We start from the raw sequence: 72089 nt of genomic DNA on the forward strand, positions 1-72089 counted from the left end.
CATAGCAAAGTTAGTGTCCTAAGGAATTTTATAATAAAATAATTCATAAATACTTTTAAAGTCTTATTTTTAATATATATAGAACACATATTTTTGACATAGAATAATATGTGCTGCTCCAAAATACAACTGGCTTCCAAGAAACAAGTTGCTTTAAAAATTTCATGTACATCGCATATTGGAGTGTTTTCTTTCCCATTAATGACTCCATATACTATGCAGTTACAAATATTACTAACTTCAAATTCATATTTAACTTAGTCTGATTATAAAATGTAAACCATGGCAAAAAGTATAGGAAAGCTATTTCTCAGGAGCTCTGCTGAGCTATAGAGAGGGCTGAGTTGCAGGTATTAGAGAAGCTGACTACAGCAATAAGGAGCCAAAATAAAATAACAGTGAATCCTTTAATCCCTTACTGTGTAAGCCTAAGCAAGTTGCTAAAACTGGAGAAAGTACTAACTGCCCTGTTTTATCCTCCCCCATGGAAACCCACTATGGTTGAGTGTCAGAGGGATCAGCATGGATGTGGGGGGGTCATCTAAATGTCAAAGAAACTCTTGATTTCCCTCTGAATTTCCTCCTTGACCCAATAACTCTTTAATAAAAGTGTTTACTTTCTATAACTTTGTGAAGCAGTGAATGTTTCCATAGGAATTGAACTCTAATTTTATACCACTACGGTCAGAGAAGACACATAGTATAATTTCTGTTTTTTTTAATTTGTTGAGATCTGATTTGCAGCCTAGTATGTGATCAATTTTGTAGAAGGTTCCATGGACTGCTGAGAAAAATATAAATTCAATTTTACTTGAGTGGAATGTTCTGTAGAGATCCATCAGACATTTTTGTTCAAGAGCTCTGTTTAAGCACATTATTTCTTTGCTTATTTTCTGTTTCAAGGATCTATCCAGTTCATTCAGTGGAATGTTGAAGTCCCCTGTTACTATGTCAGTATTGTTTAACATGCTATTTAGTTCAGACAAGTCTTGCTTTATGTAATTGAGTGCTCCTGCATTGGGTGCATAAATATTAAGGATTGTTAAATCTTCTTGTTGCATCTTCCTTTTACCACTATAAAGTGGCCATCTTTATCCTTTTTTTACTTTTATCATTTTAAAGCTTATGTTATCTGCAAATAGTACAGCTACCCCTGCTTTCTTTTGACTTCCGTTTGCCTGGATGATAGTTTTCCATTCCTTGACCTTCAGCTGGAAGGCATCTTTGTGGGTTAGATGTGTTTCCTGTAGACAGCAGATACTAGGCTTGTGGATTTTTATCCACTCTGCCAGTCTATGTCTCTTCAGAGGACAGTTTAAGCCATTTACATTTATTGAGAGGATTGAAATTGGAGAAAGATTTCCATTCATATTGTTGGGTGAAGTCCTGTTGATTTGTCTTACTCCTTGAGCGATCATGCAGTTCAAGTTCTAGCCTTTAACTCTTTAAAGATTTTACTTTGAAGAGTTTCTATTGCCCCCTTCAGTGTGTAAGGCAGGTTTGAGAACTTCCTGTAGGGCTGGGCTGGTCTTTGCAAATTTCTTTGGTGATTGCTTGTCTGAGAAGGACTTTATTTCTCCCTCATATATGAAACTTAATTTTGCCGGATAAAGAATTCTAGGTTGGGTTTTATTCTGTTTTAGAAGATTAAGGATAGGCACCCAATCCCTCCTGGCTTGTAAGGTTTCAATTGAGAAGTCTGCTGTTAGTCTGATAGGCTTTCTTTTGTAGTTTATTTGTTGTTTTTGTCTCACTGCATGGAGGATTGCTTCTTTCGTGTTTCCTTTGGTCAGCGTAATAACCATGTGACGAGGTGATTGCCTTTTCACATTGAGTATCCCAGGAGTTCTGTGTGCTTCTTATATCTGGATATCAAGATTTCTGGCCAGGCCCAGCATATTTTCCTCCAGTATTCTGTGAAATAATTTTCCAGCCCTTGTGAATGTTCCTCTTCTCCTTCTGGGATCCCAATCAATCTGAGATTAGGCTTTTTAACATAATACCACACTTCTTGTAAACTTTGGTCTTGTCTCTTGTTTCTGTGTTCCTTTCTTCCTCTGATTTGGTTAGCACAAACGCATAATCTTCAAGCTCTGAGATTCTTTCCTCTGCATGATCCATCCTGTTCTTGAGGCTTTCTGCTTATTACGGAGTTCCTTGAATGTTTTCTGTATTATTTAAATTTCTTTGGAGAATTTTTCATTCATTTCCTGAATTGTTTTTGTAGTTTCTCTATGTTGGGATTCTATTTTCTCTTCAATTCCATTGAGTTTTCTAACTATCCATATTCAGAATTCTTCCTCCATCACTTTAATCATATCATGTAAGTTGGTGTCAGTTAGTAGAGATTGAGTATTTTCTTTTGGAGGTGACTTTTCTCTCTGATCTTTCATGTTTCCTGTGATCTTTTGCTGGTTCTTTCTCATCTGGGTGCTTTGTCAAGGACTGGATATGCTGGGACTGGATTATGAACTAAATTCTGGGATTCCAAAGGAATGATCCTTGGCAAAGCTGGGGAGATGTGCTCTGGTCCTGTATTGTCTTAGAGGAGCTTAAGCCTGTTGGTTTATCTTTGATCTGATGTCTTCACCTTCTGCTTACAGAGTTTAGTGAGTTTTGGCCCCTTGCTTAGACACCCAGGGGTTAGATCACTCTTCTGAGTATTAGTCCACTATCAACTACTAGGTTGAGGTGGGAGCACTATGTTAGGCTCTTAGTTTACTCTGCCTTTTGTTACTTGTGGTTTGCAAGGAGGAGTCAGTTAGCAAGGTATTCCAAACCCTTTGTATTGTGCTCTAAGCCTCCAAATAGAATATACAGGTATCTCAGATGTTTGGGAATGTCCTGCCACTCCCAAGGGTTCCTAGAGTCCCCACTTTAGGTGGGGTGAGAGGATCAACAGGTATCAGTGAGCCTAAGAGAGAATACTTCAGAGGTTGCTCCATCTGTAGCTATGGGGGAGCTGTTAATATGTTATTCAGAGATCTTTTGTCACTATGGCAGAGGAGCTCCTGGTGGGGGGGAGTCAATTGGTGCAATTGCTAAGGACTATGGTCAAGATTTTCCTTTCTGAACCACAGGCCCTTAAGATGGCAGCAATCTGGGTGCCAAGCACAAGCCCTTGTATTCTGAACTTATCAAATGATCCAAACCAACCAGACTTATGTAGACATCACTCTGCCCCCTTTTGCTTAATTCCAATGTCCCACATATTCAAGCTGGTCATACAGGGAAAGTGACTTTTCTCCTTTCTCCTGACCTTCCAGGGCTGAGTCTGTGTTGGTGGGCTGGGGGTGAGGCAATGGATGAGACTGCCACAAGTCCCAGACTGGGAAATGTCTTTTCTCATTTTTCCCCTCCCCCAAGGGCAGAGTCTGCCCTGTCAGAGGGGAAGATAACCCACCAGCCTGAGGGAAAGGCACTTCCTAGGGCTACCTGATGTCTCAGCCCAGGAAGTGGTTACTCTTGTTCCTCCACCCCTCCAAGGATGTGGTTTATCTAGTTGGTATGTAGCCTAAATCTCAGGGCTGTTGGAGAAGCCCTGGCCGAGGACACTGAGGGTCCCAGACCAGAGAGTGACCTGCCTCATCACTCAGCCCCTGCCAGGGTGGTATCGGTCCCTTCTACACGAAACCCCAGTGGTCTGGTTGCCACCAAGTGATGTCTTCAACCTCGGCAGATCTCAGCCCAGACAGTGAACTCCCTCACCCCTCCACAATTCTCGGGAATGGGGCTTCCCTTTTGGCTGAAGGCACTGTCTATCAGGCCATAGTAAAGAGGTGAAGATGAGTCTCAGCTTGAAAGACTGTCCTGATAAGCTGCAAGTATCACCTTTCAGCCACCAGCGGGGAGGTGGAAGCCAAGTGGAGGTAACAGTCTTGTGACACGGGTTTCAGGTTGAACAGCCTCTTTCTCAAGTCCACCCAGGGGCGTAGTCAGTCCCTTTGGCACGAAGCACCCGGGCCCAAGTCGCAGGAGAGTATGGGTGGTAATGTCTCCCCAGGTCACATCTGGAAAAGCAGCCTCCTTCGCAACTCTACCTTGCCAAGGTGGGCTCTGCTCTCTGGGCACAGAGTGCAGGTGGCTGGGTGGGGAGGGAGACTGACAAAGTCCAATCTGGTGAGACAGCCAAGCAAGCAAACACTCTCCCCCTTCTGCCCCTTTAAACTCAGAGTCTGAGCCACAAAAATGGGAAGACCCAGGGTAGGGGTTGGAGGAGAAGATGGATTCTCTCCTTATTTCCCTCTTCCAAATGCCCGACCTGTTCAGCTGCCCTAGGGCAGGATTCCCTCCTTCTTGATGTTATGAAATAATTTCTGCAGTATGAGTATTAATTTTTCTTTGTAGGTGTTATAAAATTTAGCTGTGAAACCATCTGGTCCGGTACTATTTTGTTGTTGTTGGGAGACTTTTTATCGCTGCCTCAATTTTGTTGCTTCTTATTGGTGTGTTCAGTGGTTCTACCTCTTTCTGTTTTAGCCTTTGATGGTCATGTGTTTGTAAGTATTTGTGCATTTCTTCAATGTTTTCAAGTTTATGTTCATAGAAGTTTTATAGTATTCATAGACAATATTTTGTTTTTCTGTAGTATACATTGTAATATCCCCTTTTTCATTTCAGAATGAGCTTCTTTGGGTCTTTTTTTTCTGGTTAATCTAGCAAGAGGTCTATCAATTTTGTCTACCTTTTCAAAGAACCAACTTTTTGCTTCATTAATCTTTTGTATAAGTCTTTTGTTATTGTTTTCATTTAGTTCTGCTCTAACCTTAGTTATTTCTTTTCTTTTGCTGGGTTTGGGATTGGTGTGTTCTTCCTTTTCTAATTCTTTGATGTGATTCATAGATTGTTGATTTATAATCCTTCTGTCTTTTTGATGTAGGCATTTAAGGCTATGAATTCTCATCTTAGGAATATTTTTGCTGAATCCAGTAGATTTTGATAACTTGTGTCCCCTTTGCCATTTAGTTCAAGGAATCTTTTGATTTTCATCTTAGTTTTCTCCTGACCCAATAATTGTTCAGCAGTAGCTTGTTTAATTTCCATGACTTTGTATAGAATTGACTGTTTCTGTTGGAGTTGATTTCTAATTTTATTCCACTATGGTCTGAGAAGATACATGGTGCAATTTCTATATTTTTTTATTTGTTGAGTCATGTTCTGTGGCCTAAGATATGATCAATCTTAGAGAATATTCCATGAGTTGATGAGAAGAACATATATTCAGTAGTTTTTAGGTAGAATGTTCTGTAAATGTTCATTAAATCCATTTGTTCTAGAGTCCCATTTAAGTATAGTGTTTCTTTGTTTATTTTCTGCTTAGAGAATATGTCCAGTTCTGCCAGTTTAGTGCTGAAGTCTCCAGCTAGTAAGATGCTGCTCTTATTATTTTATTTAGCTCTAGTAGTTTATTTTATAACTCTAGGTGCACCTGTGTTGGTGCATAAATATTTAGGATTGTTATGTCTTCTTGTTGAGTCTCTCCCTTTACCATTATATAATGATCATCTTTGTGTTTCTTTGCTATTGATTTGAAGTCTATGTTATCTGATATGAGAATGCCTACATCAGCCTTCTTTCGATTTTCATTTTTTCCATCCATTCACCTTGAGTTTGAATGAGTCCTTGTGGGTTAGATGACTTTTCTGGAGACAGCATATACTTGGCTTATATAGTTTTTATCCATTCAGCCACTCTATGTCTCCTGAGTGGTGAATTCAAGGCATTCACATTTATGGAATTGATAAGTGGGGTGGATTTCTGTTCACCTTGCTGGGTAGAACCTAATTACTTTGTTTTCCTTCTTGTGCCATTATGGTATATGGGCTCTGACCTTCACTTTTGGGGTGGTTTTACACTAGTGAGTGTATATTGTGCTGATCAATGTGTAGTGCAGATTTGATTATCTCCTGCAGGGCAGGTCTGATCTTGATGAATTCCCTCAGTGTTTGCTTATCTTATCTCAGAAAGTCTTTTTCCCCCCTCATATACAAAACTTAGTTTTGCAGGAGGCAAAATTCTCTGCTGGCCATCATTGTACTTGAGAAGACTGAGAATGGGGCTTCAATCTTTTCTGGATTGTATGGTCTCAGTTGAGAAGTCTTCAGTTAGCCTGATGGTTTTCAGGACCTGTCTGCAGGTCCCCAAATATGGATCCTTGGCTGTGCCCCGTAGAAGAGTGCTGGTCCCAGGTTGCCTATGGGGTGTTCAAGCATGTTTGATGAATTTCTCGGGTTGCCTCTGACCTGCTGTTTTCACCTCTTCCCAGCTGTGTAAGTTGATTTGGGTCCCTCAGCTTAATTTCTGAGATGGCAGGTGGTGCTTGTGAGTACAAATCAGCCATACCCTGTTTGCTTGAGTTCAATGGTGCTATGCCAAGCTACAGAGCTGTTCCTCTTTCATTGGTTGATGTTATTGTGGAAAAGCCAAGTGCTAAGATGTTCTTTTGTGCACATGGTCTTGCAAGTGGGACACATGAGTGCCCCAAGATTTAGGAGGGATCCTGTAGCTCCTAGGGAGTTGCTGTAGCTCTACTGCCACTGAGGTGGGAGGAGGAGAAAGGCAGATCCTGCGGATTGTGACAGACTGAAAGGTTTAGCAAAACTTCGACGGGTCTCAGAAGTTGCTTTACTGGCCACTAGGGGGCGCTTCCGGTATGAGGTTCAGAACAAGGTCTCCGAACCAGGAAGTCTGTTCCTGAGGGAGGAGCTTAACCTTTTGAGTGCTAAGATCACAGCGGGGCTCTTTCTACCCTTGTCCAATTGCACAGTTTCTCCTCAGGGACAGGTGAGCACTGTCGGAAATTGCTGCTCCCTGGAACCCCATGGCACGCTCCTGTCAGATCAGTACACATGAGTTTCCTTACCACCTGAGTCCAGCTCTCAAATTTCTCCCCAGTCTGTGTGTTTGACCCACTAGTGTGCATCTCCACAAAACACTGGCAGGCAAAATGTTCCCCAATTGTGCACCCTGTTCCACCACGAGACCCCAAAGGAAAAGGAGTGGGTCCCTCTGTCTGCAGGGACCCAGCCAGGTGCATGCTTCCATTGAAGAAAAGCAGCCACTTGTGAATTTCTTCCCTCTCTATTGTAAAGAGTGGGGGGAGGGTTCACGGCTCCCGTTCAGTGGCATTTGGTTGCCATGGAACTGGGGTCTAGGCTGTTTCTCTCCAAATGCAGCACCCTTATCCAATATAGTGGTTCTGGGGCTGGGGAGCACACTCACAGATCCCATTCCTCAGTACCCGACCAGACTCTCCCATTGCATTTGTCTACAAGGGCTTCCTCTCCACCCAAGTCCAGGTCTAAGACCTCACCCCTGTGTCTGCCCGTACAACTCTCACATCCAGGAGGCACTGGGACCAGCCGCCTACCTGAGCTGCCAGCATGCAATCCCCCAAAACACCGGTGGGCAGGTAGCTCCCAAGTTGTGGTGGGCCCCGCTTTCCGTGGTGAGCTCAGCCTGGAGCATGTACCCACTGTAGAAGTAGCTGTTCATGAGCTTCTGGATTCAAACTACTCTCAAGGTTGCCGTGGGTGGGGGAGGAGCTGCAGCTCCCACTTGGCCTAACCTCGAACTGCTTTCTGTGATAATGTGGTTATGGGAGGTGCAGAGGAAGCAGTGACTAGGTGAAAGGAAGTGAGCACTCCTGTCTCTGTGACACTCTCCCAAAGGGTGCCTTATGGACACCCCAACTCCTAGGGTTCACCCCGCTATTCCTAATTAGCCACTGTGCCTGGGTTCTTGGAGGGCGGAAAAGCTTTTGTGTCCCACAACGTATCTTTTCCATTAGACCAGTAAGTCTCAGTAAGATTCTTAGTATAGGCGAATCAAATGCAATTGCTGTGTAATTCATTTGGGAGTTGGGGAAATTTTCTTTTATTTGTTGAGCTAACTATTTAAAGCTAGTTCATGATTAATGCAATTACTCATGCTTATGATTTACTAGTTTTAATCATTGCATATTGAGTCTTACTAGTTTTAATCATTGTATTTTGAGTCTTGTTTATGTGGGAACATACATTAAATGGGCTTTGGTTTTCATTCCATTTATTTAATTGATTTTCATCTGGAAAATCATGATGATCTTATGCCATACATTACAATAATATGTCTAGTACTTTTATTTAAAGAACTATTTTCCAAAAATTAGGACATATGTTCTTATTTTATAGAAAGAAAATACAACTCGGTAGTTGTCCTTTCTAACTCAAGAAACACTGAAAAACCCTTAGGCCCTTCTACCTTGGAGTTGCTTACTTGGAGCTAAAAATATCACTATGTCTAACTATTTATCTAGCAAGTAATGAATGCCAGTTAATGTCACTGAAAATATTTGGACATGATGATTTGTAAATGCTTTATTTTGAAAAAAAAAATCAAGAAAGGAATTTAAGAATTAAGAAACTTTAACTTGTTTCAATTATCTCTTTTGGCATTAGACTTAAGAGAACTCTTGAGTGACGACATTATGTTGGAAAACTCTAGAAAGAATTGCATGGTCATTTTATTTAATAAGTTGTGGTTATATTAGTTGTTTTTAAATGACTATAGTGATCGTATCTTGTTTTTGTACTTTTAAGGCTATGTAGATCTGCTGGACAAAATGGTGAAAATCTGGATTTGAAATTAAGTTTTTCAGCATGCTCAAGAATAACATTTAAGTGGCTACAACAACATAATTCCAAAATAGATCTAGTATTAGGCAGACGGTGGTTTCTATGTTTAAGGCACTATCAGGTTCTGATGTAATATGTAGATAAATCAGATAGTCACTAGACCTTTATTTTATAAAATATTTTGTATTCTTTTTAATGGTTTATGTTTTGTTTTAAAATATATGCTTAACTCTTATTCTTACTTTTTATACACACATGAACTTCTCATGGAACATCTCAATGGACCAAATTTACATGTTATGAACTCTTTCTGTAGGTCATAAATAAATTTATTATTTATATATGCCCTTTGCTTCTGTCATTTGGGACTGCAGATATTCATGACAAATAAAAAAATATTTTTCTAATTCTCTCAGTGGCAGAAATGGACCATCAGGGTTCCATTAGTAAGCAAAATTATAGAAATTTACGCAAAATTCAGAGATAGTCTCCCTTTGCAAATATTACCTTTCCTCATTGAATTTAAAGTATGATTTATATGCCACTAATCATTAACATACTGTGTAGTTTTAAAATATCAGTATATTCTAAATTGACACAGAACTATAATACATGTAGCATTAATGCCTGCTGTAAAGAACAATAGAGAAAGACATGTCATGTGTCCTCTGATATCACTTCACATGAAGGATTTTAAAAACTTTTTCTAAATTTTTAAATATTATATACTTAATGCTAAGGATTTTTTTTTCTTGTTGTGATTGGAAGGGATATCCATACCCGCATGTGCAAGCATATGTATTTTTATTTGGATAGTCAATGATTTCTAAGAGTATTTTTGTAAATAAAACTAAAAATATTTTATACATTTTTAGTTTTGTGTAGCCACAATTGAAATACTGTTTAAAGCTTAGTCTCAATATCTCAAGGAATGACAGATAAAAAGCTGTCTTAAAAAAGTATAGAGAAAGACACATCCTCATAAGGACATGAGGATACTGCTATGTAAAGACACATAGAAAATATTTTGTTTAGAGAAATTAACAGTTAAGATTGAACTTAAGAAAACAGCAACATAAAAAGATTAAATATGATGAACAGCAGACCCTCAAAATCTCAGAATCTTGAATTTAATGACTATCTCTTAATATTTGAAATGTTTACATACTAGATTACTAATAATTGTAATGATTCTACCTTTGTTTAATTATTAGTTTCCCTTTTTATCACCCTCTTAAAATTGCCAACTCTTTTCTTCCATCAAAACCCTAAGGAAGTGGGATAGGTATCCTCCTTTAGGGTAAGGAATCTGAGGTGTAGAGAATTTAATCCTCTCATACATATTTGTAACATACTAAGTGTACAATTAAGATTTTGTACCAAAGGAAGTAAATCAAATATGTTTTAAAATTTTTGACATAAGATTCTTTTTGCAAATAAAATATTACACAGAAGCCCAATATCCAAAACAGATTACAATAAAATTGATCTCTGAAAAGTAATATAAGAAAAAAATTGGAATATACATAATGGACATTCCTTCATGTTTGCTTTCTATATAACTACTCTTAGAAAACAATGTTGCGTATAATGTATTTTGAATATATGTATGTGTATGCACATATATATGTACATCCTCATATTTTAAGTTAATATCCAAAGTTTTTGTCATAGTATATAAGTGGTTGCAATGATATAATTTCTGATATATTTAATAAATTCTGATTAAATATAAAAATAAAATTATGAACTCATTTAAATGTTTTAACAAAATCTAAATGCCATTGCAATTTGATATAGCATACAGTTTAAGTTTGGCATTCTGGCCTCATAAACAGAAAAATAATTATTAATCAGTATGGTAAAGTATTCTTGGAATGAAATGGCCTATAGATCCATTCATCAATGCAGGCATCTATAATTCACACACATTGAAAGAAATAAGTACTTCTTATTTTGTGATGGTTACATTTCCTGATGGTAACTGAAAAGCCCAATGAAGTAAGTGTAGGTGATACTGAAGCATGAGATGAAAGATTAGACCAGGTGATGCTGTGGTTATTGGCTGAATTGCTCTGCACTCAGAGTAATTCTGGAAGAGTGGGCATGCTAGTGATTTGAGAAGAATGAATGCTAGTGGGCATGTTAGTGATTTGAGAAGAATGAATGTTCCTCCATAAATACGTTTCTTAAATCAAGAAAAGACATAAAGACTAAAGGGACTAACGTTCCAAAAATTATGAGTGGAAAGACCAGTCTATGATACAGTAGATATTTATTACAAGCAGAACGTTCTTTAAAATTGATGTCTACAACATTGCCTCCAAGGATTACACTACTATTTCAACTCATTCCTTCATGAACAACATAAAGCTATTTTATAGGTGATATCAGCCATTCTTTATCTTACTACAGATAACTCACTGTGGAGCAATAGGTCACTTCTCCAAACATAGGCCTCTGGTGCTGTGAACTAAAACTAAAGCAGTATCATCCAGGTGACAAAAATTCTCAAATAATCACCCCTTGATAATGGTAAATTCCTGCAATAACATAATTAAAATCACATCATTGGACAAAACATCATATGAAGCACAAATGTTATTAAGGCATGTTCTCTAAATTGATATTTTATTGTTAGAACAAGTATTTAAACTCTGAAAAATCAGAATTAAAACCATAACTATGGTGTGCTAGTCTAACTTAGCTTGGAAAATGAAATATGTTATATACCTATTTAACCATAAAACCCAATTAAAAGTTAATACTAATATACCAATTAAGGGAGTTTTCAACAATATTTTAAAACTTGAATAATACCATTATACCTTCTGTTTGAAGATCTCCTTAAAAGCCACCTTTTTTCCCTCAACTATAATAATCAGATATATTACTTTGGCATTTTCAAAAAGTTCCAAAACAACAAATGCTGGCATGGATGTGGAGAGATAGGAACACTCTTACACTGCTGGTGGGACTTCAAACAAGTGCAACCCCTGTGGAAAATAATTTGGAGATAACCTCAAAGAGCTAAAAATAGACATGCCATTTGATCCAGCAGTCCCATTACTAGGCATCTACCCAAAGGAAAAAAAGACATTCTATAATAAAGACATCTGCACTCTAATGTTTATGGCAGCACAATTCACAGTTGCAAAGATGTAGAAACAACCCAAGGGTCCATCAATACATGAGGGGATTAATAAAATGTGGTATATATATACTATGGAATACTACTCAACAAAAAACAATGGTGATCTAGCACCTCTTACATTATCCTGGATAGAGCTTGAGCCCATTCTTCAAAGTGAGGTATCATAAGAATGGAAAAATAAGCACCATATGAACTCACCATCAAATTGGTACTAACTGATCAACACTAAGGTGCTCACATGGTAGTAATATTCATTGGGTGTAGGTCAGGTGGGGGGCATGGGGGTAGGTAAACTTACAACAAATGAAGACTGAGCATACTGTATGGGGGAAGAGCACGCTTCTAACCTAGGCTTGGGTGAGGCATTACTTGTAACCAAAATGGTGGTACCCCCATAATACTCTGAAATACAAATAAATAAATAAAATGTGGTATAATCACTAATATATTTGCCAAGAAAGGTAGAAAAATTCCAAAGGAACTAAATGTTTCATTACTACAAAAATATTGACCAAGTTATTCTACATTTAATTTTGTTATTCTAAACACAATGATACAAATGATGCCTAACATCAAGTATAACATTGATGACTTAAATTGTTCAGGAATATGTATTCACAGATTTTAAAACTTCTCAAAATACTACTTATGTCCACTATCTATATTTCAACTACAGGTAAAGTAAGTAGATAATAATATAGAAAGTTCTTACAATAATAGAATGAAGAGTATGATTATCAACCAATTTTTTACATAAATGATAACACATTTATGTAAAAAAATTGAAGGGAAATATAAAAATATATGAATACCATCAATATTCCTCTGCTATAGTTATAATAATTTATTGACATAATTATTTCTCTTCAAATATTCATTAAAAATAATAATCTGCCTTTTAAAATAAAAAAATGAGATTATGATATTATACAACTAACTATAATTTTTTATTATTTAAAAAATGTTCTAAAATATTTTCAGAAGATGTTATAGCATTTAGCCAACAAAGCATACTCTTCAAACTTGATAGTAAATGCTAAAATAGATGTTTGCTCCTTATGGAAGTTGCAAATTGACAATAACCATGATCATTTTATTGACCTTGCCATTGCTGTTTCTTGCCCACTTAAGACATGAGCCAATAAAATCTATTTACACTACTCAGAGCTTAAAAATTCTTCCAGTGGCAAGATAATTTTATGAGAAGTATTATATAAGCTTTAGACATGTTGTATAATAGATGCTATATTATTTTAACATGGAGATGTTAAATATTCCTAGTAATAGCAATGACAAATATAAACCATGTTCACATATATAACTAATTTGATCCTCAAAATTACCATATTATGACCACAAGTTTTCAAAGTGACAACTTAGATGAATTGTCTACTTAATAATATGACTTTAATCCAAATTTTTTCTTATTCACATATTGTAGTGGTTGTTGTTGTTGTCTTTGTTTTGCTTTGCTTTTGTATCATTTATTTAGCTTCTGATGACATTCTTTATTACAGTTGTCATTTGTTTTGGTGATATTCTTCCATGGTCTCCCATTTGTTCCATTTTAGTAAGTTTTCTTCTTCCTGTAAATGCTGGGTTTTATTTTTGAATCACCCATTAAGATATAAATTATGCTTGAAAGTTTCTATTACTTAGTACTGCTCTGATGTTAGACACTACAAATGTGATACTTTATATAGTACCACCAATACTTTAGATATTTGAGAATTCTACATTTGAAAAAAGGAAGTTCTTTACTTTCTTTGCACTTTCCTGGGATTCACCTTCTTTGATCTGCTAGATCATGTCCCACTTATTTATCTCCTTTCCTACCACCAAATTTTCTTGCTATTTCTCCTCTCCTTTTTACTCAATTTTTGGATCTATTTTTTAAAAAATTTCTCTACAGTAGTTTTTAAATAAAATATTGAAATATAGTATCATTAAACATATATTTATAATTAATTCTTTAATACAGGAACATTATTTTTGGTATGGTGTAGGTATATCAAGATATTAATTTGTTTTAGGAATATTGCTCTGATATTAACATATATTTTATTGAGGATTTATACCTTTAAAAAATCTAGAAAAATTTACCAATGGTATCTTCAAATTATATTTTTCAACCATGTGTCTTCATTTTATTTTTCTGTAACTTTTATTAGCAAAATGCAAGGGACTAAAAATCATCCATGTCTCTTAACTGTTCATTTGTAATTTATGTTTTGCTGCTCTACCTTTCATGCTAAGATCCTAACTGCCATTGCAAAATTCCCTCAATTGATTCTTGCCTCTTTTCCAGAGTTCATCATTTCTATTTTTAAGTCAGTGAGTACATTTTTCAGATCAGTGAAAAATATATGAAAGTATTGAAAAAGCCTTTCAAGTGATAGTAGATCGATCTCTATCTACATATCTTTCACTAGAAAATGTAATTTAGACAAACCATTATAAAATATTGCTAGGATTATAACTGTTCAAAGGGAAGGAATAACTAAATAGTAAGAATGGTACCTACTGGGGGAAAGGCAGCCTGATATATGACAATGTAGGAGAAAAGCTTACGTGTTGATGAAATCACCAACTATATGAAAATTGGGATCAATATCTATCAAAATCACAGCTGGATATTTTTCAAAAATTTACAATTCTATTTGAAAATTTATATGGAAATAAAAGGAACTCAGAAAAGCCAAAATGATCTTGAAAAAGAACAACAAAACTGAAGGAATTCCACTTCTGATTTTAAATTCACTACAAAGCTGCAATAAGCAACAAACAAGTTGTATTGGCATAAGGATAGACATATGGATCAATGCAACAGAATTTAGAGTCCATAAATAAACACATTTATGGCCAATTGATTTGCGGTGAGTGTGGTTGCAAAATGCAATGAGGAAAGAATAGTCTTTTCATGAAAGGGTGCTAGAATAACTGTGTATACATATATAAAAATTATACTCCTATTTTAAACCATATACCAAAATTAATTCAATATAAACCATATACTTAAATGTAAGTAGAAAAAATTATGACATCTTAAAAGAAAATATAAAAGGCTATTTTCATGGCCTTGGAATAGACAGTGGTTTGTTAGATATAACACAGGAAACAAACAGGAAAAAAGAAAGATATATATAATGTAGATTCCTCAAAGTTAACAACATTTGTCCTTCAAAGGAATCCATCAAGAAATTGAAAGGTAACACACAGAATGAATGAATATATTTTCAAATCACATCTGATAATAAAATTATATCCAGAACACTCACAAATTAATAAAAGACAACCTAATTTAGAAAATAGGCAAAGAATTTCAATAGACATTTCTCAAAATATTATAAAATGATTGCCATTAATCATATGAAGAGATATTCAATATCATTATTCTTTAGGGAAATGCTATTCAAAACCACAATGGCATGTTACTTCACACCAAGTTGCATATATCAAAAAGCTGTAAACAAAAAGAGATAATAACAAGTATTGGAGAGGATGTGGAGAAATTGGAATGCTCATAGGTTCATGACAAGAATGGTACAACCACTTTAGAGAACACTTAGGAAATTTCTCAGAATGCTAAACATAAAGTCAACAAATAACTCAGCAATTTCACTTTTAGGTATAGTATATACATAAGAGAAAAATTATATCCATAAAAATTATACATGGTTGTTCATGGCATCATTATTCATAATAGCCAATAATTGTAGACATCCTAAATGCTCACCATTTAGGATGAATGAGTAAACAAATGTGGTATATCCATATAATGAAATATATTTTTTTAAATAAAAACCATTAAAGCAGAGATACATGCTACAGCATTGATAAAACTTGAAAACATCGTGCAAAGTCATCATATGTCACATGATTCTATTTATAGGAAATGTCCAAAACAGGCAAATATACAGAAACAAATCGTTGTGGTTGTCTAGGGCTGGGCAATTTGAGTGATCAGATTGAGAGTTACTGTTAATGGTTATAGAATTTCTTCTTGATATGATGAAATGTACACAAATAGACTGTGATGATGGTTGCACAACTCTAAGAATATACTAAAACCCACTGGATTGCATAATTTGAATGAATGAATTGTATGGGATGAATTGCATCTCCATAATCCTGCTTAAACTGTTAGAAGACATTGCCACAAAATTATATTGAAATAGTCAATGAAATCTTATAACTCCAAATAAGAGAATTTTTTCCAGCTATTTTCCTAACTAAGACTTACTCAAAATCTGCAATAGCACTTTTGCCACCACAATTCTTCCATCCTCTCCTATGCCTAGATTTTGGCATCTAATAAGATACTAACACTAAAAGTAATCTGAAATACTTGGAGAAGAGTTGGTTCCATTTATTGAACTATATTTTTAAAAAGTGTTTCTGGAATAATCTTTTGTGTCTAATAATAAAATGACAGTAATAATAATAATATCAAAACTGTAGTAGTGGTAACTAATACTTATTAAAAGTTTAATACTAATAACTTCTTAATAAGGACTGTTCCAAGTGCTTTACAAATACTAGGTTCTTCAGTGCTCATCATAACATTGGAAGGTTGGAACCATTATTTCCTCCATTTTTATAAATGAGCACAGAGAGGCTGAATAATTTGTCTAAGATTACAGATCTAGCAAGGAGAGAACTGGAATTTTGCCTATCTAGCTTTAGAGTTTGTGCTCTTACTCACTATGTTTTTAATAGTAACACGGATGGCTGTAAAACAGCAGAGAAGCTAGCTAAGGGGAGCACTGTTGAAGCCATGAGCATTTTGTCTAAAGCAAACAAATACATCAACAATAAGAATTTATCACTATAAGGTAAATATGTAAAATGGCATGAGTACATATTGATGATTGATAGAAAAAATACAAAGACTAATATAAACTGTAAAGAAAAAAGTTACCTACAAAAAAGAACAACATAATATTTATGTTTTCATAGTTTTAATGATTAATAGTGTGCTGGTTTATGGGTTTAGTATTTTATTTCTGTTTTTCAAGTTTGTGTTTTGTCAGAGGTATTGGTGTAAATCAGTTACTATATATGAAATCATTAAAGAGTAAACAAAAGCTTGTGTTGTATTAATATTTTTTAAGGCAATCCTCCAAATACCAGGAACTATTCAAAATATAAAAAGTGTTTATTAATATTAGTGACTTACATAAAATAAGAAGATAGAAGAAGAGTCTACCACCTGATTTACACTGGTGGACATTACACAAAAATGAATTAGAAAGAGGGTATAAGAGCATATTTAAATGATAAATTGGACAAATATCCTAAAAAATGAGAGTTAAATATGCAGATGCAATTCTTCATCTTGTAGGAAATTAAAGCTCCTCTAATTATAATGCCCATACTAATTATCATAAAATACTAATGAGAGACATATACATTTTTAACAATGCTAATAGATCATCTCTATATATAATCACAATAGGACTATATGATAGGTATTGCAGACTACACAAATGTTAAGGTGCACCTACATTCTGAGAAAGTCAATTTTTTAAAAAATTAAAAGCTATATGTAAGTCAACTACTTAATGTTTCTGTTACATAATAAGTAAATTTTTTTTTATTTGAGGGGACTCAGCTTGAGATTTGAGTAAATATGGACCATACTACAGGGTCCAAGCTTCAAAGAAGAATACAAAGTAATGAAAAAATTAATAACATCTAGCAAATTTACCTAAACCTTTAGAAACTATAAAAGTTGTAATTACAGAACAATAATGCCTGATATGAACAAGAAAAATACCTAACATTTTATAAGTATTAGTATTGATAACTTAATTCAATAGTATTATAATATTTTAACGTGTTTACATATAAATAATCTATATTTTATGATGCCTGAAAATTCTATTTGGATTTCCATTTCTATTATCCAAGTATATTGATTTTATTAATCAATTTATAGTCAATGACTAAAAGTTTCAAGCAAAGCAATTGTCAATTGTTTAATCAGACCTAGTTTTAGTTTTATGGGCCTTGAACAACTGTCAATAAAAAAGTTCCTCTAGTAAATAAAATATCTTTGACAGCAAGAATGCAGCATTAGTATAAGTATTTGTGATGATATAATATGAGAATGGTGGGAAATATTAATGGATTATGAAGATACAGAACAGTATATATGAAATTGGAACTCTCAGGGAAAATAATTGGATGCATTATATATTCCATCTTCTTTATATATTATTTATTTATATATTTCACTTAAATTTATTCTACAAGTTTTTTAATGATTTAAATTGAATTTTTCTCATAATCATGCGTAGGTGCATATTGCAAGGAGATAGGATGAAGTTGCATACACATTTTAGCTATAATTTAGCTATCTCTTGGAAACAACTTACTTTCTACTTTTAAGTATAAACATAACTTTAATATAAGTTTAGAAATAATTATGTATTATTGGCATTCAAGACACACACATAGAAATTGTACAAGATTGTAATGATCATGTGGCTATTATAATGTAATCTGAGATGTATATTAAGTTGCTTATTGATATTGAAAGGCTCAAATTAAGCAATAGACATAATATAACATCATTATACAAAATTATAGTTGTTCAAAAGAGCAAAGGTTGTGACCATCCTTGTTGGAAGTGTGTAGTGAATAATGATATGTTATCTATCTTTTAAAATTGCAAAGACAAACATGTTTTATATGAAGAGTAAACAATATGCAATTTCCCAATGAATTAAGTTCATGATTTTTTTTTTTAAATAGCAGGTCCTAACAATACAAACAAAGTGTAAAATGATCATTTCTGGTTAGGAATTGAACTGGTTAATGAAATTTATACAATACCTTGATAGGATTTTTAGAGATGGTCAAAGAAAAATTATTTTACATAAAGGCACTAGCATCTAAGTGAATGGAATCATTAGGTGACCTAAAATCCAGTCCTTTTTATACCACTTATACTCACATTGACCTGGGGCAAGTCATTTAATTTTCATAGGTTATGTTTCTTATATTTAAAAAGATAAGATGCTTGGAGTAGATTACTTTCAACCTTGACTTATTCCTCACCCCCAATATTTGGTTAATATATATATATACCTTTAGGGATAACAGTTATACAATGTGCCCAAAAGTAAAGCTATCATTTTTGTCCTAAAATGTGCTTTTCCTATCATATTCTAATGTGTGTGTGTGTGTGTGTGTATTAGTACCACTAGCATCTTCCAATTCATGTTGGCTCAAGACTGGAAGACTCCGATTGCCATTGACTTCCACTGATTCTATATTTAAATTGTCTCTCTGATGAGGTCACTATCTTTCATTATCATTAATGAAAGTGTCTGTAAAACATATGACTGCATATTAAAATTATATGTGAAGACAGGGTTACTTGTTGCAAGTTGAAGGATTTTCTGGATAATTTATTTCTTTTACAAAGTTGGACATAAACGTTTGTGCTAAGGGTAAGAAAGTAGATAACAAGGAGATGTTTGAAGAAAAGGGAAGCCGTTTAAAAAGCAGCTTTGATGAATGGGTGAGAGGTTTGCTTACTCTCTAATCTTAGTTTCCCATTGATGCTATAACCAATTACCACAAACTTCGTGGCTCAAAAAACATACATTTATTATCTTGTGGTTCTGGAAGTCAGAAGTCCAAATTGCATCTCATTAGTTTAAAATCAAGATGTTGGCAAAGCTACCTTCCTTCTGCAGGCTCTAGGAGAGAATAGGTTTATTTGCCCTTCAAGCATCTAAAAGCTAGTCTCTTCCCTTGGCTTACACTTCCCTTCCTGCAGTCACATTACTCTGATGGGTACTTCCATCATTTCATCTTCTTCTGACTCTCCGGACCTCTTCTTTCCTTTATTAGGATCTCTGTGGTTATATTGTGACTACCCAGATATACAGGGCGATCTCTCCATTTCAACATCTTTAACTTAATGGCCCCTGCAAAGTCCCTTTTGCCGTGTAACTTATATGTTCACAGGTTCTGGGAATTAGGATACGGACACACTGGGGAGGAGGAGTCACTGTTCTGCCAACCATAGTTTACCCTCTTCCCCCTCCCAAAGATTCATGTCTATCCCAATAAAATAGTATTCACCCAATTTTATCATTTCCAACATTTCCAAAGTCTGAACCTATTACAGCATCAGCTCAAAATACCAATTTTTTCTAAATGGCACTAATAGCAAAACTGGAAAAAATTAAAACATAAATAAGTAAGATTTGTTAGTATGGCTCAAAGCAAATGCAACAGTGTATTGAAAGATATATACAATTCTCACCCAGTTACTATTGTGTAAAACATCATACAACAAAACTTTGGGGTCTAAAGCATCACTTAATTTTGTTCTTTATTTTGTGGGTCAGAATTTCAGGAATGGCTTGATCAGGTAGATCTCTCTTGGGTTTCTCACAGGGTTGCAGCTGAGTGTCACCCAGGGCTGCTGTCACCTAAAATCCCAACTGGACTGCCCATGCAAGATGACTCACTTATATCACTGCCCATTGATGGTGACTGTCTCCTACAACACTGCTGAAATTGAAGATTGGAACACCTCCACATGACCTTTCTTACAAAGTAATCTCAGTATGATTGCACTTCTCACATCATAGTTCAGAAGTTGAAATGTGAAAGTCCCTGTAGCCAGGGCAGAAGTTACATGGCCGTTTATGACTTAACCTTGGAAATCTCAAAGCGGCACTTGTGTCATTCTCTGTTGGTCAAAGTAGTTATGAGCCTCCCATATTCAAAGGGTAAAGTATAGACACCCACTTTTTGACAGGGATAGTGCCAAAGTGTTTGTATACATTTTATTAAACCAACACACATGCCTAAGAGGAATTAATTTGAGGAATGTAATGGTTGTCTGTCTTAGAACTTTAAAAGATAAAGCAAATGCATTTCTTAACAGAGGTAAAGAGATATTTTATAATATTCAATGCTCATTCTTGATTCAAAATTTAAAGTGTAAGATAGTTAGGAGACTTCTGAGAATACTTTTGATCACCAGGTGCAAACATCAACCTTAATGGTAAAATAATTATTTATTTAACAAATACTGAGCATCTACTATGGGAAATGAATTTTTTTTTCATTGGGTAGAGCAACAAATAAATAATGTTTTTTCACTCTCATGGAAATTACTAGATTGAGAGAGAGAGAGAGAGAGAGAGACAGAGAGAGAGAGAAAAGAATACTATACCAGAACTTAACTTTTTATTCTTGGGAAATTCCTTTTCTTTCAGATGCATCCCACTTATTCACTTCTGCATTAGAACTCATCTTATTGCCTATTTTTGTAAATAAGGTTTTTTTTGAAAATAGTAATATCTGTCTTTTTTCTATTGTTTCTGGCTGCTGTGATGTTACATTGGCAGAGTTCAGTAGTGTGACAGAGACTATATGGTCTACAAATTTAAAATATTTACTATTTCTTTACAGAAAATGTTTGTCAACCATTTCCTAAAAAAGATTTCTTTGATTTGCCAAGCAATTTTTGATTATCTAAACAACACCCTTGAAATATTACTGTAATAAGTTATTTTTTACTATATTAAATATATATGTCTGTACCCAGTATTCCTCATTACTCTTTCTCTATGGGTGATTTCTTCTATTCGTGCAACTTCAATTAATTATTCTATAAAGATTAATCCTCAATTGAAAGGTGGTCTTTATTTTTTTTAACACATTGGATGAAATCTCTATCCTGATATATTCAATATATTCTTATAAACACTAATTATTTTCTTCCACTGGAAATATACTTCTTTTTGTATTAATCATTTCATATCATTGATCTCACTATTGTTCAAGATTGCTTTGGATAACAATTAAAAATGTTAGCAGGATAGACAATAAGAAAAGGAGACATAATTATCTTCATTTATCCAGACTAATAAACTAAATATCAGCCCTGAACATATGAGGTAATGGATAAAAAGTTACCAGTTAGTCACCTATTTCTGCTAATCTTACCTCTGAAGTATTTGTTGAATTTTGACTTCTTATTTTCATTTTCAATGCCACTAATTGAATTCATTCCCTTAGGACCAGAGATCTAAGTTTTTCTGACAGAAATCTAATTATTTTGATTGTCTTGTCTCTTAACTGTCCTCATCAATTCAATTCTTTTATTCATCATTTCATTGGTTAAATTAAATAAATAGGAGGCCACTGGCCAAAAGCTGTCTCTATGCTTTGAGTTCCTATGTAATGAACTGCAACCTTACTTAGTACATAGACAAACTGAAGCCTAACTAGTGATATATTTTTGTAACGAATAGCTAGGTCACAGCTAATTACAAGCAGCCAAGCTTCAGCAAATCACAGACTGTCGAGCAATCAGACCATGTCCAAGTAAGACAAACACCTAGCTGTAAGCAATCAAGCTACTTTTGTACTTTATTTCAATGGTTCTGTCTACAAATACTTACTGCCCACTAGCAGAGCTCTCTGAACCTCTTCTGGTTCTGAGTGCCACAAGATTCATGAATTGCTCAAATAAACTCTGTTAAAATTAATTTTGTGAAATTTGTCTTTTAACACGCCCAATACATCTGCAAAAATGTTGGATATAAAGGGCATCGGGCTAGGTGCTGAATATAGAACAGTGCAAGTTCTAGGTTTTCAAGGCATCTATTTGGAGCACAAATAAAAGTAAGATTTAAAAAGTTTAAAATTATACAATTTTCTATCCTCGAAACTGTCACCAGTTTTTACACACACACACACACACACACACACACATCTGTCTATATAATACAGATAATTCACTCTCTCCCCTGATGAATATCCTTCAATGATTCCCTTTTCTGCTACCCACTCTCAATTCTTTACATGTCTTTCAAGCTTGTCCCTTTCTGATATCAATCTCTTTTTAGTTTCAAATAATGCCATTTTCTTTTGCATACCCTTTGCATTAGACATTTTCTAACCTATATACTGTGCACTTTCATATCTCTGTAGCAATCACTCTACCAAACGCCTTTCTTAAGCTCCTCCTTCCATTGCCACCACTGGCAGAAATCAATCCCATACCCTCACCCACCCTTTTGTATCAAAAAATAAATTTTTTTATAAGTCTGGGTAACATGTATATTAACCTGTATTAGACATTATTTATTTGTATGTTTCCCCATATTTTTCCTTCATTAAGACACCTCCTTTAAATATTCCTAATTTAAAGTTTTCATTTATATTGATATTTCCTGGAATATAGCATTATAATACAGTTGTGAGTTAAATATATATTAAATATATACTTGTGGCTTTTTAAAAATCCCATCACCACATTCCTTTTTATTATCAAAGTTTATAAAAACAAACAAAAACCAGGAAAAACAAGCACCACAAGTGCTCATCATCAAATTGGCACTAAGTGATCAACACTTATGTGCACACATGGAAGTAATATTTATTGGGTGCCGGGCAGGTGGAAGGGGATGGAGGGGATGGGTAAATTCACAACTTAGGGTGTGGAGTGCACTGTCTGGGGGATGGGCATGCTTATAGCTCCGGCTTGTGGGCAGTGCAAAGGCAATATATGTAACCAAATGTTTGTCTCCCCATAATATTGTGAAATTAAAAAAAATCAAAATAAAGGAGGAAAAAAACCCTCTCAGTAGAGTCTAGATTTTAAAGCAGTTTAGCAAGCTTTGAACCAAATTAAATATAATTGATTGAAACAAAACTATCCATTTATTGTTCAGACTTTACAATTTTTATAATGAATACATTTACATAGCTTATTTATATTGATATTTGCCCTGCAGATACTCAGAAATAAAAACATTAACATATGAAAAATTGTAAGGCATTTCTACAAAACAACAGCAAGCTAGGGGGAAAGGCAACTCACTATAACTGGTGATTAAGTAACAACACTCTGAGAAGACAGACAAATATGTATCCAGCAAAACCTAGGTAATTCCCTTGAACTAAGTATTCCAGGGGCTGGAAATGAAGGTAACACTGGAAAAGAAGAGTAAGGATTAAGGTACTCTCAATTATACTTGAACAGTAAAAAACAAATAAGGTGATGATTTTGTTTATTTTATTTTTGAGTGAGAGTCTCACTTTGTTGCCTGGGCTAGAGTGCTGTGGCATCAGCCTAGCTCACAGCAATCTCAAACTCCTGGGATCAAACGATCCTTCCTGCCTCAGCCTCCCAAGTAGCTGGGACTACAGGCGCACACCACCGTGTCCAGATAATTTTTTCTATTTTTAGTAAAGACAAGGGTCTCCCTCTTGCTCAGGCTGGTCCGAACTCCTAACCTCAAAAGATCTCCCACCTTGGCCTCTCAGAGTGCTAAGATTACAGGCATGAGGCACCACACCTGGCCAAAGTAATGAAATGTTGATGAGAAGGTCCACCATTCCTTTCTGAACTACATGACATTGAAGATTAAAGGGGAAAATAAAAATTTTCTCACAGCTGGTTTCTAATGATGGTATTTCTGCAAGATATAAAAAGAAGGTCCTGCCTCAAGAAAGAAAAAAAATTAAGTTTTTGGTTCCAAATAAATTCTCAGTGAAGGTTCTCCTATGAGATGTTCATGCCAATCTATTTCCAATTTGGCATAACCATCTAATTTTTTAAGTAAAATAAGTATATATTTTTCTTTTATATTAAGACAAATTGTTATGCTCATCATAGAGAACCCACATGTATTTTGAACAATGAGTAAACATATCATTTCCTCTACAGGAATGAGATAACCAAGAATCTAGATGCCTGATATTGTTTTAAATGGGACCTAAAATAATCAGGGGGACAAAGAACTCCAATAAGAATATTCACAATATTAAAACAAAATTGTAACAAAAACAAAACATTTAGAATTTTTTCTTCTAATATGTATTCTCAACAAAAGCTAAGAATCTATTAAATCTTGAAACTAGAAGAAGCCATCCAAAAAGGAAAGAAATGAACTCTGAAAAATTGCTTTTGATAAAAAAAACAATAAATCAAAGAATATAAAAATAACCAATTAATCCAAAGGTCTCAAAACAAAAAATATTAAAAACAAAAAATATAATTTACTTTCAGTAATAGCAGATAAGTAACTTGGACCAAATGTTTTACAAAAAAAATAGGTTATGTAAAACCTAAGACATAACTTCAAAGATACTTTTAAAAAGCTGACAATGTAAAGAGAATTACTATGCAAAGATTAGCAAAAGGATATAATCCATTGGTGTTTTGTTCTTGAAGGCATTGGTTAATCTGAAACAGCTACTTGAGAAGCTAAATTATGCTCTTGATAATTTCCTTTGGCATTACATCATAACCCCCCTAAATCAATTGCAAGTTAATTATAGGCATAAATATAAAAGGTAAAATAGTTTTCAGAAAGTCACATGAGAGACTATCCTGACTTCCTTAAATAGGCAAAGACTTCCCTAACAAATACAAAAAGCACAAATTCTTAAGAAAAAGACTGGCAACCTGGCACATCAGTAATAGTAGGACTTTCTGTCCATTAAATGGCACTATTAAGACAGAGAAAAAGCAAATCAAGAACTGAAATAATTTATTTTCCATGAACCCACTAGTAAAATGTGCAAAAGACAAGAACATTTCACAAAAGAGGATTTAGGAAAAATGAGTAAGCATTGAAAAAGATACTCAGTGTCTGTAATCATTAAGAAAATGTGAATTAAAATCATGATGAAATATTAATATTCACCAATCAGAATGACTAAAATTAAGAAAGCCTGCAATATCAAGTGTTGTTGAATTTAAGAAAAAAAAAATTTCGTACATTGATAATAGGGTGGAAATCGATACCTTTTGTCATTACCTACTGAAGTTGAACATATGCAAATCCTAACATTTTTATTTCTTTCCTTAACATTTATTCAACAAAATTTTGTACATATGTGTCCCCAAAGACATGTAAAAAAAGTATTCACAGCAATGTTATTCAAAATAGTCCCAAATTGAAATGACCCAAATATCAGGTAAAATGAACCTTAGAAATCCATTTGATGAAGTCCTACAATGGAACCCTATCTAGTGATGAAAATGAATTAACTATGGCTACATGTCATAAGAATAAATTCCATAATGTATTATTAAGCAACAGAAGCAAGATATAAAAGAATTATGCTGTATGGTTAAAAGTATACAAAACTATATGTAAATTTAAAAATCAAGAGAGTGGTTACCTTTGGTGATATGAGGGGGAGTAATAAATTGGGGTCTGACAGAATGGGGATTCTGAATAGCTGATAATGTTTCATTTCTTGATCTCGATGGTGGATACCAAGAGTGCTCATTATGTGAAAATCCATTGATCTATACCTCATAATGTGTGAATTTTTCTTTGTGTTAAGTTCCTAAGACAGTTTTAAAAAATCCTGGAGATGCATAAAGCCGAGCATAGTCATGCTTACATTTCACTGTGTCTTAATAATGCTGGAAAATTGGAAAGGCCATAAGTATTTCTTAATAAAAGACTTGCAAGATCACTATGGCATATCAATATAACAAAATACCAGGCTAATACTTGCATTATATATTAAAATAATAATTAATAACATGAAGAAAATATGATATATTAGGTGAAGAGGGAGATTTAAGAACAATGCACACAATACATACCTATACTTATAAATACATTCATACATTTCCTATTTAAGATTCTATCAGCACCAATTTAGTCCAAATTTATTCCTATTTGAAATATGACTTAAATTTATTTATATGCATGTGTACACCAATATTATTTCATCATGTTTTGAGTGCTGTCATCCACTATTAACTAAAGAGAATCAGCCTGGCACTTTTCTGCTGTATGCTCTCATCCAATGAACAATATTAACTCTGTGTACTGTAGCTGCTCTCAGCCAGTGAATACTCCATGATACTCTCTGGATTTCACTATGTTCTGTATATTGTGTCATTCATTTCTTTATCATCTTCTTTTCTACCATTGTTTTTATTGGGGGGAATATTTTTGACCCATAGTACCTGATAAAAAGTGAGAAAGTAACAATTTTTTATTGCTTGCAAAGAAACAAAGGACTATTAGAAATATAAAAGATATTGTAAAGCAGCACAAGGATTCCCTATGGAAATGCTCGCAGAAACAGGTAAAAATTTAGCAGAAAATTTTGAATAGTTGAAGGTCCTTTGCAATTCTGAAAAACATTTATAAACATCAGCTCTGACTGGAAGAATTGAATCCCAATTGTATTATGCTGACTGAAATGTGGCAGGAATTATATCATGACTTATGGGAAGCTGACTCCATAGGAACTAGAATAAAACAGTATTGTTCAAGAAATAATCTCATTTCTAGCAACAAATGGCCCAACACAAATAGTATATAATTGAAATATATGTATCAACATATTAAAGATAGTTATCTGAAGGGAATGAAATTACGGTTGATCAGATTTATTGCTGTTTTATAAATTATCTGCACACAAAAACATGGTGACATTCTTGAAGCTAACAAACAAAACATTAGTCTTCCTGCTATTGATGGGAACTTACCCTTCCATTATTGCAGTTATGCCTTTTACATTTAGTTAAATGTTAAAAGTAGAATTATCATTTTCAAAGCTAGTATTTTGCATTGGATTTTTCTAATATAAATTCAAAATTACTATTTACTAAAAATAACTATACGTTTAAAATAGTTATGTAAATTAAAACTCAATTCTGAGGGACAATTAAAATCTACTACTTTATCAATAATGTAACTTACATATAGATTTTGTATTCTTCACATTAACAATATAATTTATAAAATGTATTATGATACTTGAAAGCTTATTTGGCCAAGTACACTTTCTTTTATTACTCTATAATATCATTCAGAGTACTAATACAGCATGCAAAATAAAATTTCATTATTGATTAGAATATATGTTTAAAGGTCAGCTTTAGCTAAGCATTTCAAAACTTGTTAGATTATGCTTGTTAAAGTTTCTGAACACTTTTGAAATTCAGAATAATTATTATAAACAATATATCAGCAAGGAAAAGTATGGTTATGTTGCAAACTGTGACATTTTTAGGTCAGAATAGGCACTTCTAAACTCATGGCATTTGGAAGTTCCTATAAATTTTTAAAGAGAACAAAAATTAGGCTTATGCTGGTTTTAAACTAATTAGGTATTTTAAATGTTTTATTGTCTCTAGTAATTAAGATATATATCTTTAATATTTATATAATTATGAAAAATTTTACACATTGACTTTTTTAAAGTACTAAAAAGTAGATACCTGTTCTTTATATAAAACTTCATAAACATTCATTTTATCATTTCTATTTTCCAAGGGAGAGACAGTTTCTCAGTTATATTATTTTTATAATTTCTCATTTTATAAACCTATTAAAATAATTCTCATAGAGATGGTTTATTGGTGGTTACTTGGGCTTTCATCACTTTTAAAATATGATATTGTAACATCATGTTTCCCAAAATGACATATCTAATTAGATTTTTATCTTACATGTAGACAATACTAATGTATAACTGGGGACATATTTATGACATCAAATTACAATAACACATTTGGAAACATTTCTATTACCTAGTATAGAATTGAATATGATAAATATTCTTATAAATTGTCAAGTTACTTCATTTAATTACTCTACAAACAATTTTATATAACCTGATTCCTGATTTGAAAAACTTAATTAGGTATTTATTGTACTGATAGGCAGTTGTCACAAGCATTTCATCAATTTCTGGTAATAGTACTGAAAAACTGCATGGTCAACTATTCCCATCTTTATAAAAGTTTATGACATGGTATCAGTACCTTATATTAGATTGAAAATATTTATTTTTTAAAATTTTGCTTTGAGATTAATCGTTATAAAAGTATTATTTTAATAAAAATATATAATTAGTTCTACTAAACTATTTCATATGCAATTTGCAATTTGTGACATACATTTTTTAAATTACTTAATCCATATATAGTATTTCTAAAGGATATGGCAAAACTACACATTAAGAAATAATTTCAAAGAATGCCCTAACTTATTACTGATTATAATCATTTTGTTGTACTGTCAAATATTGTTCATTCTGTCTAATTATATTTTTGCAGCCATTTAAAATAACTAAAAGACTGGAATTGGAATGTTCCTAACACATAAAAATGATAAATGCATGAGGTGATAGATACCCCAATTACCCTGATTTGATCAATTTCCATTGTATGCCTATATCGAAACATCAGATATACCCTTTAAAGATATACAACTATTATGTACCCCAAATAATTAAAAATAAAAAAAGAAAAGATTTCAGTATTTCTCAAAATGCAAAGTATTTTGAAGGAGAAAGAAATCCAGAGAGCACTGTATGAACTGGTTGAATTCAGTTTTACATGTCTTAAATCATCTCTAATGTCTGGCTATGAAAAGAAATGAAATTAATAAAATCCAGGAGATAGATGTCCATAATAAAATAATCAAATGAATTATATTCAGAAAGATTGGTAGATCACCCTTTTCAGAACATGCTCAGGAATACAGTAAGAATACATTTCCATCAATCAGTGATTCTTTTTTATCATATTCAAATAGTAGTTCCTCCTGGAAATGAAAAATTTAACTATGGTTCTTCTTAAGTTGTTAAAACTTTGTATATTTGTTGTCACTCTCTTAAATATTTATGACTTGGTTTATGGAAGAAAGACAAAAATTATCTGTCTTCCAAAGGAGTGATCTCTAGGCCTAGTGTACAACATTCTAACTGGAGCAATACATCCTTTAAGAAAGTTCAGTGCAATTTTCATTAAGTAGGCTTCATATTAGTCTCTTTTGTATACTCTTCATTTATAAGTAATAGAATACTAAAATATTGTCAAACTGGTAAAAAGGAGTCATGGAAAAAGAGAATAAATAAACTTATTGATATAATATTGTAATGATTTTGGTTAAAATATAAACTTTACATCAAAATGTTTTTGACAAGAGTTATCTAATCATGAATATACAAAGTAGTATAACCAGGAGTAGCAATGAGGTAATAATCCTTTAGACTAGAGATAAACTCTCCATGGAGTTTTTAAGTCTGAAAATCACTCTTGACCTAACACATGTTTTCACAAATACAAAAACAAACTAACTATAAGTTAATAAAATCATTAAATTTTCAAATAAATAATGTTTAACTGGAAAAATAATATATATGAAGCATTAAAATATTGAAATTTATATGGATACATTGGAGAGATAATATTTTATCTCATCTTCAGGGCCTTCACTATACACACTCCCTGGACCTTATTGTCCATTTTTTCATGCAGCTAACAATGTAGAGTTATCAATTTTGGAGACCCCTACCTTGCAGAAATGAGCCAGCATGAATATCCTTATCCTGCTCAGTAATTGGCTGGGGCAGCCCTCCAGAGGTGGGACTTAGGTGTAAAGACTCCTGTCAGTCAATTATACTTCCTGCAAGCAGAATATTTGAGAAGCATGTTTCTCATGGCCATGTACATATATCACTTTAATAAAAAAATAACAAAGCAAAAAAAATTATAACCATAATTAATAGGTTTGATGAGATTTTTAGAACCCTTTTTTTTAAAAATTCAGGATTTATGGGGGTATAAACATTTTGGTTACATGTAATGCGTTTGCCCAGCCCAAGGCTGGGCTACAAGCTGTCCCTCCCCAACACAGTGCATTCCGCTTCCATTAGTTGTGGGTTTATCACCCTCCTCCCCCTACCGGCACACAATGAGTATTACTGCCATGTAAACACCTTAGTGTTGGTCAGTTAGTACCAATTTGATGGAAAGTACATGTAGTGCATTTTTTTCCATCCTTGTGATACCTCACTTTGAAGGTTGGCTTAATCTCTATCCAGGATAATATAAGAGGTGCTAGATCACCATCGTTTCCTGGAGTTGAGTAGTATTCCATGGTATACATATACCACATTTTATTAATCCACTTGTAACACATTTTCTAAAAGACCAATAAAACACTAAAACAGTTAGCAATTCAAATTCAAAAAATGGGAAAAATAAATACCAGAAAACACACAACCACAGCAATAAAGAGGCAGTGTATATATTCTAGAGGTTATGTTCATGATCTCTGGAACTAGAACTCCTTGGTCCTAACCTTCACTTGGCAAATGTGATTAGGTATGTTACTAGACAAGTAAGTTATCTTATTTTGTCTTTGGTTAACTCATCTGTAAAACAGAGATAGTATTAGTTCTTAACTCATACGTCATTAATATTTGTTAAGTCTAAATGTGTAAATATATGTAAAATACAATGACATTGGCATATACCAAATTCTATTATTCATTAGATTGTAAACTCCAATCTAAGAAAAGCACCTGGTAAATAATATTTGTTCAGTAACTACTGAAGGAGTGACTGAAACAAGGTAAGAAATTGTCGTGTAGGCTGTGGAATGCCACCAGATTTGTTCCTTCGAAACTCTAGAGCTCATTGCTCCAGCTGCTGGGAGTGTTGGTAGTTAAAAGCTTTTAGAAATTGCCTCAGGCAGAAAAAGAGAACTCTTGCCTCCAGCATGTTCCTGGCCAGAAGCATCCACATTGACTAATCACTGCTGGAGCATATATAGGCCTGCCCCTCACATCAAAGAGGGGCAATGATGAAGGAACCATTCTGGCACCAAACTCTCAGTGGAATTATAAGATTTGTTATTACCTTTGTTGTAACTGCACTTTGTTTCAACTTCTCATTCTGCCCAATCTTATTTCCTCCATACCCTTCCGTTGGTGTCAATCTCTAAAGCACTCCCCAATAATATTCCTACATCCAAATCTCCATGTTAGAGTCTCTTTCCTGGAGCACTAATAGGAATCAGAAGTTTTTAAAAGACTACCCTTATGAATGTACCTTTTCAGATGCTTTATGATTAATATTTTATACATATGTATACATATATATATGTGTGTGTGTGAAAGTGTGTTAAAATCTACTATGATCCTAATCATTTGTTATTAAAATTTTTTTTAAAGATGTAGTAAGAGAAAATAAAACTAAGGCAGAAGGTTTGAAATCATTTTCTATTTTCCATTCATTCCAAATGGTAGTCAAATAGCAGTCAAAATGAAATAGACTAAGACTAAAATGACTTCTTTCTTATTCTAAGGAAACCATTTTAAGGAATATTTATGTAAATTCAAATCTAGCAACATATTAAAAGAATTAAAAATCAAATCAAGTATAGTGTATTGAATGAATGACAAGTTAATATAGCTAAGGAAGTGAGATTATGTGATTTTAACATATCAACAGGTCAAAAGATGAACATCACATTGTCAGCTTAATAAGGACTTGTTAAATTTCAAAATCCATTACTGATATAAAATGTACATCCATTGAGTATATTGTGCATGGAAATCTATGTTCTAAACACACCAAAGAATATCAACCTTAATTCATATACTAACACAAAATCTATCAAGAAAAAATTAGAATTTCCAATAAGGTCAGGGATACGATAAATATGCTTAATATATATATTAAATGTAACATTATTTTGGAAATTATTTCATTTTTTTTAAGCTTTAGAAAGTACTGTTAGTTAAACCTTATATTTACATAGAGATGATACTCCTTGCAAATAAATAAATAAGGATTCAATGTTTTTAAAGAATACTACCTGTAATGTTTAAAAATGTTTCTTCATATTGGCTAGTTTAAAATATAGGAAAAATACTTTTTTTTCCTTTTATTTTATCATATTACGGGGGTACAAATATTGTTAGAGTTACATATATTGCCCCTGCCATTCCTCCCCCTGCCCTCCTCCCTCACCCGCCTTACCAAAACATCAAGAGTGTCCTACCCCCAGGTGGTACCCACCACACCTATTTTGTAAGTATATATCCTTCCCCACTTCCCCCCTCCCATCTGCCCACCACCCTATAAAAGTTTTTTTTTTTTTTTTTCCTTTTTTTGACCTTTGGGTTACATTGTATATCTTTGCGTTTCCCTATGAAGGGAAATTATTTCAAATATTTTTTAAATGAAATATAAATTTTGAAAGAAGACAAAATCATCATTTGCAGTTGATATAATCATTCAAGTGAAATATCTTAGCCAATCAATCGGAATCTATAATTGACTTTGGTATAGTGATTGGAAAAAGATAGTTTATTAATGGCTATCACTCAATTAGATAACAATATGAGAAAACATAAAACAAAATTTCTCCACCCCATATCATTTAGCAAAATAAATTTTTAGATAGATTAGTTATTTTGATAAAGATACAAAAAATTAAAATAAAATATAGTTATATATTTCTGTTATTTGTAGCAGTCAAGAGTAAGCATTTGCAATTAGATTTCATTGGCTTACTTATTGAGAGACATTAAAAGCAAGTCATTTAAGTCTTTGAAATCTCATCTACTCTAAAATAAAACTGTAAATATTAAATTATACCTTGTATGTAAAGTTATCTGCTTAGGTCTTGGCCCACACAGTAAATGATCAAAAAATATTAGCTGAAATGCCTTTTAAAAATATTATTATTGAAATTATACTTATCATATATTATTATATTCATATAAGCCTTTTTCACATTTTTTCTTTAGGCAAAGCATCAGAATTATCCAAGTCTGTTAACATTTAACATGGATTCACAGAACCTATACATATATGCACAAAGCCACTGATACTGGCTATAAGATCCTTGCAAATTGATGCTATTTAGTCTTTTTCTTCCACAGAAAATATACATACAGGTCACAGAAGTACTATACGTGTTTATCATATAAACAAATAACATAGAATAAATAAATGAATAATATTATACCATTAAACATTGATCTGATAGTATCAAGAATTCAGAAGTTTTACTTTTGCAGTTTCAAATTTTTAGGTATGAGTAGCTGAAAAAGAAAAAATATGTTTTTTTAAACAGTTTTAGGCTCAAGGTAATGCGTCGTTTACACTTAGCTTATTTACCTAACTTCAAGGGAAGATATAAGTTCAAACAAATGTTTTGCACCTGCATAGAAGAAAAGGCCAAAAATGAAGCCTAAATATCATGGCAAAAGGGATAAGGGCTTTGTAAGGCAATCTTAACTCCTGAGCTCTCCAGAATAGATTAAATGCTTGAAAAGAAAGAATATGTTTTGGCAGCATTTCTAGATCTATATCCCCAGGGCGAAATTGAAGACATAGTTGCATTCAATACAGACATAGATCTTCAGAAAGATATTTTCATAAGCAAGCATTGCAGGCATTCAGCTGTGCTTGCCAAGAATATCTCATGAAGCAGAGTGCAGGCCTGGAATGAACATGCTGGAGTACAGAGGAGACTGTTGAAACGGTAACTGCTTCAGTGACATCCATAGCAGCAGGAGTTGACAACAGTGGTAGTATCAGCAGCAAAAAGGGCTATTTTTTCCATCTATAAATGCAATTGAACATATGGCTAGCTTAATTAGGACTTTTCTCATTAACTGAGAATAGGCAGCATCTATTGAAGCACCCTTGATAGAAAATCTGCATGAATAACAATCTATAGGTTTGCAAAAAGACCATTTAATAAGTCAGAAACCAAGAAGTCAGCTATGAGCATCTGTGCAACATTTGCTTATTTTTACCATATTTAGTCACTTTCTGCTGTGTACCCAAAGCCCTTGAACCACATTCAAAATTCCCATTGATAACAATGGCTCATTTAATGCTACTTTGGTAGACTATGCCTGTAGTTAGAAATTGAAGCACCATTAAAGCACAAAATAATATCAGCAGAGCTGTATGTAAAGAAAGTATACATTTGTATGTTGTAATTATGTTAATGTTACATGTGTAACAAGAAAAAATAAATGTGGAATTTTCAAATAAGAAAACTAACACTGCAAGAGATTATTCTCTTTTCTTCTTTACAAATGAATAAAGTAAAAATGAATATGCTATTAGCATTTGAACCTCTTACAGTACAGACACATGCTATAATGACAGCATAATTTTTAGGAATAGGCTATTCTATTGTGTTTCTTTGTACATCTAATATTTAGGATTGTGAGTGAGGCAGGGATAGAAGGCTGATTAAAGACCAAGTCCTTACAGTTACAATGATCTGGATGAACTTGGGCAAAGAAACAAAAGTGGACGATATTTTTCTTAGAAATTCAAAGATGCAAATATGTAATTAAAGCAGGAAGTTAAGAACTTTGACTCTAGAATTAGCAGACCTAGTTTCAAACATCCATTACTCCACTTTCACTTTAGACAAATTACTCACCTTCACTGAGCTTGTTTCACAATCAAGGTGGATACGATAACATTACTCTGCCCCATTGGGTGGGTATGAGTGATAAACACTGTATTTAGAACATTTAGCAACCTAACTACCAGAGGAGCAAGCTTTATAAATGAGGAATGTTATGATTAAGAATATGTGATTTAATTTTTAAATTAATTGATTTGAGGGCCAATCTTCCTTTTTTGTTTATATAGATGGAGCCACAGACTCAGTTTCCATGTGCCAGAATTTCTCAATTTGTTCTAATTATCAGAATCAGCTAGTGTATTTGTTAAAAATCCAGGTACCAAAGCCTTCTTTTGGATATTTCAATTTAGTAAAAATGAGGCTGAGCATGGAAATCTCTATGTTTTGCAGACACAAGCCATGTTGCTAGAAACTAAGCATAATCCCAGGAAACGTGCCTTAGTACCTTATAACAATATAGTTAATAGCCTGGAAATTAAATATAAAGTCATTTTGTTTCCTCATATTTCTTAAATATTTAAGTAAAAACTAAATATTTCCTCCCCATAACTAGGAATAAATAATTCTTTAGTTCTCTTTAATGAATTTTTATGGGAGTAAAAAATACCTAAAATATACCCCAGAGTAAACTGAGCAGAGTAAATTGCATTAATTAAAAATGGCAACAACAACAATAACAAAAATAGGCTTAATACAGTGCTCATTATATTACTTTATAATATCCTGAACAGCCTTGAAAATGAAGTTAATGTCATTGATTCTGGATTTGTAGCTTCTTGATTCTGAATTCAGAGAAAAGTGTACTGAGTTATTCAAACATTGTAGGCAGATTGCCTTAGAAGAAGTCTCTTTTGTTATTCATAAATCATGGTTGTTCATTTCTTCTAAGAAAAAACAATCTTCATTAACAAAACAAAACCCAGAACATCTGAGTTTGACATTAGAAGGCAAAGTTCCAGTGTCTCTGATTTTTGCTTGTTCTTAGTAAATTTTATTCTAATCATTTGACATGCTGACCTTTTATTGATTTGACCTCACCAGAGCCAAAATTCCTTCTCTTCAGTTTTCTTAAAGTAAACAAAGAATAATGGGATATTTCCAAAAGATGTTTTGAAATTTCAAACTCATCAAAAAGTTGGCTTACAGATGTAAGGTTCTAGCATAGCATAAATGCGTTTGCTTTCTGGTCTTTCCTCTTTTTCCTTACTCCCTCTCTCTTACTTATCTTGAGCGGGACCCTCACTGCCAGCTTGTGGGCCTCCTTCTCCAAGGCTGTGACAGACGAGCAGTCTTCTGTGAGGGGTGATTGTTCTGATTCAGACATCTTCAAATATAAGATCTAAAATAATGAAGACTTGTTCCAGCCCACTTAGATCTTAGTTTAGGCTTCCAGCTTCCAGTCTAAAATCAACTCTTCAATAGGAAATTTTTACCAGAAATTATCTGTTAACTGTTTTTTTAGGGGACAATGTAATTCTTATAATAGCGTTAATAGCTAATTTTCTCTCTTTCTTGTGTATGTGTGTGCCTGTGTGTGTGAGAGAGAAAGACAGAGACAGAGACAGAAGGACAGAGAGACATGGATACTGTCATCTTCATTTTAACATTAATTTGTTGCAGGCCACTAAATAAATTATTGAGGAACTACAAGGGCTAAATTAATATCAAAGGAACTTTCCTTTTGTATTAGCAATATTGTATGCCTTATAGCAAAATAAACTACAAGTGTGCAACTTTCCCTTTGAATATCATTGAGGACAACTTTCCATGGGCTTTTTATATTTCTGCACATCTTGGAGCAGAGTGCGACCATCTGTTCCAGGTTTGTATAGCAAACAGCCTTAGTGCAGAGTTAGTGTTTACCTCCAGAGCAAATAACAAGCAGGTTTACTGCCATTATAAAAGATTTGGGTTCCTTAATCTGACTTCCTCTTCTATGATGCAATTCACTGTGTGTGCAAGTACAATCTTACCCTCTTTGCATGGCCCTGTAGAAATTGGTGATCAGGGGAACAGCACAAAAGTGATAACACCCTAGATACGGCCATTGCTATGGTTTACAAATTGTGCTTTTCCTCTGACCCAGGAGACTCATGTTTTCTCCCAGAATTCACAAAATTCATATACTAGCTTTGTGATTTGCAAATAGGGTAAAATCTAAAACACTTCACAATAATTAGCAAATGTAGCTAACTTTTATTACGTAAATTGCCTTACAGGTATCCTGAATGTGGAAGACATGCTCTGCAACATGTCTTCAAGATCTGTAGTTAATGGGAATCATGATATTAATTGTATTACGAAAGGAAAAGGAAATTTAAAATGGCTCAATTTTTGGTTGCAAAATATGTACTTTGATTTCTAAAATCAAAGATTCTAAGAGAAGCAACAGTTAAGTTTGACATGCCAGTAATACCTACGAGAGTATAAGGATATTCCTGCAAATTAATTTCCGTCCATTTGGCTGTGGAATGCTTCAAATCCACCTGTATTTCCTTTTAATTCTACTCATATAGAATTGTTCTCAGGGGAAAACCCTTGTTTCTTTCATTTAGTCATTTTTTTCTTAGTGAACTCAAAACAAGGAGCAATTCTAAGTCCCACATCAGACTGTCAAACTGATGAGCAGTTAGGAATTCAGTTTATAAAAAGTTTCAAGAACAGAGATGCAGAGTTTATATAGTGAGGAAGGAAATGAGAGATTGAAAAGATGACAATTTCCAAGCTAGTCAGAGAGCTGATCAGATTCAGGACCAAAAGCAGTGGCACAGAGTTTACTGCTCGCAGATTAAAAATAAAATCAATGTGAAGAGGAAGATCCCTAGCTAGGAAGAAACAGCCTCAAGTTTCAGATGCCAGATGTTGCTGGAACTGTCTTCCATACATTTTATTTATTCTTCAACAGCCTACAAAACTACGCATGTGTACTTTCTTTTTGCATTTTTAATATAACCTATGATTATTTCTACCTTTGAGAAATCATCCTTTCTTACCACGCCTGATGTCCTGCCCTCCTTTATTTATGAGCAAACCAATTTCTCTGTGGACCATGACAAAAATTTTTCCTTACTTAAATATAACTTCAATTAATGAATAAAACTCATCCACAACTCATCTTTTCTATCTTTCAGAATAGTATTTTTTTCTTCCCATTTTTGTTTTTGTCTTTTCTTTTGCAGGTAGATTCTGGTTAATACATCATTTCCTTGGATTTATGGCTATAGTTTATAAATTTTCTTTTTCAGTGATTGGTTAGTAGACTCAGGGATAGTGACGATTCCTAATTCCTTTGACTCCTCTCCCAGCATAGCCTATTAAATGATGATGATAACCTGCTGCCTTCAGTAGCCTATTTTCTTACTGCCTTACTTCTGATATTCTTAATCTCTGAATTCTGATGCCACCTGAAAAGTATGTTATGGTATCGGTCACATTTAGTTTTGTTCAATTTGGCTATTTGGATTCATTATCATGAAAAACAATTTCCATCCAAAAAGGAATGCAATACGCAGAGTTGTCACATTTTAGCTTAACGATACCAGACAGTATTTCCAAAGCTGCAATCTACAGAGTTGATGCCAGGAAGAATTAACATATAGCTCAACATTATCCTCTGTGGGAAGAAAGCCAAAAATTTGTGTGGCTTGCCAAAACTCTGTAACCTTTTAATGTGAGTACTGTCTTTCAGTGTTACTTGTAAAAATAATCACAAATTAACTGTTTATAAAAACAGATAGTCTCTTCCAAATGGATGAAAAATTAAAAAAGAAAGTCTACATTGGAGTTTTATACTATGTATTACCTTCCACATTACTTAAAAATAGTTTCCCAAATATTATAACTTCTGCAATAGGTTTAGAAATAAATCGGGCACACAAACCAATTGACTAGGTTAAGATGTAGCATTAAAAGAGAAACCAGTGTTTTCCTTCTTACACTGAGTTGCAAAAGCTATTTGTCCACAATCTTCTGAAGTCCATGTTCAGTGGCAACATTTGGTAGATTGAAATTGGCTATTGTGAGATAATTTCTACCACTAAAATCAGCAAATTCTATATTAGATCCTTTTAAATGTATTTATTTTTTCCTGCAGAGCTAGTTTACTGTAACAAAGCTGTTTACAACTAAAGATACAAGCATAGAATCAATCATAAGATATTATTAAACCTCCTGTTAAACCTATTCAAAATGCTCCGCTTCTTACACATGCTTAAGGAAGTCTATATATAGAAGTATCAAATAATGAATAAAGTGTAGATATCAATTAGTGCTTAACAGTTATTATTCTAGCAATGCCTATGCAGATATTACTAAATAATAAATATAAAAAATAAATGTTAGAATTGACTATAAACTTGTGTTGAAATTATACTCTCTAATTAGAAATATAACAAAAACAAGAGACTTAAAACTGTTTTAATGTTATCTTTCACATTTTTATTTTATTTTTTAATTTTAAAAATTAAAATTATTTTTTAATTTTAAAATTTCAGCATAATATGGGGGTACAAATGTTAAGGTTACATATATTGCTATTGTCTTCCCTCCCCCCTCAAGTCAGAGCTTCAAGCGTGTCCATCCCCCCGACAATGCACAATGCACTTATAATGTATATATAAACCCATCCCCTCTCCCCCTACCTGCCTGATACCTGATAAATGTTTGTTTTTTCTTTAACATTTTGGTTGGATTTTATAACTTTGCCTTTATCTAGCAAAGGTTAGAGGTATGCCCTTCCCCCTCCACACTGTTCACCACATCCCTCAGATGTGGGTCTATCCCCCCAGCCCCCGAAATTCTGGTGAACACCACCATCCTTTGAGCACCATATTGATAATTGGTTAGTACCAATGTGACAGCAAGTACATGTGGAGACCACTTTTCTGATCTTGTGTCACCTCACTTTGTGTAATGGGCTTAAGCTCAATCCAGGATAATATCAAGCGGTGCTAGCTTGCTGTTGTTTCTTAGAATTGAGCAATACTCCATTGTAAACATATATCAGATTTTAATAATCCAGTCATGAATTGATGGGCACTTGGGTTGTTTCCAAGTCCTTGCAATAGTGAATTGTGCTGCCATAAACATTCGGGTGCAGATGTCTTTATAATAGAATGACTTACGTTCTTTTGAGTAGATGCCTAATAATGCTATTGCTGGGTCGAATGGTATTTTTATTTTTAGCTGTTTGAGGTATCTCCAAATTCTTTTCCACGAAGGTTGCACTAATTTGTAGTCCCACCAGCAGTGTAAGAGTGTTCCTATCTCTCCACATCCTCACCAGCATTTGTGGTTTGGGGATTTCTTGATATGGGCCAATCTCACTGGGGTTAGATGATATCTCATTGTGGGTTTGATTTGCATTTCTCTAATGATTAGAGATGTTGAGCATTTTTTTTATATGTTTGCTGGGCATTATTCTGTCTTCTTTGGAAAAGTTTCTGTTCATTTCCATTGCCCATTTCTTGATGGGGTTGTTTGATTTTTTTCTTGTTAAATCTTTTGAGTTCTAGATAGATTCTTGTTATCGACCTTTATCGGAAGTGTAGAGAGCAGATATTTTCTCCCATTCTGTAGGTTGTCTCTTCGCTCTAATGATAGTTTCTTTGGCTGAACAGAAGCTTTTTAGTTTGATCAGATTCCATTTGTTTATTTTTGTTGTTGTGGTGATTGCTTTGGGGGTCTTCTTCAAAAATTCTTTGTCTAGGCCAATGTCAGAAAGGGCTTTTCCAACATCTTCTTCTAGGATTCTTAGGGTTTCATTCCATAGGTTTAAATCTGTTATCCATCTTCAGTGGATTTTTATGAGAGGTGAGAGGTAGGGATCCTGATTCATTCTTCTGCATGTAGATATCCAGTTTTTCCAGGACCATTTATTTAAGATAGATTCTTTCCCCCAATGTATATTTTTGTCTGCTTTATCAAAGATTAGGTTACCATATGCAGATGGTTTCATCTCTGGAATCTCAGACCTATTCCAAACATCAATGCTTCTGTTCTTGTGCCAATACCAGGCTGATTTATTATTGCTTTATAGGACAGCTTGAAGTCAGGAAGACTAATGCCTCCCAGTTTGTTCTGGAAACTAAACAATCTATTGTTGAATAACTATTGGAACAAGGAGGAAATTCAGAGGGAAATCAAGAGTTTCTTTGAACAAAACAATAATGGAGCCACATGTTACTTAAACCTGTGGGATACAGCAAAAGCGTATCTGAGAGGAAAACTAATAGCAATAAATGCTCACATCCAAAAAACAGAAAGATTAGATACCAACAACCTAATGAATAGACTCAAGGAATTGGAAAAAGAAGAGCAAACCAATTCCAATCCTAGCAAAAGAAAAGAAATAACTAAGATCAAAGCAGAACTAAATCAAATGAAGAACAAGAAAATTATACAGAAGAGCAACAAAATCAGAAGCTGTTTTTTTCAAAAAGATAAACAAAATTGAAAGCCCTCTGGCTCGGCTGACAAGAACTAAAAGGGAAAGGACTCTAATAAACACAATAAGAAATTAAAAAGGAGAGGCTACAACAGACACCACAGAAATACAAAACATTATGTTTGATTACTATAGAAATCTATATGCTGAAAAACTACATAATGAGGAAGAAATGGACAAATTTCTGGATTCATACAAACTCCCTAAGTTGACCCAGGAGGTAACAGAATTTCTGAATAGACCAATCTCAAGTGCAGAAATTGGAGCAGTAATTAACAACTTTCACATTTTTATTCTTTTAAAATATTTCAACTTGATTTGGAAAGTACCATTATTTTCCGGTGATCATTTATTTCATAAGTTTTAAAATCTTGAGCAGAATACTATAGTGTATATTTTAAAGAAAATATTGTCAAGCTCCTAAGAATTGTTTAGTCACAACTTATTAAAGCATCATTTAATTTGGGCAGCATCCTATATCCAAAGTTTTAATTGGTGTCTTGTTATAAAGCAGGGGTCCTCAAACTGTGGCCCACGGGCCACATGTGGCCTGCTGAGGACATTTACCCTGCCCGCCAGGTGTTTTTGCTGCCGCTGCCTGTCCTGCTTAGCAGCCGACTCGTCCAGGGCCCACAGTGCGCATGTGTGGAATGTGCGCCACAGTCTCCAACGGCCCTCCAACAGTCTGAGGGACAGTGAACTGGCCCCTGTTTAAAAAGTTTGAGGACCCCTGTTAAAGTCTATTGGGTCTATATTCTTTCCTCTGTGGCATGTATATGAATTATATAATATCATTATATATTTGTGTAATTATTAATTCTTGTTTTTCTCTCAGAAAATGGGGCTTATTACTGTATCTAAAGGCCTGCTAAAATGCCTGACAAATAATAAATTTATTTTGAAAGAATGCATAAATGAACACAAGAAAAAGTGAATAAAATATCTTTTAATATAGTGTTTGAATATTTCTTCCTCTTCCTAGAGTAATTTTCCCCAAATAGGATAATTTGATGATTCCCAAGTTAACCTCTGCTTTTTAGTCACTACACCTTTATCCTATTCTTTTCTGTTTTCCCTTTACCTAGATTACCTGCTGAATGGAATTCATTTTTAGATACTGGTTCTTTAATTCCTTCCTTGATGAAGCAGATCAAAACAAAATTCATTACTCAGTTAAATCATTGGAAAAACTTAAAAATTATAAATAAAGGTTAAATTAAGCTAGGAGAATTCAATAGCATAAAAATAGAATCATATATATTATTTGGGGGCATTTTTGTTTGTATGTGTTTTTGCCTATTTTAATTAACAACTTAAAAATTGGATTTAGTTACCATGTCTTTCTATTTTCTAGCCTGTTTTTCTAGTGTTTCAGCTACTTTAATTATTGCTGATCACTGACCTGAAACAAAGAAGCAATTTTCTTGTAAAAGTACTAATTACCAACTAAGTGCTTGGTATTTAGGGCATAGAAAGCAAGGAAGAGGAGCAAGAGTTAAGATGGTAATAAAGAGTGCTTAAATTTGTATGCATTTCCACTTGTAAAGCCCAGATATCATTTTTCTTTTGTGAATTTCATGAAAAATCTCTATTTACTTTAACTATTTTGCAAAAATAGTATTATAGTATATTAGAAGTCATATTTTTAAATATTAGAACAATATAAAATAAATAAATCCTTTAATTTCCACTCTATCATTGATTACTATAGGTATTATTTAGAAGTAAAAATAATGAGAGCAAGGGAATTAGAGATTTATAAGCATGATACATAAAAGCTCTCAAATTATTTTAATCTAATGCTATGGAATATCTTTAGAATTTATTCTATTATTCTAACCAGTATAAACAAAACTACAAAATCAGAAAAAATATCACAGTTTTTATTGACTTCACACTCATTCAGAATATATGAAAGGAGTTAATGTTTAGCATATGTGTGCAATTAGATGTTTATAAAATCCAAAAAGCAATTCATTTTAAAATTAAAGAATACTTGAGTAGTCATCTAACCCCAACCAAAATAATTTAAAATATAAACTTAAAGTTATTAATGCATTTTCTATTTTTATTCTTATTATTCACTATTTTAAAAACTGTCATTCCAATTTTATATGTTCAATTTCACCTTATTCTTTAGAGATATATTACTGTTTTCATTTCAAATTGTTTCCATAACATCTAGCTTTTTAGTCTTAAAACAGAAAATTTTCTCTTAGCTCTTAAGGCATTATGTTTGTATTGTTAAAGCCTAATCTTCCAAAGAACATTAGGCAGAAGCCTCTATTCTGATAGGATCAGATTTATTGATATGACACAACAAAGGAAGGCACTTCACGGAACCATGGAAGGCTGCCTCACGAGAGTAGAAGGGAATATCTGTCATACAGTTTGGCTCATGCTGATAGATTCCAAGGAGAGTCTAAGAGAAACAGACTAGACTGCATTCTATTTCTGAGATAGTGTGAGAATGTTGCGGCAAGTGTACAGCTAGTGTTACAGCTCTTGACCGGGGAAAGAACCGAGCAGCACACGAAGAGTTGGAGAACAGCCTTTATTCTTCCGGCAGGCTCAACCCAGCAAGTGTTACAGCTCTCTTCCCATCTTCTGATCTTCTGCCCCCCTTCCTTGTTCTCCTCCTGCTTTTATACCCTTGGTGGGACTCCAAAAGCATCCAATCAGCATCAAGCTTAAGCATCCAATCAGCATCAAGCTTTAACATCCAATCAGTATCAAGCTTAACATCCAATCATCAACAGTGGGATTCAAAAATTACCTAATCAGGATCATGCAAGCAGCGCAGCCAGATGACAGGAGACGGCTGCCCGGATAGCGGTCAGTGTGCTGGGCCCGGAAGCAGGTGGCCACACATGGGCCCAGCAGCATTCCAGCATGGGGACCCCGGAGGCACGCTGAGCCCCAACAGCTCTACCTCGGGGTCCGGCAGCTCTACCGCAGGGCCCAGCCCCAGCAGCGTGCCCTCCAACCGGCCACGCACAGCGCCGGCCTGAGGGTATGCAGAGCGATGGAGAGGCAGCAAGTGGCCGCGTCCTGGCCTGACGTTTTCCGCGTCATTCCCCCCTTTTAATGCCCTTATCAGTTTATACAGAGGCAGCAACCTCTCTATGAATCTAATAACTGCATTGGTCCAGCAGGGGCCCATGGTTACCATAGCCCTTTGACTTTGGTAGTTACAATTCCTGGTTGGTTTACACATTCTTCCCCAGAGAGCCCCAACCAAGACAACATACAGGCCCCCCACGTAGACCCAGAAAAGGATTACCAAAGCAAGTTAGTCCAGTCTCTTAAGGGAGGAGGCCCCGAACCCAATTCCCATGAGAGTCCAGACCAGTGGTCCCATTCAGTCCTTGGTTTCCAGCCAGATTTAGGGACAATCCATATACATTGGCCCTTATGTCTTAGGCATACCTGAGAGCTTGGATGAGCACCCATAACTCTGACCTCTGGGCTGACTATCCCTGAGGCAGGGGGGCTGACGTGATGACTTCGCTCCCTGTGTTGACTGCGTAGCCAACCAACTGTTTGCCATTCTGGATGTAGCTGCTGCTGTCTGTGTAGAGCTCCAGGTTAGGTGCCAGCAACAGACCATCCCTCAAGTCTGGCTGGCTTGCACAGACCTCCTCCACAGCCTCAGCACAGTCATGGCCCAGGGGCCCTGGCCCGGTAGGAAGGAAGGTGGCAGGGTTGAAGGTCCACACAGTCTTGACGGTGACTTGTGGGTCCCCACACAGCAGTCCCTGGCACTGTACCAGCCGAGCACTAGAAAGCCACTGGTGCCCTGATGTGTCATCGAAGCCACCACTACATGCAAGACCTGCACACGGACATCCTGCCCAAGTACAAGCCCATCTACCTCCTTGACCAGCAAGACGGTCACTGTCAGTGCCCGCAGACAAGGCAGCCATCCCGACGCTACCGAATCCAGCCACTTGGACGGACAGGCCACTGGCCTCTGCCAGGGGCCCACGTCTGCACCAGTACCCCCATAGCTACCTGCCTATCACCTCTGAGGGCAGCCTGTTCAGCCTCAAGTCGGACCTAGAGCTCCCGCACTGTCTGTTCCAGTGCCGTCTTCATCCGTTCCAGGTGTGCACTTGTGTCCTGCTCCTTCTTCAGGTCCTCAGCCATCATGGCGTCATTGATGATGGCCTTTTTGGCCTTCTCCTCTGCCTCTCGCCTCTCCTGGGCAACCTCTTCCACCTCCCCACTCAGCTGGGCCAAATCTACCTCGAGCTTCTTTCTCTGGTCCAGGAAGCCTGTGTTCTGCAAATGCAGGAGGTTGAGGCGCTCGGTGGCCTCCAACAGTTCCTGCTCCGCCAGCTACCTGCTGCGCTCACCCTGCTTCAGTGCAGCCCGCAGCTCCTCCAGCTCAGAAGCCAGCAGCACAGCACAGCGCTCCAGGGCCTGCGCCTGCTCTCGGAGCTCAGGTGCCAGCCACTGCTCCTTATTCCGCCCTGCCTGATCCTCTTTCAGCTGGGCCTGCAGCAGCTGTGTGGCCGCCTGGGCCTCCGTGGCCCAATGGGTAGCATGGACCAGCTGCAGCTCCAGGTCACTGAGGTCACCCTCCAACATCTTCTCCTTGAGCCTCAGTGCTTCATTGTGGGCCTGGCTCTCAGCATCCAGGGAGGCCTGCAGGGACCCCACTGCCCACTGGTGGTTGCGCCTCAGGTCAGCGCACTCCTTATCTTTCTCTGCCAGCTTCTTTTTGGCCTCCTCCAGTTCCTTGGTCCTCTGGTTGACATCTGCCTCATACTTGCTCAGCAAGTCCCATCCCAAGAGAGGTGCCAGACAGTCTGGCATGTGGAGGACCTCGTGACTTATCACAACTGAGTGTTCTGCTCCAGCGTCCACCATGAATGTCATTTGTTGGCCCCCTACTTTTGTCTTGACCATGGGTTCCTGAGGGCTGAAGGAACCCGGTCGGCCCAACTCAGACTCCATGCTAGTGAGCCCCACTAGCTCTTGGGCTTCCAGTTTCTGTTGGGTTGTCCTGAACGGGGCCCTCCCTTGCGACAGGTGACTTCTCTTGTGGGGGCATTCATTCTTCCAGTGGCCAAACCCCTTGCAATTGGTGCACTGGTCTCCCACCAGGGGCGCCTGTCCTCTGGTTCCCCCCTTTACTAGCTGATTTCCCTTGTGGGGCATTCATTCTTCCAGTGGCCAAACCCCTTGCAACTGGCACACTGGTCTCCTGCCAGGGGCGCCTGTCCTCTGGTTCCCCCCTTTCATGGAGGTCTGGGACGCCTGGACGAGTTGGATCTACTGAGGGCAGCAGACAGGAAGGCAGCCTTTTTCTTTATCCTCTGCTGTTTCTCCCTCTGAGCGGTCTGGTCCCAGTTGACTTACACTTTCTGGGCCACCTCCATTAACTGTGTGATGCTCATGCCTGCAAATCCTTCGAGTTTCTGCAGCTTCCTCTGAATGTCAGAGGTCAATTGCCTGAAGAATGCTGCATTCACCATTCTCTGGTTTTCGGCTGCCTCTGGGTCGATAGGTGTGTATATTCGGTATGCCTCACAGAGGTGCTCGTAGAAGTCATAGGGTGACTCTTTGCTTCTGAGTAATTAGGGCAACCTTGTTCATGTTGGTCGACTTTTTGGCCCCTCCTCGCACTCCTTGGAGAAGAGCCTCTTGGTACTGCTCCAGTGCCACTTGTCCTTCTGGTGCGTTGAAATCCCACTCTGGGTTGGTCTCAGACACCGCTTTTGATGCTCATTGTTCCACATCCAGGGTCCCCACTGGCACCTGTTCCTGCAGCCTCTTCCAAGTTCCAATCATGATCCGACGCCATTCTTCGGTACTGAAGAGAGTCAGCAGGAGTTGGCAATCTTCTCAGTTGGGACGGTGAGTCTGGAAGATAGACTCCAGGAGGTTGATGAGGGCCTGCGGTTTCTCCGAGTAGGACAGCGTATGGTGTTTCCAATTCAACAGGTTGGTGGTGGAGAAAGGCTGATAATGCAGGGCAGGTTGCCCCAGCTGGATGGTTCTGTCATCCCGAACCTGCGGCGGACCTCGTATTTCACGCAGAGGCATCTGGAAGGCCGAGGCAGACTGCAACCGGCAGACGAGTGGTGGAGATGGCAGTGGTGGAGAAACCAGTGGTGGTGGGGTGTCGGATGCAGTCCCAGTCACCACTCTCCACAATGAACACATGAAACTTCTCAGCATGCACCTTACAACTGTTGGCTTGGATTTGGACCCTCCCATGTTTCAACTGATTTAACCAGCACTTCTGTTCCCTACTCCACCTGACAACACTCCTTTTCTGAACCTTGTCCCTGCCCAGACTCTGGGCCCTGCTCTGGCTCCTCCCCTTTCTAGACAAGGGGTGGGGGTTTCTCTTATGTGTCCGCCTAGCTGCGTTCCTCAAGGGAACTTAGGCGCGTCTTGGCAATCCCTGTTATGCCGGCGTCACCACAGAACCCCACATTAGGACCCACTCAAACAGCTTCCAGCTGTGGGGCTACCGACACAATGACCGCAAGCAGTCACTGTTCCCTCCACATTCACTCAGAGGTTACACGTTCCCTCCCCTGGGGGATACCTGTCCTTAGGAACCAATGGGGCTCCTCTTCTGTCCCACTGACAGGTGTATCTCGGGTGGGTCCCAGGGACTCTCCCTTGTCCGACGTTCTGGCCTTGGTCAGCTGCTCCAGCTCGCTCAGCCCAGCACCCACCCACTCAGCCTCCTGCTCTTGCCCGTGCACCATGGAGGCCAGCACCTGCCGGGAGGCCTGTCACAGCGTAGCCTGTGTCAGTGCCCCTGCTTCCCCTCCCTCAGCAAGGCCTTGGCAAGCTTATTGCCCTTGGCCAACAGCTCTCCTTCTCTCTTCTTGGCCCTGGAGGAAAGAAATGCTGCTTGGTGCTGGCTCGTCTCAGCCCGCCTTCCACCGTCCCTGTGGCTTCAAACGGCCAGCTTAGTCAGCTTTCCCGGTCAGGGAACCAAAATGTTGCGGCAAGTGTACAGCTAGTGTTACAGCTCTTGACCAGGGAAAGAACTGAACGGCACAGGAAGAGTCGGAGAACAGTCCTCATTCTTCCAGCAGGATCAACCCAGCGTTACAGCTCTCTTCCCGTCTTCTGTCCCCCTTCCTTGTTCTCCTCCTGCTTTTATGCCCTCGGTAAGACTCCAAAAGCATCCAATCAACTACAAGCTTTAACATCCAATCAGCATTAAGCTTTAACATCCAATCAGCATCAAGCTTTAACATCCAATCAGCAACAAGCTTTAACATCCAATCAACAACAAGCTTTATTATCCAATCAGCAACAGTGGGATTCAAAAATTACCCAATCAGGATCATGCGAGCAGCACAGCCAGATGACAAGAGGCGGCCAAGTACCCAGCTCAGCCAGACAGCAGTATGTCAGTGTGTGGGCGGAAGCGGGTGGCGGCACATGTGGCCCGGGCTGCACATGGGGCCCCCGGCAGCAGTACACTGGCCGGCCCCAGCGGGTGCCCTCCAACCAGCCCCGGGCCGGCCTGCAGGGATGGGAGCGACAGAGAGGTGGCAAGTGGCCCGTCCAGGCACCCGACATTTTCTGTGTCAAGAAGAAAGTAATAACTAAAACTATAAAATAGATGTAAAACTGTCATTTTATAAAGCAATATCATATGTATATGTGCATGTGTGTGTATACAGAAATGTACACACACATATTCTAAACAAGGAATTATATTCATATTAGTAAATCTATCAAAGTTGCAGGATTAAAGGCAAATATTTTAATTGAATTTTTTATATATAGCAACAAATATTTAACAGATAGTTTTTAAAAAATAATTTAAAATTTCATCAAAATAGGATACTATAAATAAATGTAATAAAATATATGAAAAATATGTTTGAATGAAATTATCAGTCATTAATGAGACAAATTATAGAGAACGAAAAGAAATAACTTTTCTAAGCGTTATAAGACACAAGTTTGTAAAGATTTTTCCCCAAATTGACCTACGATCTTTAAAATGAGCAAAGGAAGAGAAACCGATTCTACTGTAAGTCAAGATTTATCTTAATGTTACAGTGACTGAGAAAATGGAATTTGGGCACAAAGTTAAGTAAATAGATAAATACAAAATAGAGAAAAAGAACCACATATGTATGGTAACTTGAGTCACTACAGATTGGTACTTCAGAGTAATAGAGAGAAAAATGACGCTGAGTCAATTGGCTATCTGTATGGAAAATGTATAACTGGTCCCCTTCCTTTACTTCAGACACAAAAATGTGTTACACAGAGAGTATAGTTATAAATGTGCAAAGTCAAACAATACACTTCTTAAATTAGAACAGGAGACTATCTTCTTGACTTTGAAAAAGATAATAATTTCTTAAACAGGACAGAGAACACATAATATAAAGGAAAATATTGATGTTAAATCACAATAAAATTAAAAACTCTGTTAATAGAGGAGTGACATAGGCCTTCCCATGTGTAGGGAATGAATGGGTAAATTTCAAGACCTCCTGAAATCAATTGAAAAAAGTTCTTTGAAAGTCATTTCAATTCTGGAAATAAATCATTAAAAATGTTTAAAATATGTTTATTTATGTGTACATATAGTATTATATATTAATAAAAAGTTGGAAATAATGAAACTCCTTACTGGAATCAAACAATATTTAATATTAAATGTATATAATAAAATATAATGCAGCCATTGAACATTGCTATTTAAAGACATTTGCCATTGAACATTCTATTTACAGAGACTATTAAAATGTGAAATTCAGTGTAATGTGAATAAGAAAAGTAGGATATCAAAATGTTTGCAAACTAAGAATCCATTTCATAAAAAATAAATGATATTTGTATAGAACAAAGATAAATAATAAAAGTTGGATTAAAGAATATAATGTTCACTGAAGTTATAGATTTGTGAACTAAAGTAAGAGTAATTATTAATAATATCAACCATATTTTTGGGAATATGCAGTGATGATAAAAGGACATAATTGTCTTATTCACTTAAATACCCTAGAATTTATAGCGAGACCATGCTATATGCTAAATTTTGTCCCCCTCAAAATTCCTATGTTGAAATCTCAAGCCCAGAACCTTACACTCTATGAGGTAAGTGAAAATGAGGCCATTAAAGTGGGCTCAAATTTAATGGGACTGATGTCTTGTAAAAAGATAAAACTTGAACACACAGGTTGTATGTGCACAGAGAAAAGACCACATAAGGACACAGAAGGCAATCATCTGCAAGTCAAGGAGAGAGGCCTTGATCTTGTACTTCTAGCTTTCAGTCTGTTGTATTTTGCCATGGCAACCTTTGCAAACTACTTAGAGAATTGACTTTCAAAAATCTTTTCTTTGATTGAGGACAGCGAGAAAGGACTGAAGTTGAGAAATTAGTTGGGGGAGAAGAGTCTATTGATCTTCAAAAACAAAATGGTATTCTGGAAAAGCAGTTAGGATGAGATAAAAGCTTAAACGTTAAAAGTCCAATTTATATAGCTTAAGATGAAAAATTCTTCTTTGAAAAAATGCAAAATGTCTGTAATAAAGAAACTCCCTACTGACTCTTGTGGTCTGCCTTTGTTTAATTTTAGTTTTAATTTTAATTTTGCCACTTTTATTTTAACATTCTAAAATATTAAATTGATATATTGAGGAAGCTAATTGTGATTCCCTTAACAGCTTCCAGCTTATGCAAAAATCTCCAGAGTCCTTAAAAGGGTTTCCTGGTCCAAGTCCTTCCAATTTCTAGCCTATTTAAATTGAAGATTACATATCTACTCTATAAGGGTTTGCTTAAGAATTGAATAAAGAAGCATACTTGATTAAAACAGCACTGCCAAAAAAAAGCCAGGAAACAACTCATGACCTTATATGCAGACTTCTCAGACACCCAAAGTTCTTAAAAATTTCACTCACTAAATATGAGAACAATCTTCCTTGGTGCACATTCACACATGAATTTAAAGGCCATAATTCAAGGAAAGGCACTTGTAAAGAGCTCCTGCAGGAATTGCTTTATAGGATCAAGAGCGGAAACAGTGCTTCTATTGTGAAGAAGACAAAGCTCTCTGTCCTTGTCTGTTATTTGAAAACCCTATGGACAGCCTGGTTTGAATTCTCATTGTGCTCTTGACACAGTGGGTCACACTGTACCAGCCAGTACCAGATCTTGTCACAAGGGGAAATCAACTGAGTGATGGTAAACCCGACGAAGGTGGATAAATTCCTGGCTCTTTCTGACAGGAGGAAGAGATTTGGAAAAAAAGAATAGAATTTTTCCCCAGAGGTAAAGAAGGCAATTTCTTTATGTTATGCTAAATATTTTTGTTTCCATGCACACTTATCTGTCAGGTCTCAACTTTGAATTCCTTATATCAGGGTAAATTAAATAAGGGCAATGATATATGAAACAGAACAGTTGTAAATTTAATGGAATGGTGTCTAGGTAAACAAGAGAAAGAAACTGTTGTTACAATGTATAGTTTCTTCAGACATGCTCCACACAGGGTTCCTGAGAGTAAAGCCAATAGGATATCACTCATATTATTGCTCATCTTATTACAGCAAACAGGACCAGGAAACAAACGGAGAGTCCCAAGAGAGTGCTGCAAAACAGACTTTTTTATTACGTGTGGGCTCAGAGGGGTCTCGCCTCCAAATTCTGAGCAAATGGGGTTAAAAATATGCTGGTTTTTATATGCTCTGTTATGAGAAAGTTTGTGGTTATAGAAGAAAAAATGGTTACAAGGCTTGCATGAGGTAAGGCTTACAAAAGTTGCTTAACCATGCTATTTGGCAGTTCTGCTATTATAAGATAGAAGTTACAAAGTTCTCTATAGTTGCGTAATCATGCTATTATTAGAAGGGGAATGCAGAATTTTTCCCTAAAATCTGATTCGGGTATATTCAGAGAAATATCTACTTTTGGCTCTATAATTTTTAAATGAAAATAAACACTGAACTGGAAGCTAAGCATGTCTTTCTTAGATTCAGAGTGTTAGTTGTAAAATTGGGAAATGTATTTAATATATTTTGTGCTATAGATACCAAAATGACAGAGCAAAGATCAATAATCTTTAGAGGTTTTCCCAGATTTAGTATTCTATATCATTTCTCTTTGTTTCATCTTTAGATTTAAAATCACTTTTTGTAAATCAACATTATACTTCCTGGATTAAGGAAAATAAGCATATTTATATACTGAAATATTAGTATCTATGTGGAGATGTGTTTGTGAGAATATAGCATCCTCCTTAAAACGTAAGTTATTACTTCCCCCTCACTAGGTTGGTGCTGTGGGATTATACTCTGGCTCCTCCAATCAGTGCATCTCTTGAAGAAGTAGTTGTCCCTTTCATGTTCTAAAAATGGGAAAGTGGAGCAGCTGCTCACAGAGAAGAGGGCAGGGCAGACATCATTCAAATTGATGCTGATTATGAGTCTAGAGTGATCCATTGAAGTGCTAATGATGCAGACTTATAGCCTCTGGCCTAAATGTTCTGAACTTTGCTTTCTCTATAGTGCACTAATTCTCCAGTACAAAATGAAAGCTAAGGCCCTTCTTCTAAGCAATAGGTATTTTTCACAGAACAATGTATAAGAAATTATTGAGGGGGGAGGACTTCTACAATGCACAAGTGCTCTGTTTCTTATTTTAATGACAAAGACAAGTGACCACCGTCCTAGAAAACCTCCCAGACAAGTCACATTTATAATTTCCTGGGTGTAATTATGTCCCAAGAACTTAAATCCCATAAGCTTTGTGTTTTCCTCAAGGGTGGAATTAGTATTCAATTTGTGAAAGTTTCAATTTCAAAACCTGACCTCTGTTTTAGGCTTTTAAATTCAGCTTGCAAATCTTAGCAGACGACACCAGAGCCTAGCATATTTTAACAAACTTTGATGTTGAATATTTTTTTTTCTCATCTACAAACCAACTTCAAAACTTCCATTTAAATATAGAAGCAGAATTTACATATCTAATATATTTTATTTATTCTTTAGAATTTAATTTTTAGATTTAAAAATTTTTTGAGTGCCTAAATAATTATTATAAATATATAAAAATAGAATTTATAAATACTGTGAACCTAAAGTTCTCTTACATGTTGCAGAACCATGAATACATTTAAAAACATTTTAAGGTAAAGTATAATGTAAAATCAATTATTCAATTATACATTTTAAATTTGAATTACAAGGCAGTTATTAATATTATAAAAGACTAAGTTCTCTTAAACATACAAGACTATATAATTGTGCATTTGTTCTCTCATTTTGGTTTTCTTATTTGTAGCTTCCTTTTATGCATATGTTGGCTCCTCTTGCTTATGCTCTGTCTTTACTACTTTCTCTAAAATTTTATAAAAAATATATATATATGTATATATATATATATATCCCTACTTCACAGCAACCTCAAACTCCTGAGCTTAAGTGATCCTCCTGCCACAGCCTTCCGAGTAGCTGGGACCATAGGCACTTGCCACCACACCTGGCTAATTTTTTATTTCTAGTTTTTTTTGCTCAGCTAATTTCCTTTCTATTTTTAGTAGAGACAGAGTCTTGTTCTTTCTTAGACTGATCTCGAACTCCTGAGCTCAAGGGATCCTCCCACTTCGGCCTCCCAGAGTTCTGGGATTACAGGCATGAACCACCAGGACTGGCCTACTAAAATCATTTTAATCTCATATTAAATGTGGGTTTTCTGCACCTGCTTTATTTACTTATTTATTTATTTTTCGAGACAGGGTCTCCTCGTTTTGCCTGGGATTGAGTGTGGTAGTGTCATCACAGTTTACTGCAACCTCACACTCCTGGGCTCAAGTGAGCACTCAGCTAATATTTTTTCATTATTGTACAGAAGTGGTCTTGCTGTATTGCTCAGGCTGGTCTCCAACTCCTAGTCTCAATTGATCCTTTGACCTCAGCCTCTCAAACTGCTAAGATTATAGACTTGAGCCACAGTGCCCAACCTCCATCCTGTATTTTTGATAAGGCATTCTCAGTAGTAGTTACTCTTATGTTCCTCATACTACAAACTGTTTTATTTATTTTATTTATTTTTTTTGAGACAGAGTCTCACTCTGTTGCCCTGGTTAGAGTGCCATGGTGTCAGCCTGGCTCACAGCAACCTCAAACTCCTGGGCTCAAGCAATCCTCCTGCCCCAGCCCTCGAGTAGCTGGGACTACAGGCATGCACCACCATGCCCGACTAATTTTTCTCTATATATTTTTAGTTGGGCAATTAATTTATTTCTATTTATGGTAAAGACAGGGTCTCACTCTTGCTCAGGCTGATTTCGAACTCCTGACCTTGAGCAATCCGCGCACCTCAGTATCCCAGAGTGCTAGGATTACAGGCGTGAGACACCATGCCAAGCCTCAAACTGTATTTATGAAATGATTTTTCCCTTTCCCTTTCATTTCTTTCTCAATCTCTGTCTCCTCTTTTTTCATATTTATTGAAATTGGCTGATGCAATTATGGAGACCTAGAAGTTTCACAGTGCACCGTCTGTAAGCTAGAGAACTGCGGGGAATTAGCTACGCTCCCAGCAAAATCTGGTCCCTTTGGCAGGGGACATCACAAGGGATATGGAAATAAAAGAAATAGAAAATAGAGAATATAGAAATAAAAGAAGACACAGAGACAAAAGTATGGTTTTAAAAGATGGGGAAATCAGGGTTCCTCTAGCATTCCTGTGAGCTGTGAGACCCCAAACGAAGTCTTGTGTCAGTATTTATTGCTGAGAAATCAGTTGCCAGTGGTAACAGATTTACATAATAACAGGTAGTTCCTTTAGGTTTAAAGTCTCCCCAAAACCTTCTAAAGATCCCTTAATTAACTCTATCTATGTTAGCAAATGGTTACAAAATCTAAGATAAACTTCTGAGTCCTAAGATAAAATTATCACTTAGCAGAAAGGCTAAACAGAAATATAGTGGCTGTATATTTCTGTATCTAGTTTTTTGTTGATTGAGACAAGTACTCCGGAGTGAAGCAGGAACTGTCCCTCAAGCCAATTGTCTCTAGCTGCAGGTGTCTGTCCGGCAGTCATTCTTTGATCAGTTCTCAACCTGTGACCACCCACCTAGCTGTGTCCTGCAGAGGTGTCAGACACAAGCAGCCTTCACGTCTGAGACAGCATTGCCATGCAAATGCTCCTGACTGGTGAGATGCCCTCCTGAGGCCAGGCAGCTTTTGATATGTAAACTAACACATTCATTAATTCCTTCAAGGCAATGCCCTGCAGAACTCCTGAAATCTTTTATCTCTTATAGGCCAATAGAGAACCAGGAAAGATAGCAAAGGCTTGTATTCTAAGGTTAACAAGGGAGGCTTGCTGGTGTAAGCCCTAGAGTCTGAAGGCCTGAGGATGAGGAACTTCGATATCCAAGGCCAGGAGAAGGTGAATATCCCAGCTCAAGAATCCCTTTCTCTGCCTTTTTGTTCTATTTGTGTAGGCCTTCAATGGATTGGATGATGGCCAACAACATTGGTGAGGGAAATCTTCTTTCAAATGTTAATGTTTTTTAGAAAGACTGTCACAGACACATCCAGACATAATGCTTTGCCACATCTCTGGGCATTCTCAGATTACTCAGTCAAGTTGACTGGTAAAACTAACCATCACAGAAGCCCCTTGCCTTCTCACTTTTGCCCCCTTGGGCATATTTACTTTGTGATTTAGGTCTTTATGCTTAGAGTACTTTGACCCATTCTATTTCATTTTATAGTTCATAGCAATACATTTTTATTAGTTTGGAAGTTTTCTCTGAGATTTTTCCTTTGTAATTTTTAGTGAAAGAGATTCAAATAAATAAAATATCAAAATAGGGGGAAATAACACTACAAGAATTGTTAGGTTCTGAGCCAAGAGGGAGATACATGACGCCTCAGGAGAAGCAAAATGCTATTTATTTGAGCATCTGGGTGCAGACGGGTGGAGGCCACAAAAAGCATCCACCAAGAGGGAGGGGAAAGCCTTGGATTTTATAGAGGGTTTCTTGGAGGGGAGTGAGTAACTGGGCCAGGAAAGCTACTGTAACACATTTTTTGGAACAACCAATTTCTGGGACTCCTGTATCAGTCTCATCCTGTGGAGATAAAGGAGAGGGGTAGCTTCCTCCTTGTCAGGGGGGATAGGAAAGCCGGTGTCGCTGCAGCTGTCTGGTCCAGAGTTAAATTTATAAACTTTGGACTCCCCAGACACCTGCAGCTTTTGTTTCACAGGCTTCATGATCACTATCCAAGTTTTCCACTAACCACATCACATCCTACACGTACTTTTCAGGTCCCCACCCTAAGCCAACTTAACAGGAATCTTGCTTGTTCCTTTATTCATGTTCTAGATAATCCTCATCCACCCATTTACAGATCATTATTTGTGGTAAGTTCTGTATAATTTGTTTTATTTTTAGAGGTGCCAAGTTCAATACTGAAGATCTTTTTTTCATTTTAAAATTATTTTATACCCAATTTTTCCATGTGTAGCATCTTTTCACAAACTATTTGCTAACTCAATGCTTCTTCCTCCCTTTTCTTGGTCTAGTGTAACACTACTATATATGTGTTCATTATGCATTAATAAGACCCTTTTGAGGACTGAGTAATACTTAAGTTATTAACTTTATTTAGAAACATTAAAATAGCCACAAATATGACCTAATTGATTTCATAGTTATGTATCTAGGGTACAGTTATCTGAAATAGTATAAAATGATTTTTATAGCAGAGTATTAACTATTAAAACATACTTTTTAAAGTTTTTCTTCAATACTTTTTATTAAATCATTTAAAAGAGTATTTTGTAAACTTCTTGCATTATAGTAATATTCCAATTTTTTGTTGCTAATCTTAGGAATATTTATTCATTCACTGAATACTTATATAATACCTATCATTTACAAGGCTTTGTTCAGGAAACAACATAAGATGCAAGGTGTCTGATCTAGCTTGGTTATATTATGACAAATTCCTTGAATCTGGCATAGATGGGGATAGAAAATTGACTGTATCTAATTAGAGCCAGAATACTCCCTTGACTTCTTGAGTAAATATGTGGTTTAGGTAGGTTTATTACCATTTCTAGTTTGATTATATATATTTCAAGAACAACATTGTTGGCTACATTACCTCCTGACATGAACACATTTACTTTGCTACATGATACATTGAATCGGATGTTAAGCAGCTTTCCCTTAAGTTGTTTTCATTCCTTTTATAAAACAAATTATCTTTGCTATATATAAACTTGTATTTTAAATTTCTAATTTTCTTGGCAGTAACTATTTGAATTTAATTTTAAATTACACATTCTTCCTGAACCTACATGGATAAACTCTTCCTCTTGAAAGTGGGACTCGATACATCTCATTTAGCTTGGCATGATGAACTTATTTGTGAGAAAAGAATGATTTCTTCTGAATTTTTCATCTTTGTTTGCGCAATGCTTGATATATTTTTAAAAACATAATTTTTATTTATATGTTTTAAATACTTATAGAATAACTAGATGAAGTGACGAATAATTTTTTAAATGATACTTTTGTGCTAAAACTTGAGTTCCATACTTAGTTTTATACATCAATGACTATGGTTATAGATATTGAGAAATACCATAGAAGTCTAGATAGCAGAATCAGAGTTCAGGGGTTAACTCTTATGTATTAATATAATGATTTTTTTTCCCACAGCTTTATTGAGGTTGACAAATAAAAGCTGTATATGTTTTAAGGCACACAACGAGATGTTTTGATACACATATACATTGTGAAATAATTACCACAACCAAGCTAAATAACACATCTTTCACCTCACATAGTGACTTTTTTATGTGTGGTAAGACTGCTTAATATTTACTATCTATGTATTATGACTTTTGAAAGATGCTACAAAGATAAAGCCAAAAATATACTTCAAATGAGAAAAAATATTTACTTTTAATGACAACAACAAAAACTTCTGAGGTCATTTATGCATCCTATTAATCTCAGAAAATTTAAAAATTTGCTATTAAGAAATTATTGCATTATTTTCTTAATCTTCATTTTTAGTGTTTTAACACGAATAGGACAAAATGTTGTATTTTAATATCTATAGGTGCAACTATTTAGATTTTTGCCAAAGAAATAATTCATTTTCATTAACCATAATGAATAATTCTTTCCTTTAGAGAAATCTGTAGCAAAACTTATAGGCAAATTTTATCATTTGCTTTGATTTTATTTATTACTGCTGATTTCACAGATAAGTATTTTTTATCACCAGAAGCAGAAATGAAAAGGATGTATGTAATCCAAGCCATTCATTACTTTTCAAATGAATCAAAACTGCCTATAGAAAATGTTTTCACACTTTCTATAGTTGTTTATCATTTTTGCCTTAGGACTTTATCAACAAAATGAAAGATTGAGTTGGTATGAATTCAAAAGCTATCAGCTAATTTATTAGCATTTTAGAGAGATGTTAAGTCTTTTGAAAATTATTTTTTCTAAATAATTTCCATTTTATTATTACCAATACTATTAATATATCATATAGATAAAAAGGTTTTCAATGAATTTCAACCAGTTCTAGGCTCTATATTTTACAGGGCTTAAAATGGAGCTCAAAGTCTATATGTTCCTGTGGAACTGTTGGGTTACTGTTCATAGACATTTATTTGCATGCATTAATAAAAAGAGGCAGAAAGTCTACATACTTTATGGGAAGAGTTAAGAGGATGGAAAAAGGAAAGTAGCATATACATATACATATAATTTTTGCTCTAGTCTTTGTTTATTCTTCCTACTTTAATTGGCATTAAATTTTTCTTGTTTTTCTAGAATATTAAAAATCTCTGATTATTTTTTCGTATGCAAGCATTTAAAATTACACATTTCTAAGTATAAATTTATCTTCACTCCATAAATTTGACATGATGTTTTATTTTCATTCAGTATAGAATGCTTTTGATTCATCTTGTGTTTTCTTTTTGTTCTCATGAACTAGTTTAATTATATTATTTGATTTTAAAATATTTGAAGGTTTTTGTAACATCTTATATTGATGTCTAATTAAATTTAATTGTAATCAGAGAATATACTTTGCATGGATTGAATTATGTAAATTTGCTAAAAATTTATTTTACAATTGAAGATGCAGTATATCATAATCAATTTCCCTGTGTACTTGAACAGAAGGTATATTTTTCTATTATTCAATATAGTATTTTATAAATGTTAATTTAATCACATTGTTTGACAGCATTATTTAAACGTTACGTATATTTTTACTGATTTCTTTTTAGTCTAGTTCTTTTATCAATTACCAAGAGGGGTATTAAAATTCCCAACTACATTGTGTATTTATTGAGTTTTTTACTTTACTTTTTTTCTTGTACATTTATGCTTTACAACAGTATACTTCCATTTATCCCCTTGTTTTTTGAGGTATATTGATCTATTTTACATAGTAGTAAACAATGTACTACCATTGTTTGAAACAATACTAACAAAGCATTGATAATATTTTGCATTAAGGATTCACATCTTTTAAAGATTTTTTAAGATAATCATTACTAATATGGCTTTCTCTTCCTATTCCATTATTTCCGTTATTTCTGGATATGATTCTAGTTATAGATTTTCTACTGGTTACGGGTCATATTGCCCTGCTTCTTTATAAATCTGGTTTTTGTTGGTTTTCATACACAATATTATTAATTTTCTATTGTTGAGTGATTTTTTTAAAAGAGTTTTAGGCCGGGCGCTGTGGCTCACGCCTGTAATCCTAGCTCTTGGGAGGCCGAGGCGGGCGGATTGCTCAAGGTCAGGAGTTCGAAACCAGCCTGAGCAAGAGCGAGACCCCGTCTCTACTATAAATAGAAAGAAATTAATTGGCCAACTGATATATATATATAAAAAATTAGCCGGGCATAGTGGCGCATGCCTGTAGTCCCAGCTACTCGGGAGGCTGAGGCAGAAGGATCACTGGAGCCCAGGAGTTTGAGGTTGCTGTGAGCTAGGCTGATGCCACGGCACTCACTCTAGCCTGGACAACAAAGCGAGACTCTGTCTCAAAAAAAAAAAAAAAAAAAAAAAAAGAGTTTTAAACAGTTTTCAACTGAACATGCCATGGATGAAACAAATTCCCTACTCTCTAATTGAAGAGATTTTAAAAAAATTCCTAGTCTTTTGAGCACTGAGAATTGTTGTCTTACAGAGTTTTTTTTCAAATTTTTGCCCAATTTCATGAACTTCTAGCCTATGCACATACAGATTTGCATATAGCTAAAGATTCAGAAGTAACTCTGTGCCAATATATGAAACTTTTTCTATGTATAGCTGTCTCCTCTCTGGAATTATACCCTGTAAATTTTAGTCAGTTCAGCCTTCTCGAACTCAGATCTCTTGTCTCCTCGAATCAGTGAACATGCCAGTTCTATTTCCAAATATCATATACTGAAAACTGCCTCTAGGGAGAAAGTCTGGGCAAAGATATAGCTTAAATCCAATATGTTCCTTATTTGGGGGAATTCTATTTAGTGCTGCTTATTGCCTGATATCTGCCAATTGTTTTTTTCTTTTTTAATTTAATTTTTTAATTTAATTGCCAAAAAAATTGTATATATTTATGGAATACAACATGATGTTTTGATATGTGTATACATTGTGGCATGGCTAAATGAAGCTAATTGGCATGTGTATTATGTCACATATTTATCATTTTTTATGTATGAAAATACTTAGAATTTACTCTTAGCATATGTATTTTTTCCATGTTTTTATCAAGTTTTCTAGGCATTTATGTCAGAAAAGTAATTCCAGACCCTGATACTCTTGCATTTCAAAAGTAGAAGGGCTATACATCACTTTAATAAAGTTTTTACTTTTATAAAATAACTTTTCCTCTCAAACTCAAATATGGTAACTGCTTACTACAAACACTAACATGCTGTCTAATACCTGTATTCAAAGATCCAAATTTAATAGTCAAGTTTACAATGCCTTTCGAGATCTGGAGATACTTCTCCAGTTTTCATTCTTACTACATCTTAAATTAACACAATATGGAATCACCTGGTGTTTACTACGCTAGTCGGGGGTTTGTTTTCCTATGTAAGGTCAATTTTAACTCCATTGAATTTTATAGTATTCGTCATTAAAAAAAAAAATCCCTTCACATTTCCTTTTCTCAACCTCTGGATCCTTTATGAAATACAAAATTAACAAAAGCATAAAGCATTAGTGTTTACAATACTGGACTTTCCATAACACTATAAGATATTAAGAGAAATATCTTTGCCATGTGTCTCGGTATTGCCAAATTCTTTGCCCAGTATCTTGAAAACAGCATCCTATTTAACTATACAAATTATATTGTAGGAATATAAAAGAAAGGTCAAGTCTAATCTTAAGAACTGACAATTCTCAAAGTTTAAACTCATGAATTCTTTTAGAATGTAGATCTAGAAGATTTCATCAGTTACTTATTGCTATATACAAAAAAACCCAGATTTAGTGGATTAAAGAATAGCGATTTTATATTTCTCGTGATTCTGTGGGCTGCATTACATTCGTAGAGGCCGACTTGTCTGGGACATTTAAATAGTCGGTTGACACAGCTGGAGGTTGGTGCAGACAGGTGGAAGGGGCCTCCACCGGGGCTGTCAAAGGAAGCACCTCCATTCTTGACTGCTTGGCCTCAGTATGTGGCTTGAGCTTCTCACAGAGTGATGGCTGAGTTCTAAGAGGCATGAAGCGAAAACTGGCAGTCCTTTCAAGGCTGAATTTGAAAGTCCCATACTGTTACCTGTGACACATTCCATAATCAAGGCCAATCATAAGGCCTGCACAGATCCATGGGCAGATCAAATAATCTCCATCTGTTGGTATGAGAAATGGCATACATGCACACAGAGGCAGGGGTTGTTGGGGCTTATCACTCCTAGATACCACAGAGAACTATAAAAAACTTTTATACTGTATTCTCCTGATCTCTTTTATGTTTCCTTGTACCCTTCTTTCAGTCTAGTGAGTTTTATAAATTTTTGGGGGGGGGTTGGTATGGGGTTAAAGACCCCATGGAAAGACCAAGGATAAGGAATGTTGATAGTTTCTATCAGCCTTTATTCCCATTGTGGCAGCCGCAACATCACTTCTTATCTATATGAAACATTTATATTTCCTTATGGAGAACAAAAACTAGTTGAGCTTTATATTCTCAGATGCTGTTGCAGATCTCTATCTGTGAAACAATTTTTCTTTATTTATTCCTGTTAACCATCCTTTGCTCTAATCTGATAATTTTAAAAATGTATGAGTGTTATTTGCCATTCTTCATCACAAGGAAGAACTTCACCAAAAGATATCAATACGAACTTCAAAATGAACTTACACTAAAATAAACACAGTTTCAAAAGTATATTTGACACATTGTGACAAAACTAGAAATATTATAATTTTTAAAATTTGTGACTTAGTCCTTTCCAACATCTCCAGCATTTACATATAATAGAAAAGTATTTTTCATGTTTTGATTTTAAAAATAAAATCAATGAAATTGGAAATAACTGTACACATTTTTACTCTAGTTTAATTGACAAATGTGATAACATATTTCAAAATAAATTACTGTTCTAACTAGTACTATCAGAAATACCAGGTCTCAGACACATAACATTATTTGTCTTGGGCATACAATACTTTTTTAATAAAGTGGAAACAAATCAACTATTCAATCCACAATGTGAGGAATACACAAAATGTACATTTTTATATATACCAGATGTGTTGTGGGTTTTTTATTTTGTTTTTTGCTTTCTTAATATTAGCCTTATTGTATATATGTGTGTGTGTGTATGTGTTTATAGATACATGTTATCTTAAACTTTGAAATATGATCATGTCCTATCAAAAGTAATTTTTATGTAGATAGTAGAGATTATTATACATCTTATATCTACCAATGCTCTAATGAGAATTATTTAAAAGTTTATTTATAAATGATGTGTGGCTTTATCTGAATGCTCCACTTGTAAAATGATAACAACAGCACTAATAATATTAATAGCATCTATCTCATAGGATGAATTTTAAATTAATACAGTGAAAGCACTTGGAAAAATGCCTATGAGGTATCAAGCATTGTTTCAGTAAATAATATCAACATTTATACTACATAATTAAACTTTTAGAAAGTCAGTAGGATACTTGAAGTTAATTTAGCTAAACTCATATTTTTATGACAAAATATCAGGCAACTAAATAAAATTTTTAAAGACACAATTTCTTACATACACATATTAGTCCAAGTCGAGACCACATTCATCATCTTCCTTCTCTCTCATTGATTCTCAATTCCTCTCACCCTAAGCCAGCACTTTGGCTGACCTACAGTTAATAAGATGAACCAAGCCTTTATCCCTAAGGTATCTAAGCTTCAGTTGCCATGTCCTGTTAAGGTACAGTTGTTGCAATTGCTATTTATTATTGTCAATGTCATGGGTACACCAAGAAAGATCACAGGGAAGCCCCTGAGCCCCAAATATCTTCATATCCTCTCTCATTTTGAAGCAGCAAACTCTTTCCTTTTTTTCAAAGTTTTTAATGTGATACAATTCACATATTATATTAAATTTATCATTTGAAACAATTTTAAGTGTGCAATGCATTGCTTTTAAAGGCTTTAATAATGTTGTGCAGCCATACCAGCATCCATCTTCATAACTCTTTTCATTTTCTAAAACTAAATCTTAATACCCATTAAATAATAAATATTCATTTCCTCCTCCACCCAGGTACTGGCAACCACCATTCCACTTTCTGTCTCAATGATTTTCACTACCCTCCGTACCACAAGTAAGTGGAATCATATGGTATTTTTCCTTTTCTTACTAGATGTCATATTGCATAAAAGGTTTATCCATGTTGTAGCACATGTCAGAATTTTCTCTCTTTTTAGGCTGAATAATATTTCATTGTTGTATACTCCACATTTTTCCTATCCATTTACCTGCAGATGGACACATGAGTTGTGTCCAGAGTTTAGCTATTGTGAATAATGCTACTGTGAACATGGGTGCATGAATATTTTTGAGGCCCTGCTTTCCATTATTTTGAGTCTATACCCACAGCTGTATCATATGATACAATCATGCATCACTTAACAATGGGGTTACATTCTGAGAAATGCATCATTAGTTGATCTCATCACTGTGCTAACATCATAGCATGTCCTTGTACAAGCCTAGATGGGATAGCCTATTACATGTGTAGGCTATATGATGTCGCCTATTGCTGCACACGCCTGTATAATGTGTTACTGTACTTAATGCTGTAGGCAACTGTAACACAATGATAAATATTTGTATATGTAAATATATCTAAACATAGGAAAAGTATAATAAAATTATGGTATTATAACCTCATGACTCCATAATAGTATATGTGGTCCATCATTGACTAAATTGTTATATGGCTCTTAACTCTAGCTTTATTTTTAATTTTTTGAGGAATCACCATACAGTTTTCCACAATGTTTGAACCATTTTACATTCCCACTAACAGTGTACAAAGGTTTCAATTTCTCCACATACTTACCAATATTTGTTATTTTCTGTTTTCTTGATAGTAAGCCTCTTTAATGGATATAAAGAGGTATCTCATCATAGTGTTGATTTGCATTTACCTACTGATTAATTCACTTTCTAATTTTCTCTGTCTCTGCAGTTGCTTTGCATATGTTAGTTTCTCATTTCTTCCTCCCATAATTGGAGAAAGAGAAAAATTAAGGAGTTGGGGGAAAGGGTGTCAGCCCTTTAAATCCCCTGGAAGTCACTTCAGCTGCAAGGGAAGAGGCTTGCAACAGTGGGAGACAGTGTAACAACAGTGGTCCCCTGCCTCTCTGTCCGCACCAACCAGGACACAGATCCACGATGTTTGGAGGAAAGAGCCCTTTGTGTCCATCTAGCTTCCCCAAGCTATCATGTTCAGGTTGTAGTAGGACCCCAGGCACAGCTGTTGGCATGGGACTATGGGTGAGGTGGGTAGCTGCTGAAATGGGATGGGTAGTAGCTGAAAATTAGAAAGTGAACTAATTATCAGCAAAATGAAAATCAAAACTACCATGAGATACCACCTCACACCCATTAGGATGGCTACTATCAAAAACACAGAAAATGCTAAGAGCTGAAATGGACAGAAATTAACTACAATGTACCATCCAAGTTCTCTCCTGACAGTTACAAGCCCTCAATGGACTACAAGCAGAGTTTCAAAATAGTTACATGAGACAAATTCTGCCAGTGTAATTGTTGTCTAGGTAAAGAGACAGATTCTGGGTGCTTCCTACTCTACCATCTTCTTAGAATCCTCTATAACCAGCAACAAAGTCTTGATTTACATAATTATCACTGTTAATTTCACACATATTATCAGAACCTATTTTCTTATCTGTGGTCTGATTCTACATAAAGCCCCAAATTAATACACAGACCAGGCAATGAGAAAATATTGATGTCCCTAGGGGATTATATTAAAGCCACAGGAAGGAAAGCACAAATTCCTCAAGTTATTGAAAATGATGGTGAGATAGGCCACTATTACTTGTATCCTCTTTTTGTTTCTGGCCCTATTTTCTAACTGTACAGACACAACATTGTAAGATGGCCATGGGGTCCAATATTATACTGCAAGTTATAATGCAGTATAATCCAGTATAATCCAGTATAATGCAGTATAATGCAGTATAATCCAATATTATACTGCAAGGACTCTGCCTCAACACTGAAAGGCATCATCATTAAACTATTGCCCAGGTCAAACTTTTAAGAGTCCATTCCAATATTCTATCAGGCAGTTTACAATTGATGCTGTATACAGTTGTGGATCTCTTACCCATGTGTCCACTATCATACTTTCTCTAAAGTGAACATCTTTGTCCAAGATAATGTTATGTTTTTTGTAGTTATAACCGAGTCTTTTAATGGTCCCATATGGAATAATAGTCAACGATTCAATAATAGTCATCGATTCAATCTGCTTGAATAATGAATAGTTTAAAGTTAATTTCCTGATCATTTAAAAGTAATATAATTATTTAAAATGAAGTAAGCTACTAGTCCTATTAATATCTGTTTTTCTTAAAGTCTTTAGGTGGTTACAATCTTCAGTAAGTTAAAAAAGATGATTTGTTTCTAAACCTTTCCCTTTTTTTTAATTTCAGCATATTATGGGGTTACAAATGTTAAAGTTACATATATTGCCCTTGCCCCCTCAGCCCCCTCAAGTCAGAGCTTCAGGCGTGTCCATCCCCCAGATGGTGTACTTCGTACTCTTTATGTATATATATACCCATCCCCGCCTCCTCCCTCCCATCTGCCCAACGCCCGATATGTTATTCCTATGTGTCCACTTAGGTGTTGATCAGTGAAACCAATTTGCTGGTGAGTACATGTGGTGCTTATTTTTCCATTCTTGGGATACTTCCCTTAGTAGAATGGGTTCCAGCTCTATCCAGGAAAATACAAGATGATGTTATTAATAGGTTGGATCCTATATCAGTAATGCAGACAAATTGTCAGCATTCTGATAGTGTTTCTGACTGATGCACTGCAGGGAATGAAGGGAAACCCAGGCGAGGAGTGTATATTGATCTCACTAAGGATGAATTATCATCCTTGTTAAGATGGAATGGGTCCAAAGTGATCCAGTTTCCACTAAGTGGCTGGCTGGTTACCTTGAGGCATGGTACCACATCAAGTGTTTGACATTTGTATCTTCTGCTAGTAGATTTCATATTCTTCAGGAGCAGTAACTGGGTAGTCCATGTGAGTGAAAGTCCTTGCTTTGGGGTTCCTGCTTGGCCTTTGATGCCACCACCATAAAGGAAGAATACATCATGTGGACGATGATCTAAACATTTCAGTGTCTCTTGGGTAGTCATAGTCTCCAATATTTCTGTTCCACTGACATAACCTGATAATATATATATGCAACCCAATGTACACATTTCCAGTATTATCTTTTGGAACTTAACACTTCTAATGTTATTTCCCATGTGCCACTGTGAATGAAAGAAACATCAGTAATATCACTAGTTGTCATGACCATGCTAAGGAAGTAAACATTTAATCCATGGTATTCAGTGTTATGAATCAAGTCAACAATTATATACTGATAATACACAATGTGCAGAGCTCTAGGCTGGCTCTTACAAGGGACAGAGAAATAGATACTCTAGCCTAAAATAGTCTAGCTTGCTCACTGACTTTGTTCCTATATCTTTTTCTACTCCTTTGTTTAGAATAAGCCAGTCTCCTTTATAATTTATGAATATCCATATTATTGTACTCTTATTAGGCAGGGACCAAATCTGCAAGTGGAAGATACAGGCCAGGAGGGTGGTACCTAGGGAAAAGCTGGGGAAGGGGCTGCAGGAAAACACAGCTAACAACCACAAAGACCAGGAACTTAAGGTTCTGAGGCACACACACCTGTGGAGCTGCAACTTTGGTCTAAGGACACCTGTCAATCATGTATATCAATCATCTGATAACATCCCACATCTCCTGTAAGCCTCCCTGGACCAGGCCAATACAAGGAAACCATCTGGGTGTCCTCAACATCTTTCTCCAGTCCTGGAGACTGACCTGTTCCTCTCTGGAACATACTCTCGCTTTGTATGGCTCCCCTCTTTTCTTCAATACAAGCTGTTTGTGTAGAATTGCTTCCTGTCTGCAGTCACTCCATTCCACCCGCCCTGCTTGTGAATTTTCCAAGCAAGGAGCCAAAGAACCAGGACAACAGTCTGCCAAACAGCTGGACACAAAACTCTGAAACTATATTTTTGTTAAAAATACTATTAAGAAAAAAATGAACCTAAACAATCATTTACAATCACATGCCTAAGTGACTTTCTTTCCTGACTTTTATTTAGCTTAGTGCAGGATTTGAATTGCATAGCTATGATGTAGTATACTCTAGCATGTCTTTTCCTCAGAAAAGGAAAAATAAATTTCATATTTTAATTTGGCCAGTCTTCTTGGAGATACTTGATGCACATCAACCGTAACAAGTTTCTATGCAGTCATGTGGTATACAAGTGTGTTTCATTACCCAGGACTTTTAAAAACTTAAATATTCAGTAGAGAGGACTCTCTGTGCTGTGTGAAAAGGACCACTGGCGCACATTGGCTTTCCTTCTCTCTGACTGGCAAAGCAGTATGTGTATGCAGAGAAAGGCGCTCCCTATGTCCAGTGGGATTTAGATCTAGGCTTTAGATCTGAGTGAGATTTAGATTTAAGCTTGTCCATTTAGATCTTGTGCTTGCCACTAAAATGATTGTTGATGCCAGCAGCACTATGGTTGGTCCAGTGGTTTTATGGCTGTCCAAGAATGCAAGAGAGACAAGCCCCAAAGAAAATTAAGACATCAAGATATGCCCTTTATGTATCCCACTGCATATTTCCAAACTTCTTGGAACATAGACCTTTTTCTAAGAAACATTTAATAAAATATTTTTGCAGAGCTGACTCAGATATTGAAACATTTGTAATTATAGTTCAACTCAAAGGGATATTAGTGTGCTCAACTCTCAACATACATATCTAATTTTTCCCATTGACGTGAAGTTAAATAAATGCATGGTGGTAAGTATGTACATTGTAGTCATATTGTTGAATAAAGAAAAACAGTGATGATTTTCTAGATATTAGTGAAAACGTTTTTTAAGCCTCACAATGTGTTACATAATCTACTAGTAGACAGTTGGACTTTAAAGATTCTTTTAATATAAAAATGTCAGGGCTGTAAAATCTAGCTAAGAATACTGAGTGAGGAGTGCTTTGATACTTAGCGACATAGTCAAACAATGTGACAATGGGAAGTAGGAAGTTCAAATGAAAAGTTGTGACAAATGGGCATTGCAGGTCACTGAAGTGTGTCTCAACCAGTAAAATGGCCATCCCAAGTTGTTAAGAATTTCACAGCCCACAGAAAATACAAAGAAAGTATTCTAACACTTATGTGTGAAAAATTATAAAACACATTTTATTCTCAAAATATGTAAGAAATATACTGAGTGAAAAATATTAATTTGAAATCCATTAAGCAGAAGGCTTCCATTTTCATATTTAACCTTGTCCATGTGTTTAAACTTAATATTCTGTAAAGGTTTATGTAACATGAGAAATAGATACAATTAGAAAAAGTTTTTAAAAATTTGCAAGTACAATTCATAATTCTAGTCAGGGACTATTAAAAAATTTGCCTAATTAAAATTTGGCTGGGATTTGAGAAAAGGAGTAGTCCAAGAATAAAGCAGACTTCATGGTTGACTGACTCATTTGCACAACAATGTCAAAGCTCTTTCATGAATGCTCCTGCATTTTCCCTCTCAACTCTGCCATGTCTGGTATCAGCTTCATCTCCAGCTTAGTAGCCATTATATCCCTAATGTCCCTACACTTCTCTCTCTCTCTCCCTCCCTCTCTCTCTCTCTCTCTCTCTCTCTCTCTCTCTCTCTCTCTCTGTGTGTGTGTGTGTGTGTGTGTGTGTGTGTGTGTGTGTATGTAAAGAGTTACCATCTTTTCCTGTGATTTTTCTTTTAGGAACCAGAAAATTTTCTCCAGATAGCCACCTGTACAATTTTCTCACATATCATTAGTTAGAATTTAGTAATATGATCATTTCTGAGCTAGTCTCAATCTAGAGGAATGGGATTACCTCCTGAAGGTCTGAGTTGGACAGTGCAAACTACTGCCATCACTATATTTGGGAGAGATGGACACCAAACAAAACTAGCATCTTATTAAACAGAAGGAAAAAGGGAATGGATGCTATTAGTTTTGTCTATGATTTTGCTGGAGAAGATTTCACAATTTTAAGCATCACTTAAATAATGTCAGAAATTATCTTCTTGAGACAATCCTCTTTAATTCCCTTCATTGTCATGCCAGGATGAACAGGCATTTCTATTCTGAGACTTTATTCATAGGTTACATCTATCATTTAGTATTATGGTTATTTTTTTCTGTATTTGGTTCCCTCCACTAATTTGTGAGTACCGTGAAAGCAGAAATATACTGCACTAATTTTCTTATAATGAGTATGATATTTAAATAATATCTGTTGAATGAATTGCTGAAGACCCAGTTGCAAATTGTTCATAGTTGCTAAAACTCTTTCCAGTGGAATCATTTCTTTTGAGTACTGTAGCGAGAACATTTTGGTATAAAAAAGGTAGTAATAGGAATTTATTTTAACATATTCTGTTTTGTATAGTCACTCAAAAGCATGTTAGGATAATAAAACATAAAATATGAAATTTTCCTTTTTATTTATTTATTTCAGGATATTATGGAGGTACAAACATTTTGGTTACATGTTATGACTTTGCCAAATCATGATTTGAAACAATGGTGATCTAGCACCTCTTATATTTTCCTGGCTGGAGCTTGAACCCATCCTCTGAAGTGAGATATCACAAGTTTTCCTAACTTTCTAACCTAGGTTAGGAACCTCTATAATATATCCTGTTATTTTCAACTTTTCCTTGAGGGAAGATATGCCAACTGTTTTGTAAACCATAAGACAAAATTTTCTTGTTTCCCAGAATCTACACACTGTGTATTCCATGGGAACTCAATAAATTATAGTTAAATAAATGAATTAGGAATATTTACATTTTACTTTATATAATATCACATCTTATTTATCTCTGAATGCATTATATTTTTTCAATTGTATCTTGTAGGAAATATTATCTAGTACCTTAGGGGAGAGCTTAGAGAAATACTATATGTCTTGGCAGGAGTCAAGAGAATGCCCATTCATTCCAAGTTAGATCAGGTGCTTGTACGCCTGATCCATTGGTCACAGACAATTAAGATGTTCCCATTCTCACATATAGTAGATCTCAAATAAAATATATCTCTATCGCCAAAGGGGAGTGAACATGTTGGAAGAGGATCTTCATGTTGCCAGTCTTGATACCCATCAATAAGAGCTGTGTGGGACCCTCTGAACACTGAGTGCTCCTGGCTGGACCACCTACTCCTCTCTCCTTTTCAAGATCCTTTGTCCATCGCAATTCTCTGCCTTGGTAACATGAAGCCTAATTTCATTATGCTATTTAAATCTGTTCTCTCCAAGAACCTCAATTCTCCCTATTTCCTAGGGTTTTAATTCCCATAGAATTCTGTGATTGAGTTTCTTGACGCCATATACCATCCCTATCAACTACTAAATTCTTGCAATGAACCACCTGTAACTTAGAAACAGTCATCAGCAACATGCGTTATATACTATACTTCTTTTTTGAAATTTTTTTTTTATCATTTTGCTCTGAAACCAGGTTCTGCTTTAAGCAGAATGTTTGAAAGCAAAACTGTCAAAGTGCTATTTTTCTATACCTCTTGCTTTACCAAAATCTTGAGGTGGGATGGTTGTCCTGCTAGTTCTTATTGTTTCTTCCAAATTACACTTTTTCTCTCCACTGGAAAAAGTCAATCAGCTGTGAAATCAGACTCTACCACCAACTTTTCCTTCTTGTTTTCATTATCTGCTGATCCTTAGGCCATTTTCCCTCATGATCCAGAGAATTTAGCTCCTGCTACTGTGATACATCTCCCTGATGTAAATCACGATGATTTCCATGTGCATCTCAATTACTC

The sequence above is a fragment of the Microcebus murinus genome, chromosome 3 (assembly GCF_040939455.1).
Source record: "Microcebus murinus isolate Inina chromosome 3, M.murinus_Inina_mat1.0, whole genome shotgun sequence".
In the NCBI taxonomy this organism is placed as follows: Eukaryota; Metazoa; Chordata; class Mammalia; order Primates; family Cheirogaleidae; genus Microcebus; species Microcebus murinus.